The sequence below is a fragment of the Helianthus annuus genome, chromosome 16, assembly GCF_002127325.2.
Source record: "Helianthus annuus cultivar XRQ/B chromosome 16, HanXRQr2.0-SUNRISE, whole genome shotgun sequence".
Taxonomy (NCBI): Eukaryota; Viridiplantae; Streptophyta; class Magnoliopsida; order Asterales; family Asteraceae; genus Helianthus; species Helianthus annuus.
The window spans coordinates 16,905,735-16,977,420 of record NC_035448.2 but is presented as its reverse complement, the minus strand read 5'-3'; the positions used below and the strand labels follow the sequence as shown (position 1 = coordinate 16,977,420).

At 35.7% G+C, this 71,686-nt stretch overlaps 5 protein-coding genes, 1 long non-coding RNA gene and 1 other non-coding gene across 13 annotated transcripts; 4 read left to right on the top strand and 3 right to left on the bottom strand.

Annotated features, from left to right (window-relative positions):
• Positions 1-7,173: 7,173 nt before the first annotated feature.
• Positions 7,174-7,279, top strand: LOC118488773. The gene has a single exon (XR_004885308.1). It is a non-coding gene; the product is annotated as a small nucleolar RNA R71 (small nucleolar RNA).
• Positions 7,280-15,099: 7,820 nt separating this feature from the next.
• LOC110916433 lies at positions 15,100-22,146 on the bottom strand. Its single transcript, XM_022161174.2, has 4 exons — positions 21,933-22,146; positions 21,664-21,840; positions 19,392-20,285; positions 15,100-15,402 (listed from the first exon to the last, which is right to left on the bottom strand). The coding sequence occupies exons 1-4, from the start codon at positions 21,945-21,947 to the stop codon at positions 15,370-15,372; spliced, it is 1,119 nt and encodes a 372-aa protein (XP_022016866.1). The 5' UTR covers positions 21,948-22,146; the 3' UTR covers positions 15,100-15,369.
• An 8,130-nt stretch (positions 22,147-30,276) lies between these two features.
• LOC110916493 lies at positions 30,277-32,054 on the top strand. 2 transcript variants are annotated; one of them, XR_004884927.1, is made up of 2 exons: positions 30,277-30,312; positions 31,828-32,054. It is a non-coding gene; the product is annotated as an uncharacterized LOC110916493 (long non-coding RNA). The 2 variants fall into 2 exon arrangements; XR_002579803.2 differs by lacking the exon at positions 30,277-30,312 and adding an exon at positions 31,023-31,704.
• A 3,462-nt stretch (positions 32,055-35,516) lies between these two features.
• Positions 35,517-39,268, top strand: LOC110917489 (pentatricopeptide repeat-containing protein At1g74850, chloroplastic). Of its 2 annotated transcripts, none has more exons than XM_022162033.2 (4): positions 35,517-37,524; positions 38,038-38,352; positions 38,438-38,545; positions 38,650-39,205. In XM_022162033.2, the coding sequence occupies exons 1-4, from the start codon at positions 35,681-35,683 to the stop codon at positions 38,993-38,995; spliced, it is 2,613 nt and encodes an 870-aa protein (XP_022017725.1). In that variant the 5' UTR covers positions 35,517-35,680; the 3' UTR covers positions 38,996-39,205. The 2 variants fall into 2 exon arrangements, with proteins under 2 accessions (XP_022017725.1, XP_022017726.1); XM_022162034.2 differs by having other exon boundaries at positions 35,523-37,524; positions 38,653-39,268.
• A 5,455-nt stretch (positions 39,269-44,723) lies between these two features.
• LOC110916279 (transcription factor MYB1R1) lies at positions 44,724-47,754 on the top strand. Its single transcript, XM_022161012.2, has 3 exons — positions 44,724-44,974; positions 46,535-46,743; positions 47,242-47,754. The coding sequence occupies exons 1-3, from the start codon at positions 44,758-44,760 to the stop codon at positions 47,647-47,649; spliced, it is 834 nt and encodes a 277-aa protein (XP_022016704.1). The 5' UTR covers positions 44,724-44,757; the 3' UTR covers positions 47,650-47,754.
• A 247-nt stretch (positions 47,755-48,001) lies between these two features.
• Positions 48,002-51,831, bottom strand: LOC110915025 (serine/threonine-protein kinase AtPK2/AtPK19). Its single transcript, XM_022159644.2, has 6 exons — positions 50,765-51,831; positions 49,773-49,855; positions 49,562-49,682; positions 49,295-49,468; positions 48,616-48,723; positions 48,002-48,530 (listed from the first exon to the last, which is right to left on the bottom strand). Exons 1-6 carry the CDS (start codon positions 51,326-51,328, stop codon positions 48,246-48,248), a joined length of 1,335 nt encoding a protein of 444 aa, XP_022015336.1. The 5' UTR covers positions 51,329-51,831; the 3' UTR covers positions 48,002-48,245.
• Positions 51,832-56,339: 4,508 nt separating this feature from the next.
• Positions 56,340-66,391, bottom strand: LOC110917373 (eukaryotic translation initiation factor 5B). 5 transcript variants are annotated; one of them, XR_004884926.1, is made up of 14 exons: positions 66,180-66,391; positions 65,765-65,853; positions 60,635-63,141; positions 60,437-60,544; positions 60,257-60,357; positions 60,078-60,168; positions 59,868-59,978; positions 59,718-59,783; positions 58,857-58,916; positions 58,190-58,747; positions 57,705-57,824; positions 56,817-56,936; positions 56,524-56,727; positions 56,340-56,479 (listed from the first exon to the last, which is right to left on the bottom strand). XR_004884926.1 is itself a non-coding variant. In XM_022161942.2 (13 exons), the coding sequence occupies exons 3-13, from the start codon at positions 63,074-63,076 to the stop codon at positions 56,662-56,664; spliced, it is 3,843 nt and encodes a 1,280-aa protein (XP_022017634.1). In that variant the 5' UTR covers positions 63,077-63,141; positions 65,765-65,853; positions 66,180-66,391; the 3' UTR covers positions 56,390-56,661. The 5 variants fall into 5 exon arrangements, 4 of the variants coding, with proteins under 4 accessions (XP_022017634.1, XP_035841973.1, XP_022017636.1 ...); XM_022161942.2 differs by having other exon boundaries at positions 56,390-56,727; XM_035986080.1 differs by having other exon boundaries at positions 56,390-56,727; positions 65,765-65,928; positions 66,180-66,375.
• Positions 66,392-71,686: the final 5,295 nt, after the last annotated feature.

Below are 71,686 nucleotides of genomic sequence, written 5' to 3'. Positions count from 1 at the left end.
AAAAGTATTCATTGGTTAAGCATAACGTACTTTGTAATGAATGAAATGCTACTTTTGTTTTAAAAAGAGTTTACGTATGTGAAGATTGTCGGTCCCCATGAAGTCTTCTAGCCCACGTGTTTTGAAATTTGAATGACGAATTATACGGTGTAGAAAAAGGTTTTCGTAAATGACGGGTTTGCTTTATTTGCATCAAAACAAGGAATTTTGAATTTTGAAGGTTCTTGTGAAAACGTCGATCCTTAGAAAAGAAAGTTAGCAAAAGGGCTTAGTGATTGTTTAGGAAAGGAAAAAAAAATCTTAACAAATGATTTGTTGATGTTGAAAAGCGTCTTTGGTAAACGTTCGTATAATATCTATAAGACCTTATAAGTATATGAGGAAAGTTTAGTATGGTGATATAACTTGAGTGTGTTTTAGTGATTAAGTCGAATTTGAAGTTCATGGGCCAGAGACTCATTGGACCGATTAAATTGATAGGTAGCATTCCGTAAGGTTTTGAAATTCGGGAAATAAAACGTTTTAAGACATGATTAAGATTCTCGCGTATATGAGTTGAGTGAAAATAGATTGTGGAATAAGAAGTACATTCGGGAAAACAATGTATTTTGAAATCGGTATAAGTATGTATTTTGAATAATGATAAACGGTTTAGGTACAAACATGATCGGGTTTGCATAATAAAATATTGTGAAGGGAAGTTTTGGTAACGATAACCTAGGTAAGGGAATCACCCCTAACTCGTTGGTGAGGTCTTTTTTTTTTGAAAAAAGGAGTGGAGTTAATCGTCAAGGTAAGGAAATCACTCCTATCTAGATGGTATGTCTCCATTTGTTGTTACAAGGAATATGAATAGAATTACATGAAAACATGCATATGTAAAAAAAAAATCAATATGTTGCGTGTGTGAGAAGAAAATATCGAAAGTTAATTTGAATTTGAAAGATTGTATCGTATAAGATAAATAATAGAAACACACATTTGATTAAAATTTGGATGGTTCCAAAAACGGAACTTTGACTAACCAAAGTGGTCGAAAAGTCTTTCGAATTCGAGGAGCATGCTTTGGCCTAATAGGTGAAATACTCTCGCCAACAAGTCGATTAACGGTATCTGCCCTTCCGGTTACTACATGTCCTAAATCAATCGAAATTTCGAGACTTGGCGGGATTATGAAAAATCAACGAATGGAACTAGTCGACAAGGTGCGGGTTTCACCCCTAACTTGGCGATTTCGTATCCTAAGTGTGGTTGGTACTCGTCGGGTCAAAATTTAATTTCAACACTATGACGAGGGTCCACTAGAGTTTGAATTGGAAATTTACCATTTAGATGTGGATTTCACTCCTAGCTAAATGGCGAAATTTCGTGCAAAAAAAAAAAGAAAAATAATAATAATAATAATAAGCGGGATGAGAGTCATTCACCAAATTGTGGGTTTCACGCCTATTTTGGTAAACTTGTCTCTTTTGTATAATACGAGTGTTTGTGGATTTAGAGTAGTCGAGTAAAATGTATCAGGAAAAGCGTACGTTGTGGATTAAACAAACAAGTATAATCATGTCAGGAATGGCACATAAAGAACGAAATATTAAAACAAATATTAACACATAATGAAACATGTATTAACACATAACAATAGCATGTCAAGTATGATACATAAGTATAAAACGACATATTTGTTTAAAAGGCTCAAAAAGAATAAATAAGAAACATATAAAGTGACATGCATGTAGCAAAACATAAAAATAAGGCTCTAAAACTATAGACTAGGTAAAAGCATTCCTACTTTTCCTAATTCCCTATAGTTATGGCTCTAATACCAATCTGTCACACCCCAACCAATGGCGGAATCATCGGAGTGGGACTTGTTCAAGATTGTAAGAGACTTCATAACACTATTTGTGACAATATTTAATTCAACCGATTTCATTTCATAAATAAATTGTCAAACATTACAAAAAAATCCAAATACAACATTGTTCAACATAACATAACCAAAATTGATACAATACTTTAAACCTAACGTCTAAGTGAGTATCTAGGCATCTTTTGCTAATCCATTTCTTAGCATCATCAATCATCAACCTGTAACATGTTTAAAATACAATTCAATGCAAAAGCAAAGGCGAGTATACAAGTTTAAGAATAAGTATAAGTATAAAGTTTAAAACGAATCCACATGGCAACTTAGTTTATACAAGATCAACCTAACATGGCATGCAATATTTCTAGCCAATCCTCTGTTTACGCAAGAAAGTTTAGTTAATTTGACATGACCACAAGTTTAAGGGGGGCGGTGCGTTACTCCTATAGCGCTATACATGTCAAATGGAGGCTCGTGAAAGCTAATGACTAAAACATATCACATAATTATGGTCCACGTAAGCATCAAGTATCACAACATAGTATTCATGTAGAAGGATTGTTTTCGTGCATTGCATAAAGAATAAGTTTAAGTGTAGTTTAATAGTTAAACATGTTACACCCCAAAAAGTGGTAAACATAAAAGGGGGTTGCGAGTATACTCACAAAATTTGCGTATGCTTTCCGATTATCCAATGAGACGAAGTTGATGAGGTTAGAAGGTTGAATATGTTCGTGTAGGGATTTAGGAAGTTAAAACACAAGAATATAGGTATTCGAAAGTAATAATTCTTTAACACCAAGTACTTGTTCTTGACACTATGAAACCTCAAGGGTTAATGTTTTCATGAGTAATATACTCATTAGAATCGTAACAAGTCTTATGTCTTAGATGATGTTATTCTAATATCTTGACGAATGAACACAAGTCCATCATCAAGGGTTCGAATAGTATATATATATGTATAAGTATTATATGTATTATTTAGTCCATTAGTCAAGCATGAGGTAGAAGATAAATCTTCATTTAGGTACCTCTATTGTGTCATAGAATTCATGTAGGAGGTAGGAAGAACAAGCTTCCATTTAGGTACCTCTTATGGTTGGGGGGGATATCCCACGGTCCTCCCAACCGCTGGAATGTGACACTCCGCAGGTTAGGTTAGCTTAGTCCCATAGCCACCTGGGGGTTAATACCCTATACCGAGTCGATTCGTTTCCCCATGGAAGAGGTGGGAGGCTGGTGACCTTCCCTGGAGTCGAACCCGGGTCTCTGGGGAGAGAAAGGGTTGGACTGGCCAACTGGGACACCCCAGTTGGTTTACCTCTTATGGTTCACCACTACACTTGATGTAAAAACATACAAGGAGGGTAATGAACTAATATCAATACAAGAATAAGAAACAACTATACTAAGAGAAATCATTAAGTAATGTGGGGATTCTATGTTGGACAACCCAAGTTGGTCCATAATCACACCTTCATCAAACTTGAAGCTTAAACATGACTTGTGGGTTAAAAACCCTAAATAAAATAGAAAGTATTTGAGGATTAACCTCTGATTTTGTATGTCTCAGCCCCGTTTTTAAGCTTAACTAACCATGGAAGAGGTTATAAGCATAAAGATGTGGGTTTGAGTGAGTTAAACTTAAGTTTGCACAAGTATAAACAATGTTTAGTAAAGATAAATGAAAACAGTGAACTTTGGAGCCTATTTTCCAGAGTTCCAGGGACTTATTCTCTGCGAAATACCCATGGAATCGAAGCTAAGGTCAAGCCAACCGTTCTGGAAAAAGAATGAGCTAAAACGGATGAGAAATGAAGAAGTTATGCTCACTTTAGTGGAGCTTGATGTTTCTGCTCGAACCTGCACTTTCAGCTACGAACTCGGGTGTTTTAGAGAGTGTTGAGAGTGTTTCTAAAGTGTAAAAGACTTGGGAGGCCTTAGGTATTTATAAGGAAGGATTAGGGTTGTGTTAGTTGAGTAATTAATAAAAGTAGGTGGTAGTTTAAAATAAATAAATAAAATAAAACTTGTTCTTTTTGCCTTGTGACTTGCGACCGAACTGGCTGTTAACAGCCATGTGATTTCCTTTTTTTTTTTTTTTTTGTGTTTAGCTAACTAAGTTAGATAAAGTATTTTAATATGTTATGTTAATTAAATAAATCATATAACTACCCATTTTAATCAAGGGTAACATTAAGTGATGGCTTTTAACATTCAAAAGAACAATTTAAAACACCTCCCCATGATCTGCGATCAGGAGGCTGTTACCATTTTATCAATTTGGTTCCTTTATGTTGATTATTTTGGCATATTGCATATTATAATATAATATGTACTACTAATGAGAACATATAATTAAAAGTGATCATATATGAATTCAGCCATAATCTTTATGTTGCTGTTGGTATCGCTTGGCCATAAGGCCTTTTAGAATATTTTATGTTTCCTATTTTTTTGTTTAAAATAAGTATATTATATATTGCTAATATTAATTAATTTCTTAATATATATATATATATATTAATGTTTAATTTATACAAAAATATAAAATTAAATAAGTTTGTATAAAATAAAGTATAGGTTCCGTATTGTGAACGTATAATCAAGTGTTTGCACATATAGGATATCTAGAATCATTCATTGATTGTAAGTTACGTATGTGTTTACAAGGGTACGAGTATGAATTAAATGTATGTATGATTTGAATGAAAAACAAGAACAACTAATAAAAAAAATAAAATGACCAAGTTTTGTTATAATTAAAGCATCGGATGCTAATGATTAGTGTCGGAATAAGATTTTGAAAGAATACGAGTTTTCTAAAAATAGAAATACGGAAAGAGCGGGGCGTTACATTCCGGCCCAAGGCCCATCAGCCCAACTCCTCTTACACCTCTCCGGCTATAAATAGGAACCTCCATACACAGGTTGATTCATTCTGTTCTCTTCACTCTCACTCTTAACACACACTTATTTCCTCAAAACAGATACTTATTCTCACGCCGGAGTCTGGTTAAGAGGGAAACCCCCATATTCCCCTCTTAACGAGCTAACGGTGTTCTGTTTTGCAGGATAATCGGATCATTAAGGAGCTCAGGAAAGTTTAAGAAGATTAACCACTATGAAAGGAACATAATAGTTCCGTGTTTCTTCACTAGCTTTTATACTTCTAGTTCATGTATTTCATATTTTATACATTCATTTCATGTATATATTATTCCGCTTTATGTATTTATATATCCATTTCATTTATTTAAACCTCAATTTCATGTATTTATAAGCAAAAGTTTTAGCCCAAGTGTTGTTTCGGCTATTTACCGAAATTAAAAATACCAAACAAAAAACCATCAATCTAACCGAACAAACCGAACCAATTAAACAAAAATCGATTGGTTAATAAATAGACTAACCGATGACTTCGGTTTCAACTTCGGTAGAGGATGATAGCCGGACCACCGAACCATTCACACCACAATGAAATGGATTAATCGATGACTTCGCTTATGACGTATATTCACAGCAAGGATACTAAAACAATATTATACGAACAAAAATACTACTAGAAACGAGTACCACAATGCGAATTGTCACCTCCGTCGCATCACGCGGACACCTTACTAGTATTATTAATGTATATTCTTTTTTGTAATTTTAGTTTTCAATATTTCCTTGATAGCTATTTTGTTTAGCAAAATTAATTCTTTGAATTTGTCTACCCATATATTCACCGTTTCCTTAGGCTGTCAGTGGTGCATGCCTAAAGAAATTAGGCAAACTTTCTCCCCACCCAATCATCATATTGTGCCATGTAATTTGCCTCGCATTCTTGCCTATTGCCCAAAAAAAACATAAGGGGTACATGCCTAAAATGAGATTAGGCAAACTAATTTACAAAAAAAACAAAACATCATTGGTTGAATACTAGTGGGCCCCACCCAACATTCATCACCTTTTCCCTTCCCCCATCGGCAAACCCAACCTTGGCGGCGGTGTTGCCTATCGGCAAAAGGCTGCCGAATGCCTTTGCCGAGACCAGCCCGTACACCTTTATGAATATTTATCACGTTGTTCATTCTTATTATCATTGACCTTCACCTTTCACAACCCTCCATGATAGTGGCCACCGCACACACATACAAACTCACATAGTCAACTAAACACACCACACTTATTCACTCACATCAATCTAAAAACCAAATCCAGACATAGACACAAGCATGTCCTAGAACCACACACAAACCTAGATTCAAACACACAAGCATGTGCGATTACACACATTTATACAATCAAACACACGCGCACACACCAAAGAGATTCAACTAATATTATATAGAACCAAAAATTAAAGCCGAACACACACAAGTACGAACCCATATACAAACTCTGACGTTATTAATGTAGGAATCCGTTTGTGGATAAATAAATTACAACGCTTTTACAATTGAAAAGAAACAGAAAAACAAGAATAGAAAACTAAACAGTACAAGTTCTTGGCTGAGGATCGTGTTAGACACAGGCCCTTTAAAAAAATTCGAGTCTCCCAAGAGAACCTGTTTGTTTTTAGGATACAACAGCCTAAACAGTTGCACTGCTAGAGAAGACAAAAAACCCGAATGTGTACCTTGAAATAGAAGATTAGAAAAGATGCAAGAGAGTTAGGTGGTGTTTGTTTTTCTAAAAAAGATCTGTGCAAGCTCTTTTGTCTGCGCCACGCAGAAATTGCCATCTGCGGATTGTTTGTTTTTCCGAAGACATTTCATTAAAAAAACGTTTGCGCGAGCTCTCCTTGGTGAAGATTTGGTGCAACTACTTTTAAGATCTTCTAAGGTCTGCAAATGATTAAACACCACCATCCACCACCACCCACTGTCCACGTCCACCACCCACCAAAACCGTCTACCACCACTGTCCACCACCACCACCCATCACCATCGTCCGTACACCACCATTAGTTAATTTTAGAAGTCTACATACGTTAAAAAATAAACAGCCTTCTTCTTGCAGACTGCAGAGGTTTGGTCCACCTCTTCTTCTACAGAAGTCTGTAGATGTGGTCCGCAAACTGCAGAGATTTTACCTCTTATAAAACAAACTGCACATTAGAGAAATAGGTGTATAGTTATGTCTGTCAATGTGTCTTCAAACCAAGGCCTCTCCTTAGTTTTATAGTTGACTGAGATAAAACAGTTTTGACCAAATTAAAGCCGAAAAGTAAAGTGCATTAAACGTCTTCAATGCCTTTTATTCTGTCTTTGAATTCGATTTTGTAACCATTCGATTCATGACCATCCACGGCTCCATACCATGATAAGGGCAATTCTTTTGAAGCTCCTTGAATCTATCCCAGACATCTGAGAAACTTTCATCTTCTTCTTGCTTAAAACCCTATATCTTGCTATGTAGGCGATTTGTTTTAGAGGGAGAAAAGAACTTATATAGAATTTTTTTCGTCATATATGTCTAAGTAGTGACAGAACCACGTGCCAAAGAGTCAAGCCATGAGTCTCACCGCATCATCTGAAACATCTTCAAGTTTTCACAGAATTCAAGAAATTTTTCAATGTGATCGTTCAGATCTCCATCTGTAATCTCCATCTGTAAGTCCGTGATACTGACACGAGCGTTGAATCATCGTGATGATTTGAGTAGGAATCGTGAAGTTGTTCGCTCCAACTCTTGGTCTAGTGATGTTCCCAATAGCATCTGCAGAGGGACGTACATGATATGAAATGGTTCGTTCTGGCACTATTCCTAAGTGAAGTCTAGTGCACTAACAAATAATAAGGCACATGGAAGAAAGTAGAAAACAAACAAAGAAAGAAAAATTATAACTAACTAAAACTTAACTAATGGTTAAACTACTATTAATAAGATAGATATAAAATAGTGATGTGTCCTCGAAAATTGCACCAAAAACTTGACGTGCTTAGATAGTAAAAAATAAAATTGGCACAAAACACAACCAAGTTTTAAGGATAAAAACACTAATACTAACTATACACGTTATAGACAAACGTACCTATCATTATATAGTATAGCCTAGATTAGTACCCAAGTACCAATCTGTGGACGACACTAAGATCTATTAACATATCTCTTTCGTAATATCTAACCTAAGTAACTTTTAATGATCAGAAAACACTAAACAACCTATTTGATTAAGTTTAGAAAACAGTGATGAGAAAATAACCCATTAGGTTCAGAATCATCTTATTACCTTTGCAAACAGTTGATTATGGTTCTTATAAAAAGCTCGTCATAGTTGACACTAGTGACGAGGGTGTAGTGTTAAAAGCTAGAGCCTTCTCAGGTTAGCCCCATGTCTCCAAATAACCAGGCTATAGACACACCCAACTATTCGGTAATATGCCGTCACGTATCACCAAGGTGAAAATAATTACACTTTGAAGGAGACTGATGTTTAACGGCTCAAAAGACACTTATTGTAACGAGATAATTCTTATGGATGATCATATAATAATTGCTTATTATTTTTTTTATTATACATGTTTATAGTATTTTGCGATTATCTAATTGATTTCTTTTACATGTAGAGCACAAAAGTGTAAGCTAATTATTTAAATATATTTGTTTCAAGGCTTGAAAATATTTAAATGAAATGAATGTAGACTGATGTCAGTGAAGATGAGAAGTGGATTAAATTAGAATGTTTGAAAGATATTTCGGAACAGGAGTTAAAGCTTACGAAAGATCTTCATCAAAAGTCAAGAATCAAATGAGATGGCAATGAAAATGCCAACTACTTCTATTGGGTTATTAAGAATAAGGAGTTATCCAACATGGTGCACGGCTTGAATATTAATGGTAGTTGGGTCACGAAGCCTAGCATGATGAAAAAAGGAAGCTTTTCTTATTTTAGAGATCGCTCTAGGTCATTAGATATGGGGACGTCCCAGGCACGGCGAGGCCTGGCACCGTCGCCCCCTCCTGGTCTGTCCCGTCGCCTCCATCACCCCATTGTAACTTGTGACGATCCTCCTTTTTCCTTATCCAACACACACACATATACATACATACATCTTGTATATATAAAGGGGCTCATCACCCACACCATATGCCCATCCCTTGGGGTCATCCCCCACACCCGATGACATGGCCGCCTACGTGGCAGATCATCTCCAAGTGACTACCCTCCTCCACACCCAATAGCCTTATTGACCTGTTGGAGTCTCGGCCAACTTTGGTGAACGTTGATTTTAAATGATTGTCCAGTATTGATGTCGAGCACTTAATTGAGCCTTTCTCTGTTTCCGAAATCAAGGCGGCGGTTTGAGATTGTGGTGGCAATAAAGCGCCCGGTCCCGATGGTTTAAATTTCCACTTTTTTGGCAACTTGCTGAACCAATTTTTTATCTATGGGACCTTACATCAGAAATGTTGCTCATCCTATACATCCATTGTCCCTAAATCTCGAGGCCCTTCCAGCCTTAATGACTATAGAACTATATGTTTTGGTAAAAAAAAAAAAAGAGTTAACTGCCATTTTCGTCCCTGTGGTTTGGTCACTTTGGCCATTTCAGTCCATTTTTCAAAAATGCGCCATTTTCCTCCCCGACGTTCTGGAAAGGTGCCATTTCAGTCCAAAAATCATAACCCAGTTAAGTCCGTTTGTAAATAAGGACTGATTGTGTAAATTTGTAACATAAAGGACCATTTAAGTAAAATGTATAAATATAATTATAAAATACATAATATAAAAACACCACCACCACTAGCCCTGCCACCACCACCACTCCGCTGCCACCACCACCACCACCACAGCCGCTGCCACCACCACCACCTGCCACCACCACCACTCCGCTGCCACCACCACCACCACCGCCACCACCGCCACCACAGCCGCTGCCACCACCACCACCGCCACCACCACCACAGCCACCACCGCCACCACAGCCACTGCCACCACCACCACCACCGCCACCACAGCCACCACCGCCACCACAACCACTGCCACCACCGCCACCACAGCCACTGCCACCACCATCAACGTCATCATCGTCATCATCTGTTATCATCACCATCGATCATCATCGACCTTCATCATCATCATCGCGATCTTCATCATCATCATCATCAGACCTTCATCACCACTGCCGCCGCCTGCAACTCACCGGAAAAACGGCACCCCCACTGTCGCCAGTTCTCTCTCCCGCCTCCTCCTCTCTCTCTCTCTCTCTCTTGCCGTTATCTCTCTCTCTCCGACTTTCTCCCTCTCTCGTTTGATCTGTGAGATGTGGAGGGTTGTGTGGTTAGTTTGGTTCGTGGGGGTGTGGGGTGTCGGAAAGATGGCCGGATTTACTCCGGTCACCGGAGTAGAGAGGTAAAGGTGATGGTGGTGGTGATTGTAGAGCATAGAGAGAGAGAGAGTAGAGAGAGAGTGGTGGCAGTGGCTGTGGTGGCGGTGGTGGTGGTGGTGGCAGTGGCTGTGGTGGCGGTGGTGGTGGTGGTGGTGGCAGCGGCTGTGGTGGCGGTGGTGGCGGTGGCGGCGGTGGTGGTGGTGGCAGCGGAGTGGTGGTGGTGGCAGGGCTAGTGGTGGTGGTGTTTTTATATTATATATTTTATAATTATATTTATACATTTTACTTAAATGGTCCTTTATGTTACAAATTTACACAATCAGTCCTTATTTACAAACGGACTTAACTGGGTTATGATTTTTGGACTGAAATGGCACCTTTCCAGAATGTCGGGGAGGAAAATGGCGCATTTTTGAAAAATGGACTGAAATGGCCAAAGTGACCAAACCACAGGGACGAAAATGTCAGTTAACAAAAAATTAACAACTAATTTAGTGATTAAATTTAGTTGTGAGGTAGTGTGCTTTTCGGGATATAGCAATGTGTGTGTGAAAAAGCAGTAAATGACTTGGGATATTACGGGAAAGCCCTTGTCCCTGGGGATCTTCGACATATAATCTCGGGAAGCGACAATCGTCAAGCTTATGTGTTTTACCAGACATATGCTAAGTTATCAGGGTTTTCTGTCCGCAAAGGTGGTGAAAACATTAGTGGTGGTATTATAAAGGCTAAATATTTCGTATGTTTGAAAGCAGGGCATAAGCCACTGATTATAGACGATGCTTATTCGAAGTCAAGGAAGTCGTATAAAAGAAGGAAAAGACCAACCATTCAAACCGGATGTTGTAACGCCTCGCTTTTTGAAACTTACCTTAATTAGAAAGATCGTTTACGTTCCTATTTTTGGGAACTTATATCCATATCGTATTTCACTTCCAACTTCGTAATTCGTAACTTGGATCGTAATAAAACATGATCAATTTATTTAAATTATACTTCGATTAACCATACTTGTTTACATTCAAAACATATGCATACTTGATACAAATTCATTATTCTCGGATACACATACATAATTCTTATGCAAACTGTCGAAAGTACGGGATCTTGATATTTATTATATGTTTAAACACCTGATTTTAAATCCACAATATGTAATCTATACTTTTATATCTATTTACCACTTAATATTATGTTTAAAACATAAGTTACACTTTAAATTATGGATAAACAAACTACAAGGACCATTTTTGTCGAAAACTTAAAGTTATTCAGCTGATCAAGGCCGCGACAGGCGGACCACCACCCTCCCTGCTTCCGCGACCCGCGAGAGCAGTCGATCGGTGACAACCTTGGTTCCAACTCGTTTATTGGCCAATTTTGCACCTCTAACCCCCAACTACTTATCTTAAAACACCCAACTAACCCACTTAAATGCCTAAACCCTAATACCCTTCTATAAATTCAAGTTTTCCACACACTCACAACCCTTTACACTCTCCCAATTCACTCTCAAACTCCCACAATTCATCCAATTTCTCAAGTTCTTGGCAGATTCATACTTTGCTTAAAACAGTGAACTTTGAGCACTTTTACTCTACTTTTTTTCATGTTTCTTGTACCAATCTACTTGGATGACCTTCAAGGATGTTATCCAAGATTCACCAAAGTGTAATCACGAGATACATCACTTATATAAGGCTCCAAAGTCAGATTTATTTTCTAATTTATATAAACTTATTGTAACTTCATTTTCTTCAACTTTTCTTCATCATTTCTTCTTCCACAAGGCTTGGAACACCTCTAGGAATGTTTCCACAGGTTTACCATGGTAAACCAAGGTGGAACAACACCATTTTGAGGTCCAAACTTTCTGTTTTGGAAGAATACTTGTTATGCTTTCATAAAACTATATTTTCTGGATGTTATCTTGTGCCTACTTGTTCTTTAACCTATCTAAGGTTATAAGACTTGTTAGGAATAGATTCTTATGAGTTTAAGAGGTGCAAACACCTCTAAACTTTCTTTTTTGTTCAATGTTCATGTGCTTTTTGTTTATTTGCAAAAACTTGGTGGAATCTTGTACCCACCAAGCTCACAACTTAGTCTATAGTTGTGGGTTTGGGTTGAGGTGATTTCCATCAAGTTATGAGTTCAAAAACTCTTTATTTCAATTTATACATATCATAATCCAAGTGTTGAAAGCAAGCATGATTCATCATCTTTCATATGATGAACTTGTGACTTTTGAAGTGTGAACCATGGGAGCTTGGGCTTTCCAATCTAGTTCCACTCCTTCGCTTGTGAACTTGTGTATAAACACTCAAGTGACTTCCTAGTATCAAAGTAACATAGCCCCGCCTAGCCTCCAACACTTAGGATTACTTTTCCATGTCGTGTTGGTTCACCCGGGTTAGGATTTACTTAGTCACTTAAGCATGCATTAGTTACTTTTTAGTTCTTGTTATTCATGACCCTCCGAATCATCCTTGTGATGATTTGTGTGGTGGTGAATCATACAATGAGGTTAAACCTCCATGCTTGACTTACATGATAATCTATGATATCTATGATGGACTTAGTTTTAGGTTAATATTATAACTATACTATAAAACATATAAATATAAACATAACTGAATTCTTGATGTTAATCGGATTATGATTATACGTCATGAATATAAGTTATATTATATTTGTTCTTTATTCCTCGTTTGTGATTCTAATGGGCACGTTAGGACCCATGAAAACACTTTAAAAACTTAGTGTCCAAACGAGTGTCTAGACAAGATATACTTTTGCATACATATACTTTCATACTTAATTCCGAATCCAAACATTCCATAAACACCAAACACCGAACACATTCATTCTCTTATTCTCATTAACTCGTTAATACACGGATAATTGGAAGGCCTTGCAATATTGTGAGTATACTTGACCCTTTTTACGCTTTAATGCACTTTTGGGTATAACATGTTTCAACTATCAAAATTCACAATACACATAATCAAACTTATTCAATCACTCAATCCGCCAAACATGCTATTTGTTATGCTTAGATTGTTTATGCTAGAATACTTTCATGCACTCTATTTGTCATTAACTTAGCTAGCCCACCTTAACAATTATAGCGCTATAGGAGTAGCACACCACTCGACGGGGTATTGTTAAGTCAACATACTTTACGGTCTCGATTACTTCGGTGTCGAGTGATGCACATTATACTTTACGGTCTCGTTCACTTCGGTGACGAGGGATGCACATTATTCTTGCGGACACTCGGGTTTGGCCTATAGTTATGCATGCTAGCTGCAACTTTGTATATGAATTGCCATGTTGGATTTGAGACAGCCTTTTTATACTTATACGCTAGTACTCTAAAACTTGTATACTCGCCAATACTTTTGTATTGAACTATACTTTAAAACATGTTGCAGGATTATATGATGATGATGCACGGAACTTAGTAGGATGCCCAGAAACGCATGTTATACTTTGAATACTTGTCGTATTATACTTCAAACAATGTAATTGATTCTTTTAGCATTGAAATGAAATTTATTATTAAATACTTGTCACAACTTAGCGTTATGTGTAATGAGCAATCTATTTCGTCTCACTTCGATGTTTCCGCCATCGGTTGGGGTGTGACAGATGTAAAGCACAAATTATGCTTGGTTCGCTGGATGGGATAGAATATACATTTAAGAAGTTTAAGAAGTTTGTTGAAGGTCACAATCATAAATTTGTATGTCCTGAAGATCTTCATTTGTTACCGTCATACAGGAATATGTCTGAAGTGCAAGAAGAAATGATATGGGAGCTAGGTACTTTGAACCTTGGGCTGTGAAAGCATTTCATATAATGAGAAAAAGATACGGTGGATTCGAGAAAGTTGGTGCTACTATGGATGATTGCAAAAATTTCAGAGCCGGAATAAATAGCTATATCGAAGAATACGATGCTGACATGGTGATTAACAGGCTGACTAATAAAAAGAAATATATCTAGTTGATTACTCTTTTGAATACCGGCATCGATAATCAGTGTCGGAATGTAACACTTGGAGTTGGGTTGTTAGCATCCGAAAGCATTGAATCTTATAAATGGCTTCTCCAATCGTTCGTGAACTCATTTGGATGTCAGCCGAAGGTTGTGGTTACAGACTAGGACCCAGCCATGAAACGAGCTATTGAGTGTATGTGTAGTAAAAGCAGACACAGATTGTACATGTGGCACATTATGAAAAAGGTGGCTGACAAGTTTAGATCATTAGTGTGTAGATTACATGTTTTATTTAGTATGTATATGCCTTATGTAATGATGTTTAAAGGCATAATTTTTGTACGCAGGTTGTGCATGAATTGTGTAACGACGACAAATTTAAAAGAAGAATGTGTGATATTGTTTGGACAAATTCGATCGAGCCAGAAGTTTTCGAGAGTGAGTGGAAGTTGATAATGATTGAGTATGGCCTTACTGAAAATAAATGGATTGACGCGGATGACAACCATAGCCCAATCTTTCAATCAAGGTATGTTTTTTTATTGTTCCACTTTCTTGATTCACACAATTTTGCCTTAATTTATAATTATTAATTTAACTCTAAATTGAGTGTTCTATTGAATGTTGAGTCTTAAATTGGGTGTGTTGTTGGATGTAGAGCTCTAAATTGGGTGTTTTGTTGATTGTTAGACTAAGAAATTAGAATCCAGTAATTGCTAATTGTTAGACTGAAAATCAAATAATTGTTAATTGTCAGATAAATTACAAAACGATTAAACTTATTGTTAACGACATGGCAATCTATATGCAATTATATATGCATGAAAGAATCGCAATGTCGCTTTACAACAATTTTAATCAGTTCGTCATCTCACTATGAACAAGATAACCACAATCACGCGATAAGCTCAACTAGAAAGGAATGCGATACCTTTACGTTCCATTTTGAACAAGAGAATATGATACAATGATTGCATTTAACATCCTGCAACAACACTCATGGTTTAAAAAACCAACTAAAAGTTCAAAGTCAAAAATTCTGAGCAGTAAAGAACACTACATAAACGACGGTTTGTACACGCGCCGCCAGTAAAGTTATAAGTTTTTCATAAATCTAACTCCATCTGTGATGTCAAACTTGAAAGCCACCATCCACTTCTTCCTCGCGGTTCATCACCAGCATTTGTTATCTAATAAAGATATAAGCTGCATAAAAAAGGGTCAAAAGATGTCATTATCATTTAAACAAGTTCCAACATCTAGAAATGCTAAGGTGGCAAAATGAGTGGGTTGGGTAACAGGTCAAAAATGATCTGGTCGAGTGGTCGGGCCAATCAACAAACACTTCTTTTGTTGTATTTTCTTGTCTTGAGTTTTATATAAGAACTAAAGTTAAAAATACGATTAAGAAACGGTATCATTACGATGATAATATAACTATCTGAAATAAAAGGATTACGTAGGAGATATGAATTGTTAATATAATTATCACATCAAGGATTTGAAAGTTGAAACTACATTCGAAGGAACTACTTGCTATAGCTCTAAATGATGGTGGAGATCAAAAGGAAAAGAACGAAAGGGTAGAATTGATTGATGTTAACGAACTAGAAGAAACTGAACTTTTGTGGGAGGCAAGTCAACGAAAGAAACTCTTGGAAAATGATTGCACGTAATATGGGGTATGATTCGGATATGTGTGAAATCTTAAAGATCACTTACCTTCGCTATTTGAGCGGTACCATCTGAAGTATAAGGGAAGGGAGATAGTCATCGAAGAGGGAGAATGCAACGCCTCTAACCAAATTTAAAAGAAGAAAGCAGTCGACAAAGATACGCCGATCAAGAAAGGAAGACACGAGCTGTTTGGCCACCATTTCATGAAGACAAAATGAATTGTGTAAACATTTGAAGTTAAGACATTATGTACTTATAAGCGGCAGCATCAAACAGTTTTCTTAGTAATGACTAAGAATGGAGAAAGTCTCCAAAGAAAGCTAAAAGTCCGATAACTAATCATCATCAAGACCTTACAGTTACAGCACGAACGCATTGGGGGGTTAATTGCCTTGGTATTTTCAACCACATTTGACTCACTATCATTAACTTTTTTCTGTCCCTTCGAATCCCGTAAACTTCTAAATCTTCATGAAATGTGTCATTTCTATACTATGGTAGCATTTGATATTACTCATCATCTCATCCTCTAGCAAAGTCATTGTTACTAAAAATTTATCCCACTTGACAAAGTGACAAACTATCACTCGTCATTTGTTATCACACAAAGCTTTGACACCTCCAAGGGTCAAAATGGTCCATTTTGCCAACCTAGTTTGCGCAAATGGTTAGTAGGATTTGGGTAACAATGACAAAATCAGCTAGGTTTGTTCATGTCTCATCATCTCGTTTGCATTAGATAACCGACAAATTATTAACCGCTAAAAGAGTACATAAAATTGTGCACATTACCGCTTTCAAGTTACAACGAGTACTAATCCTTTTCAAGAAAGAGTCGATGTGCCAACTACTTTGAAAAAAAAGCTCCCTAGATTACAAGATATAGACTCTCAGCACTCTTGAATACCAAAGTATTTCTTCTTTCTCAAGCTTTCTCACCTCATGAATCAAAAAACACTAGCTAATAATTCCTATTTAGTTATTTATATAGACAAATACACAAATAATACTTCCTTTTCATGTGAGATCAATCACTTAAATAGATAAAAGAATTTGGGTCAATAAATAAAACATGGATCTACCCCGCTTGCGATGTGCACATATAATGTATATATGTGTGGGCTCTCGGGGGGGGGGGGGGGGGGGGGGGGGGGGCAAAAGTGAAATTGCACTAATTTTAACATTATTTTACTAATTTCGTGAAAACAACGTTAAAAGCGGGGGACGGTTAATCATGCATCATGTAGTGGCGTTGATAGACAAAAGACAAGGGGGTACATGCACTAATCGGCCTTTTTGCCGAGAGTTATGTGCCTTATGTCCAAGGCTTGATGCAAAACTACTATGGAGCCGGGGTCTCACTGGAAGCAGCCTCTCTATTCCTACGGGGTAGAGGTAAGGCTGTCTACATCTTACCCTTCTTAGACCCTACCTTAGCTTTGCTATTGGTGGGATTTACTGAGTATGATTATGAGGAAATAAAACATGGATCATTAACCTTCTAACTGAATAGCGTAATCCTATCCTATGTGTTCTTTCTTTTAATATATCTTACTTTAGTGTTGCCTTGTTTGTGCATTTGTGTGATCATGCTCATGCATCCAAAAGCGACTACTATTTGGGTAACGATTTCTTAACATAGCCTATACACAAAAACTCCACTCTCGCGCCTATCTTCTTCCTCAATAGCAATCGTTAGGTCTACTTCAATAACTGTAAGATCTAAATACACGTTCCATATGCATAAGTGGTTGGATGTTCATAAATCATCTGCCAACTATTCCAACTACAAAGTCGACATTTATTCTTGTTAGCTATAGATGTATTAACTATTAAGTTGCCTACTAGTTTATATTATCCTCCTTTGTTAGCAAATTTCTCATCCATTCTGACTTTGCTTGGTTTGAATATCTTAGGAGTAACACCCCAAATCGTCTTTATTATGACATTTCAAACTTTGCAGGTTTCATCCTATTTAAATTAAGTATGCTTTAGTTGTTTATAAAAATAGTAACAAATAGAAGTTGTCCAAATTAAGGAATGTCAGGAGTGTAATAATAATAACTTAATAATATCAAGGGTTAAAAGGGTAAGTAATTGTATTTTAAATTAAACCTAAATATGTTCTCTATATAAGTGAAGCAAAAAATGAAATTTGTAAAAAAAAAAAACAAAAAATTGAGGGTGTGCGTGAAAGTGCACTAATTTTAACGCTGTTTTACTAATTTCGTGAAAATCACGTTAAAAGAGGGGGATGGTTAATCATGCATCATGTGGTGGCGTTGATAGCCGAAAGACCAGGGTACATGCACTAATCGGCGTTTGTCTCAATTGTTGAGTGTTATGTGCCTTATGACCAAGGCTTGATGCAAACTACAATCGAGCCGGGGGTCTCATTGGAAGCAGCCTCTCTATTCCTACGGGGTAGAGGTAAGGCTGTCTACATCTCACCCTCCTCAGACCCTACCTTAGCTTTGCTATTGGTGGGATATACTGAGTATGATGATGATGATGATGATGTTTTTTTACCTATGTATATTTGTTACTAAGGTTGACACTTAGTTATGATGTATGTCCCTTAGCGAGTGATAGAGAAAAGGACATGCATAGAGACGAGGCCAGACACTATAGCTTAGAGGTATTTCCACAACTTAGATTTTGAAATAGGCTTACTATTATTTATGTTATGTTGAGGTAGTTATAAGTTATAACAGAGCAAAGTAGCCCACGAAGTCAATCATCGTGATTATGCACGAACAATTTAACCTTTAGCCACCAATCTGGCTTGACATACACTTCTACAACATCATACATGACTAGATAACCCATCAGCAACCCACCGTTGCTTTCCTTTTGCAACATTTCCTGGAACTCATATTTTTTTATAATGAAGCAACGAATGATTCATACCAAGAAGGCAGTTTGTTATATGATACAAAATTCCTTATCATAGTACAATCCGTTTTTCCAAGTCTATAGAGTATCTAGAGTTGAGGGGGCACATTACGTATATAGACAGACCTCTCTAGTCAAAACTCAAAAGCCCTTCGGGCGTGCACCTAGGCACTCATGCGAGGCGAAGTGCAGAGAAAACACTTTGCTGCCATCCAGGCGTTCGACGCCCTTCGCGCAAGATCCCAGCCATTTTTCGGAGATTGCAGGGAATAGTAAAAATTTCGGCAAAATTCTGGGCAAACTGGTCCGAAAGGACCGAAACCAGCCTAAACTAGCACTAAACAAGCCTAAAACCCCAAAAGATGGCACATTTATGCTATGCGCTTTGCTTATCACTGGCCTTCGCTTTTTAGGCGCCTTGCACCTTTGACAACTATGATATAGATAACTACATTGGTCTACATGTACCTATTTATGATTTGAGTAGGGCCCACTACCGCTCCTAACCAAACTCTTAACAGACAATCTGTTTTGATTATGCTTTTTAGGAAACAAAATACTTGACATATGACAAGTTTGGATAAATAAATTAAACGATACGTTTGTTAACATAAATGACCAACCTGGTGAGCAACTTGTTCGAGGCGTATCTTTTCCGGAGTTGATTCTCCAATCAAGCCCCCCTTCACGGACCCCACATGAGCCATTTGGTTCTCATGGCTCCTTTCACTAGAGCCGCTTCCATCAATCAAAGTACCTCGTTTCCTTTTTCTCTGGAACGTGTACTTGATCACTCTATTACGCAAAGGTTGACTTGGAACCTCGTCAGTCGCACAAACCTTTGACTCTGTACTCATTAACGGTGGGTCAACTTCGTCTTTTTCTTGTCTCACGGGCATAACTTCCTCTCCACTTGTACTTTGACGATTGCACGTTCTTACCATGTTTTCATCAACAGGTATATCATTCGTATTTTTGACCGAATCCGGAGAAGTCAAATATGAATTATCAGCTGATAAATCTATCTCCTTTACTTCCTCCAACACTAGTTCTTTCTCCGGTACTTCATCTTCTGCCGACATCAACTTAGCGTTAATGTTTTTGTTTATGTCAGGTGTGGTACGTTCACATGCACGGATTCTTTGAGTACACCCGTTCCTGAACAGCTCGGTTTCTTTGCTTCTCGATATTATAGAAGGTAAATCCCCATTGTCGATTAAAGATTTCTTTAAGGGGAACAACGAACTAAAAAATCTCTGGTTTTTGTTTGTCTGATCTATATATGAATTGGGTTGTACTTCTAAGGAACGGTATGTAACGGGTTCACGAGCTGGTGCATTGGCTACTTGTACCGTATGCTTTACGTCTTTGATTTTTGAAAACCTCTCGACTTCTGATTCAACTGTTCTCAATTCCTCCCTGAGGTCTTTCACTATGTCTTCGGCTTCTTGAAGTTGCGCTTCGAGTTCTTCGATTTTCTTTTCTCGAGTACAGGATGCCACTGCTGCTTCACTAATCTGCAAATTTTCAAATGGGTAGGTGTCATTTTTAACTGTAAAATCAGTGAATGTGAGACACAAAAGTGGCACAATTTACACGTCCTCACGCCCCTAATTGGGATAAATTCAGATGTGAGAATCTAACATGTAATGCTTAAAAGGAAGCACCGATATCACAAATAAACACCGAAATCAGAGATTACAATCATTAAAATATCAACTAATAGAAGCAGTATGGTCCATGATCTACGACATAATTGTCTTAAGGTCGTTGCTCATGCTGCTTTCGGTGGCTGCTACATTTCCATTATTTAACTAGTTTCTTATAGAATCTAGGGGCACGGTATGCAAATGCACACCCTTTGGAGAGTCTTGATAGCGTTAACGATGTATAATACACACTAACACACACATACACGAATTTATAATGATTTGTTTGTTTTGATTTAGTAAATTACGTCTTACTTTTAAGCCGATTAATGAGAAATACGTATATGGAAAATGTGATTTCCAAGGTAAGTATTCACTCCCATTTCTATTTTAATATCCCTCGACTAACTAGAGTTCTCCGGTGTATCCGTAATTAAGCCTCAACAATCAATGATATCTATGATGATTTCTCCACCAACTAACTAGGGTTCGCACGTGTATCCAAGCCTCTACAATCATAATATCCATAATGATTTTGCGTAATTTTGGAATCCTAATCTATAGCTTGGATCAAAAAGTGGATATCCAAATACCATAACCACTATCGGCCATCTTAAATGAAATCGAAACTAATATCAAATTACAAATTTACAATTCTAGACATTTCAAACTTATCAACAACCATACCTTAGTTCTAGAAAACAATGCATATAAAATTCGTCAAAAAAAATCATCCCACATTCCCACATGGTCTCGCATTTAAACAGGCTAGATCCCCTCTTCAAGTCATCGTATCCCTACCGATAGGGTCAGACATGCTAAACGATATATTTAAATATATATGGATCTCACAACATTGAGCATAGACCTAAAAAAAATAAATAATTCTTGGTCCCTAACCTAGATTGCAGACCAAAACCATTAAAACCACATCTTTATAAGCTACATAACAACAATGTCAAACACCACATCACCGCATAACCGTTTACTCGGTCTCCAAAATAACCCCCCCCCCCCCCTTTAATCAACCAATCAAGAAAATCCCCAAATCACAACCAAAACCTAAACCTAAACCTAAACCACACCCCCCAAACAACACAAACCCAAACCTTTCTCGAATCTTAAACCAAAACAAACCTAAAAAACACACAAACTAACAAACCGATATTCTCAACATCAAAACAAACTCATCCAACTCAACCCCACTTATCAAAATCCAAAATTTCAAAACCCCTTTTACCCATACCTTACAATCCATCATCTGTTTAACCCTCATAAGCATCTGAACCGCATCTTCTTTAGCAACTTTAAGCTCGTACTCCAACCGAACAGCTTTCCGTTCAGACACCATAATCCTCTTCGCTGCTTCTTTCTCCGTGTTCAGAATAATATCCGCATACGCCTTCTTCAAAGCCATTAATCTCTGCAGCAATCAAACACCAACAATCTTTAACAAAAAAGATCAAACCCCATTAACATTTTTTGACAAAAAACGGTTAAAGTTTGTGACTTTACCTCATCGGCGTCCATTGTTGTTGAAGAATGGGTGGAATTGATTTGATTTGGGTTATTTAAATGGGGAAGAAAAGGGTTGGTTGTTGAGGCAATTGTTGTAGTTCTGTCTGTTACGAACTGAAACTTCCGTTGCCCTTGTTACGGTTTTGCCCCTGGTTTTTTAACGAATTTACTATTTGGTTAAACCTACGAGCCGTCACATCCTTGGACCGGTTTTCTTTCGAATTTCAAGATTTTGGTGTTTTTCCAATGGGCGCGCGCCACAAAGTGGTTCCTTGATGACGTGGCATAAAGATGAAGGTCCACAATACACATGGTAAAGAGGTTTTTTATATGTTTTACACTAGGTTAGAATCTCCTCTGATACACGTTTTAAATAAATATAATTTTAAATATTAAATGCTAAAATAATATATTTTTAAAAATCTTGTTTATTACATTGCTTGAATAAATATAATTTTATATATTAAATAATAAAAAAGTTACATCTTTAAGAATTATTTATATTGTACGGGTTGAGTAACTTTAATTTTATATATTTAATAATGAAAAAAGTTACATTTTTGAAAAGTTATATCTTGTTGTATTTTTATATACCATGTGTATTATACGGATTGAATAAATCTAATTTTATATACCACATAATAAAAAAAGTTATATTCCTAAAAACCCGGTGTATTACACGAGTTGCATAAATATAATTTTGTATAGTAAATAATAAAAATATTATATCTTTAAAAAGCCTCGTTTATTACACGGGTTGAATGAATCTAATAAAAAATTATATCTTTATAAAAACTAACGGATATACTCGATATATGATGGATGGGGTGATTGCAGTGATGGTTCTTATAAATGTCACGTAAACATAGTGAATACCATATTTGAGTTGAAAGTTAAACACGAAAATAAAAGTATAGAACCAATAAACATTGATTAATGTTACCCCTTATAAACATTTTTTAAATATGTTCTACCCTTAACTAATTTAGTTTAATAAAATAAATAAATCATTTACATTATATTAATTTATATTTAGTGTACGTCTTTTGTTAATTTTAGAATAAATAATTTTGAAATCTAATAAACATTTCAAAATATTATATTATCTCCTATACGAATTGTTTAAATTTATATTAAATTTATTTTTATAATGATCTTTTAATTAATATTAATTATTTATAATTCAATAGGATAGAGAAGAAAAAATTAAAAAATAGATGGCTCCAATGAATGAAATGTGTTCCCTTATTAGTTTCTTTTATCATATAGTATAGATTATTATTACTAAACTTAAAAGTAAATAAGCTAAACCCATGTATAGCTCTATAGTCTATTCTATGGAGTTAGATGATAGTAATTTGATCTCTTTAGATGTTTCGTCTAGCTTGTTTTTTATTGGCATCTTCCAATTACCCATTATCCAATACTATAATTTTCAATATGTTTAGACATAAACATGTTGTAATTTATGATTTGGAGCTTTTCAAAAAAAAAATGAATTTTTACTTTTAATTCAAAATTATTTGATTCTTTACTTTTAACTCAAACTATTTGATTTTTTTACTTTTGACCCAAAACTTTTCATCTTTACTTTTAACCCAAAACTATTTGATTTTTCTTTGACTTTTAACCCTAAAACTTTTCTTCTTTTGCAGTTTAACCTCACAGTTTTTTACTTTCAATTTTTGTTCTCTATACTTTTCATTTTTCGCAAAATTTTTGTTTTACGTTCCGTTCTAAATTTTGCAAGTTAACACGACGCAACGTGTGTGTGGTTAAATGTTTTTACGTCATCTATTTTTTCCCGTTTGACAAGTTCATCATAACGTGCGGTTCCTAGATCGACTTAGTTATTCTTTTATATGTTTTACATTTCGGTGTAGTTTCTTCGCATTAACACGCCGCAACTTCAGCGTTGGTGGTCGTTGACAATAGTGTTGCATTGGTGTTCGCCCCCACCGCAACGTGTGGGTGCTTAATACTAGTTTTAATGTAAACTCACAAAACTAACATAAGCTAACACTCTGATTGACAATCCAGTCTTCCCAGCTGCACCCCACGGGCTTTTGTGTTTGACTCGGTTGAAAAGAGTCGAAACTATCTATTTCTGATGTGATCTGCCATTCGATTCAAACCTTTGAAAATTTTGTCGTTTCTAGCTTTCCAAAGACACCACATGCCTATATAGACAATCGCCAAAAGTAAACTTTGCATCATAATAGTCTTTGCGTCCTCAACTTGTAACCGAAGTTGTTACACATCTACCAACCCTGTAGAATCCTAACTCATCCAAAGTGAGACCTTCCAAACTTGTTTCGCTATGTTACATTCAATAAAAATGTGCTCAACTGTCTCTGGCACCAAAGGGTAGTGAACACAATCTTCCGAAACAAGAGACACACCCCTCACCATAAGGTTATCTGCAATAGGAATATGGTTTTGAAAAGCTCTCCATGCAAAGCCGATTACTCTAATTGACACCCAATTTACCCAATTGAAAACCTTATCATTTGACCTGAACAACTTCTCTTCCATAACCTTTCTCACAGCTTTAACCGAAAAGGAATTTTCTCTCCCACATGTCTATATAGTTGGGGTGGTATGGCCATTATTGGTATGTACCAATCATATAAGTTGCTAAAATACAACAACTCAATTTCATAAGTAGGTTTGGGTGTTAGGGATTGGTTATTGTACAAGAGAGTAATTACCTACGAAGTGTAGGAGAGAAGGGTATTTTTTAGAAAGATCCAATATTTTTGACCCAAAAACCAACTTCCTCCACGATTTTCAAACGGCTATAACTTTTTCATACAATAATATTTTTTTATTCAATTATATCGAATGAACGAGCATTTCCTTCTCCATAATTTGAGTAGGCTACTACTATAATTTTCTTATTTTTTTATAGAATACGTGATTACACATTTAACTCAAAACATTACGTGATTATACATTCAATATGATTTGTTATACTTGATGTTATTACACTTATGCTTATTACGTGATTACACATCTATCCTACCTAATAAAAGCCATAATTAGGGGACACATGTCCTCCATCTAGGGCCTCGAATCATTGTTTTCCCGCCAAAACTCTTCACATTCCGTCATTCCCTATGGTGCATCGCTATGGACTATCCATATTCATAAAACGGGTCACAAATTCGTATCATATATAATGACATAACCCGGCTTTTCCTCTCATATTCCTCACACAATCACAGAAACAAACGGCGATTATGGTTTTCTCCCTACTTTTCCAATCAAACAATACAAGATCCAAGGTATATGTTCATCGAATAAAATTGTTTGTTTATTGTTGAATCTTGATCTTGATTTATTTGTTTCTGTTTGGTTTTCATCGTTCCTTCGATTTCTAATTCGTATCACTCGAAATCTTCAATAACAAGGTACGATCCGGATTTGTTACTATTAACATGTAGATGTTCTTTTTCTTAAACATTATGTTGATTTTGTGATGTATATTGTCTAATTTATATCCTTTCGTATCTAGGGTTTCATCATCTTTGATTGATGTTTGACTATTGAATTTCGGATCATGATAACGGTTCGGTGCTATCCATCCGTTTGTTACAAAATTACTATTGTTATTTATTATTTCCTTATTTAGAGGAAAGATAGTAACTTGATTTTAAATTCAAAAATTTTATTTGGAGGATAATATGGAAGTAAACAATTTGGAGTTAACAACATTAATTGGATTTCCTTTTTAGGTTGGTTCAATGTACATAGACATGTTAGTAGTTTAAAATTTAAAATTTTATATATAATTTTGATTAAATTCTTCCAATATATTATAGTAATTTTAAATTTAAATTATATTTGAGTTATTTTTAAATAAAGTTACTTAAAATAGAAGTTGACTACACTCATTTTTTTATAATTGCTAATTATCCTAATTGTTAATAACCTGTAATCAACAATTATTGGTTTTTATATAACTAATTAGATTCAAATTAATCAACAATCATATTAAAAACATTTATCGGTTGTTACCATATATGCTTTAAATCATTAAAATAATAGATACGAAATTGACTTTTGAACTTTCAGTGTATTTTAGATGATTATGTCCCTCAAGATGCTAGCGTTTGTATGTTTTCTAATATCGTTTTAATTATTAGAAGTCTGTTTTAACAATATATTATTATTCTTAAAAAACGACAAAAAATGTGTTTTTAATATTTTTGGCCGATAATTTCCTTATTTAGAGGATAGATAATAACTTGATTTTAAATTCAAAAATTTGATTTAAAGGATAATATGGAAGTAAACAATTGGAGTTAATAAGAGTAACTGGATTTCCTTTTTAGGTTGGTTCATTGTACCTAAACATGTTAGTGGTTTAAAATTTAAAATTTTATATATAATTTTGATTAAATTCTTCCAAAATATTATAGTAATTTTAAATTTAAATTATATTTGACTTATTTTTAAATAAAGTTACCTAAAATAGAAGTTGACTACATTTTTTTTTTTATAATTGTTAATTATCCTAATTTTTAATAACTTCTAATCAACAATTATTGGTTTCTATATATAACTAATTAGATTTAATTATTCAACAATCATATTAAAAATATTTATTGGTTGTTACCATATATGCTTTAAATCATTAAAATAATAGATACGAAATAGACTTTTGAACTTTCAGTGTATTTTAGATGATTATGTCCCTCTCAACCTGAGCGGTATTGTGGCTTCTGGTTTATATCATGTTGACCAGGTAACTTGATCGATTTTTTTTGTATTCATGAATGTATAATGGTCTATTAACTCCAAAACATATACATTAAAGTTTGTCATAATCAGGGGACAACAATAGAGAAGAGCATAGGATCTACTCCATATTGGGCATGGCAGGTTTTCGTTCACATGCAACTTCTAACTTCTCGGTTGCTGCAGAATCATCAGCATTGGTGGAACTCACTCATTAGTTAAAAATATTAGTTTTAGATTTACTCCAAATAGATAAACACAACTTGAAGTATTTAAATTCATATTTTAGCTCCTTTATACTTTATTTCTTTTCTAAATATTTACTACTTGAGCAGTCCATGAAAGTAGTAAATTTTGTAAAAATGAAAGAAGAACTTGATTCCGAGTTTGGATACTTTTTATGTATAAAAAATGTAGAATTATCTCCAGCTACAAATCTATGCTTTTCTAATTTGGTTTATTTGAAATTAATTTGGTTTGTTTATTGTAAAATGCTTTATAGTGGCAAAGTGTAACGAACAAAGGCAATGATGTGGAGCAGTGCATGTCACAGGTGAGCTTCAAATCAACTTACCTAATATATAATTAGTGATTAGAAGTAATGCAATGATTAATTAGCAAGGATTGATTAGCAACCTCATTATACGTTTAAAAAAGGTAATTTATAATTCTTTTGTGTTTTGTATCTTCTCTCAATTTGAAATTCAACCTTATTATCTAGGTATCTATGTGTGGTTTAAGATGTTTCAACCTCATTATACTTGGTGTTAGTTTTGAGAAAGATGTGGACAAGGCAGCGTCAATGTGGGAGATACAACATCGACATGTTGCAGATAATATTTAAGCCATATACAATGACATGGGTGGATTATTTTTAAAGTTTAGCACTACAAATTTTTTATTGCACGTATACATCATCACAAGCACTTTTGCTTGCTTAGAGCAAATATTACATGGATTTTGTTATCATAGAATTTGTCGGTGCATCAAAATTCTTTTTTGTTTGTAGAAGGAGAAGCAACATCCCGAGTGTATCTAAGTCTCTTAGTCTATCCATGTGAGTTCACGTTACATATTGTCTCTTTCATTAGATTTAAGAATTAAAGCCTATTAATGTGAAAATTTGGGATTTCATCTTTTGTATCAGGGTGAATCACTTCAAGTCATGTATCCCGAGTTGTTTTAGGTGCACCCTCCCTCCCCCATGTCTCTGATTTTGTGATATATATTATTTTAATATTTTTACGTCATTGTTCCAACCTAAATTGATGGTTCTTTGTTTAAAGTTGAATTGAAGATAACCTCTTTCTTTTTTCATTTGATAAGCAGAACCACTTTATTTTCAAATCTTCAAGTTGAATATCATTAGCCCACTATAAATGCATAGAGGTGGAAGTCTTGAACCAAGTGGTTAATTTAAGTTTTCTATTTCTCACCAATGGGTTGAACGGGGAATCTCATAAAAAACAGTTAAAAACTGGGCTGTGTTACTTTGTTCTCTGATGCCTAACTCATGAAAATGTTATTTTATAGGAATTCTGACCACAAATTGGGATGGCAAGAGTTGTATAACTAACATTACAATTCGGCTTACGAATATCACTGTCCATAATAGCTTTCTTATTTTCTCCGGGCCCAAAACTAAAAATAATCAATGGCCATCTTCTTCGAATCTGATTATCATCTTCGTCTCCAAGGTATAAATTTGTCTATTAATCCATTTTTTTCTTTATTTTGTTAAGTTTTATCGGTAATCGTTTGTTTGTTGTATCTCACAACCGTTCATCTAGCTGTCGCTAGATTCTACGTATTTTTGTGGATTTCTACCAAGAAACTTGAATCTGATGTTGTTACAGCCTCTTTATTCTTGCTAAAATGTCACATTTTGAGCGATGTGTCTCATTATCAAGTTATATAAGGACATATATATGCTTAAATATGACACCTGAAGTGTCATGTAACGCCCCAAAACTCGAGTCTAAATATTTTATTTTGACATTTTATTAGGTTGGCATGAGTAAGTAGGATTTATTGTTCAAGTGGGTTATTTCACTAACAACCAAGTTATCTAACTTGGTTTGATAGTGTTGGCTATAGATTGAGAGTGGAAAAAACAATGGGGCCAACTATGTTTAATTTACAATCATAAGGGACTAATGTGGGTTAAAAGGGAAGTTGGGATATTATAAGAAAATATCAACACCCACAAACACACATTCGTGTGTGTTCTACGTCGATCAGAAGCTCCCAAAGGAGCCAAACCCTAGCTCAAGCTTATTTGCTCAAATTGAAAGGGGAATTCAACCCAAATCTAATGCATGTACCCGAATTCTTAGTCATCTAGCCCTAAAGATCACTTGGTAAGTTGTAATTTTTGATTTGGTGATTTTGATATGAAGTGGGTTTTGATCAACCCGCGAATTTGTATGAAATTGAGCATGAGAATGTATTAATATCATGATATAAAGCATAGATTACACGTGGTTTAGGTTAATTATATGATTAGAGATGAAAACCCACTTGTGGTAGTGAAGATGATGTTATGGATAATCATGTATGCTTAATTGTTGTGTAAAGTTTATGTATGATATTGTATGTAATGAGTAATTGTTAGTTAATTTGGGTATATTATGAGAATTATATGATTCAAGTGGAATTCGATGATGTTGATATGAACTAGTAAGAATATGCAATGAATGCTTGTACATAATGTTTTGTTAGTAGTACACCCGCCAAGTGTTCGATGAAATGCCTAAGAGAGCAAAATTGTGAAATTATATGAAAGTTGTGGGTAAGTATGTATAGAAGGTGCTTATGGTGTAGCCGTTAGTAAAATAATAAGTTAAGTGTGCTTAAGGTGGAGTCCATATGAGAATTCGGATTTGAATGTATGGTTTGGTAAAATTATGCATTAAGAACTTGTACCTTATGCTTCAATGGTGTGATGCTCGCCATGTAATTGATGCGCTTGATTTATGGTGATTAAGAGTGAATGTGTACGAATGTGAAATGAATAGTTTATTGATAAGTGATAATGTTGGAGTTATGTCGTGTACGTATGTAAGATGATAATTTTGATTAAGTGAATGTTGAACAATGCGGTTGTCGAATGTAGAGTTATGAAAACATAAGTATGTGTATATTGTGTATGTGACTAGGTGATCATGTAGTTGTATGTGTTATACAACATTATGTATGAAATTAATATGATGTCATTGATATGGTCTATTATATCAACATAAATGCGTGTTCGAAATTGGAAGTTATATGCTAGAAGGTTGACTTTCTGAAAGTCAACAGAGAATCCTTAGCATGGTTAGGCATTTTGACACAAATATAAGAATCGAGAGATCATGGAATATGTGTTAGATCAATTATGTGTTATGTGTGATAACGAATTTAGATTTCAAGGATATTGAAACTATGTGGTTGACCAATCATGTCGTATGCGTGTTAGTGAAAGTCAATGTAGATAAGAGTTGGAAAATGTGTGTAAATATGAATGAGCATGAATACTAACATTATTATGGCATGACGGCATGAAAGAATAAGAACCACACTAGCATGGACCAAGCATGGAAGGCTAACGGGTCAAGATGAGGCAAGCAAGCGGGTATGAACACGGATGCACAAGGTAAGTGATTTCCGTAATCACTTTTTAGTTTGTTTAAGTAATATAATGTTTTAATTAATTAAACATGATGTTGAGATCAAATATGTGATGAAGTCCTTCGTCGTAAATGATGGGAATAAAGTTGACCAAAACACCCTTGATGGGTATATTGGGCAAACGATCTTAAAAGTAGTTTAGAAACAAGCTAATCGATTGGTGTAATGTTTTGGTCAAGTATGAAAGTGAGGAGTATAGGGTTTTGTATGTCGTAGACCTTTTTATGCACGAATACCCATAACGTGTAACACCCCAAAGATAAAAGACACAATAAATAATAATAAACTAAATGTGGGATCCTAAAGAATATGTAGTAATATGGTACCTAAATGTGGGATCCTAAAGAATATGTAGTAATATGGTACCTAAATGTGGGATCCTAAAGAATATGTAGTAATATGGTACCTAAATGTGGGATCCTAAAGAATATGTAGTAATATGGTACCTAAATGTGGGATCCTAAAGAATATGTAGTAATATGGTACCTAAATGTGGGATCCTAAAGAATATGTAGTAATATGGTACCTAAATGTGGGATCCTAAAGAATATGTAGTAATATGGTACCTAAATGTGGGATCCTAAAGAATATGTAGTAATATGGTACCTAAATGTGGGATCCTAAAGAATATGTAGTAATATGGTACCTAAATGTGGGATTCTAAGTTAAGAATTTCCTTAATCCGGAGGTAGGATTTTAAGTTAATATGATAGAATGTGAATTTACAAGCATGTAGGAAGAAACGAGAGGTTAAACGGATAAACGGTTCAAAAGTTATGCGCGTTTTAGCGCGTACGAACGACAAAACAACATCAGTTTTGCCAGACGCCTTATTTAGCTGTTTACGGGTGTTTCTGGCTACGGGTAAAGGCAAGGCCCGTCGCCGACGCCTCTAGGGCCGTCGCCGACGGCCTCCCCAAGTCTCAAAAGCTGAAATCTTGTTATTTAAGTTGATTTATGTATCGTAGGCTTCGGTTTGTTACCCGTGGACTACGGCAGGTTTTCTAAACATGATTTGATCGATCCTTAGATGTTTATGAGCTATAAATCAAAGTCTAAGTCCCATGTAAATATTGTATGATTATGTAAAGATGTAGGAAAGGTATGTACGTATGTAGTTGTGTATGTATGTATGTGTAAAGACATATATGAGGGTATGCACGTAAGTAAAGTTGTAGGAAAGGCATGTGTGTATGTAGATGTGTATGTATGTTTGTATGTAAGTACGTATGCATGCATGAATTGATATGTTCGAATTTTAACGTTACTAATTATGCGTTTGAGGTCGGTATGTAATGCAGGAATGAGTACATCGGATTCTTATGAAATTTAAGCCCAACCCGGAATAAGAGGATGAGTAAGGATAGTTGGATGAACTAAAGTTAAATTGTCAAACGTTATTCAATCCTTAATTATATGAGTTTTAATGTTATATGATGTTTTCGTTGACTAATGGCTAAGTTGTATGTGACGCCCACAGGTGATACACGGACTTCTTCTGCTACTTAGGAGGTGAAGCGGACGTAAATCGAGTCAAGAGCAAGGATTGCACGGATAGATCGACCATATAGTTGAAATATGTAACGTCTAGAAATGTGAAATTTTAGTATGAATGTTGTGAATTCTTTTATAGAACGTTTAACATTTTAGCTTTTGGAACCTTCTCGAAAGTAATGTCGTTAATAAGGAAGGAAATTTTTAAAGCTCTTTTCCGCTGCGTCATTTTTAAGGTAAAACGTGTTAGGGCGTAACATGTCATACTCCCTGAATCTCATTATCAAGTTATAAAAGGTCTCATTGAGTATCATAAAGTTTAATATTATACACACCGCTTTCAGATCTCATAAGGTACGTGCTCTTAAATTAGTGTACATTTATAGTATATTAGTTACTATGAAACGCGTGCTTAATATAGTTGTTATTTGTATGTCTTACTTTTAAATGTTGTCATTTTTTAGCGTTTTTTAAACGATAATACCATTTTGTTGTTTATTACTTGGTGAACTAATAACGACTGTCGAATAAACAAAGCTATGCTTGTCAAATCCGAATACAATGTATGGCAACGTAGAATGGGGCACATGCTATCTCAATAAAATACAGGGTGTTGGAGATCTGTGGTTTTCGGACCACATGTCCCAATGGTTCCAAATGTCGAAAACCCAAATGTATATGAGCCAAAGAAGCCTGAGAGTTACTCCGAGCAAGTCTATAAAAAAATTGAACTAGATGTGAAAGCTTTTAGTATCGTGGCTATGGCACTACCAAATGATATTTATGTTTGCCTATTGCACTATAATAGCGCCAAGGAGTTGTGGGATGCACTGAAGGAACAATTCGGTGGGACTGAGGATGTAATCGAGAATACTCGAGAAATCCTTAACCAACAGTATGAAACCTTCACCCATGTCAAATGGGAGACTCTGACACAACAGTTTGAACGTTTTTCGTGTCTAGTTAGTGAATTAAAGTTGGTTAACAAAGAATTTTCAAAAGCCACTTCAAGTCACCGATTTCTGGGATCTCTGCTTGAAAATGGGACACTATTGCTATGGTGATGAGGACATCCTCGGATTTCAAGGATTTGAGCCTGACTCAGCTCCATGGAAAGCTCCTGACATTTGAGAGGGAGCTTGTCAAAAAGAAGAAGCTCCAGGAAACTGGAAAGGTGTCTGGTAGTTATGTTTTTGGTAACACAACACTTTTGAGTCAGGAAGGACCATCGTCTGGGAAGGGAAATGATCTGAGTTTTGATCATTTTATTGATATTTCTACTGGTAGCAACTCTGATCAACATTCCACCAGTTATACTTTTGCAGCAAACGATGATAATCATGTCCTTGACAATCTGTCGTTCGTACTTGATTATCTTAAGCACATAGACCCAAATGATCTTGAGAAGACGACCATACTGCACCAGGTAGCCCTACTCAGCATAAGAGCTAACAACTTTTACAAAAGGACTGGCACGACTTACCCAGGGTTAAGTGGGAGGTCTAAATTGGGGTTGGATGAATCAAAGATCAAATACCTTAAGTGTAATAAATTGGGACACTTTGCTAGAGAATGTAAGGTCAAACAAGTAACTCTGCACCAATGATAACATATCGTAGTCAAGGACCTAATTCTAACACACCACAACAGTTTTATCCCCAAAATACCCCTAGACCAAATGTGCAAAATATTGCTCACTTTGCGCAACACATGACCCCAGTACCAATGTAATATGTTCAACTACAACCAATCCCTTAAGTCCTGTATGTTCAGATGCCAAGTGGTCATGTTCAAGCATCACAAACTACTCCTGCTCCAGCAGAGCCTAGTCAACCAAGCTCCTTTACACAGGGATATGTTGACTAGAGCAATTTGCCTGAAAATTTATCCAATCAAAACTTTGCTTTAATAGCAAATGACCATGATGAACATGAAAACTTTTGTTTTATGCCTATTGAGCATGTTTCAGGTGATGTAGATCTAGTTCAAACTGTGAAGAGGCTGTTGGTGAACCTGCTGAAAGCTCAGGTCAAACATCTGTTGATGACCCAGAGTGTGCAGGAAGGATGGATGAAAGCAATCCCAAGAATTCCGCTGATTGCTTCAGTACTGATAGAGTAGAAATGGTTGCCTTAAATGTATCACCTCAGACTCTTAAAGAGTTATGTTTAGAAAATTGCATCATAGTTTTTGCTAACATAAAAGAGGTGAATGAAAACCTGAGAGAAAATGTACAAATCAGTGAAATTATTCTTGAAAATAAAGAAAAAGTATATTAAAACAAGAATAGCTGAAAAAGACCTTGAGATAAGTAGTTTGAAACATGAAGCATCTATAACCAAAGATCAACTCCAATCAATGGTAGAAAAATATCAGACTTGTAAAAAGGAGTTAGAATCAACACAGATCACCTGTGAAAAAATGAGTTGAATATTGTCAAGGTTATGAGATGCTTCTGGATAAGCAAATCAAGAGTAATGTGAAGTTTGGGGTTGGCTTTAGAAAATATGACAAGAACAAGAAACCCAAGCTTCCATTGATTTTGAAATGGTTGAGGTGATTCCAACAACATCAACTGGGGAAGAAATAAAAATCACAAAACCTAGTGGCAAGAAAATCACTGTTGAAAAGCCACTAAGTTCCATTCAAGCTGAAAAACTAAAGTATGAATTCAAACCTACTTGGTCGGATGAATGTGATGTGTTAGAAAATTTCAAACCCATTGATTTCACTAACCCAAATGGCCTTGACCCACCCAAGATAAAAATCATTCCTTTTGAACATATGATATCCAAAAGCCAAAGCATGATCCACTGATCAAGAAATAAACAAAAGATTGAACCAGTCTCTCCCTAAATATAGTGAATCTTGAACACCTAATCAGAACATCTGTTCAAGAGCATGGGAAACATATGATCAAGACTTGGAACCACTTTTCAAGAGGATACAACATCTGTTGAATCTAAAGTCTGTTGAAGACCAAAGCCCTGATCACCCCAAAGGTCTGATGATGAAGACCAAACATCTGTATGGCCAAACAAATGTTTGGACAACTACAACACAAGACAACTTAGACAATGGTTTCTCAATGTTACAATACTTATCTTATCAATGTTTAGAAATAGCCTAGATCAGATGTTAGGATTTGCACAGATGTTTGTAACATCTATGAAATATTTTCTGTTAGGAATATTAGATGTCACTATCAGGGTGATGTCAGTCAATCACTAAACAGAGCTTTCGTACTTAGTATAAATATAACACAGCTGTTAGTGATCTATTTATCACAGACTTCACCTTTTCTCATGTATGAACTGATTTGTTTACGTGATCAGCTGAGGGGGAGTATGTAGAGTCAATCGAATTGTAAAACAGTTGAATCTTTTGAGATTAATGAAAAACAATAATTAATGATGACTTCCAGTTTATGAATTTTATTGTGTTTGATCAATATTTGTTTACAAACAAGAAACTCAATTTTTAACACATAGTTTTACAATCAAATACATATTACCATCCATAGGCTCAACCTTAACATGCTTGGTTGTCTAAACCTAAGACTATGTAGAAAACAAAGGGGGCTTAAGTTGAAATCTTCAAACTATAAGGTCCATTAGCACACTCCACCCAGTTCTTTTAAGCGGCAAATAAAACCTGTTATCCACAACAAAAGTCACTCTTCCTTCATCTTCTTCTTCATCTTCTTCTTCCTCAACCTCCCTGCAACTCAAACTCCATTTTTCACCTCAGAAAACAGTCAATTTCAATTCCAATTTCAACTTCAACTTCAATTTCACTTTCAATTTCAGACACATGCAATCCAAAACCCTAACACCACAATGACAATTATACACCACTCAATCTCCCCCCTTCTCATCCGTACCGACCACAATTTCCCCAAATTCACCACCACAAACCTCCAATTTCACAACCGCCGGTCCATAATAATCTGCGAAAACTCCACAACAAAACCACCAGTCTCCAGATCCAGAACCAGATCCAAACCCAAACCCAAAGAACTCGTCTTCGGTTACCCTACAAACACCGTCGAAAAAGGCAAATACAGCTACGAAGTCGAAAGCTTACTCAACAAACTCTCCGGCTTACCGCCACGTGGCAGCATCGCCCGTTGTCTCGAACCCTTCAAGAACAAACTCAGCCTCAATGATTTCGCATTAGTCTTCAAAGAACTCGCTCAACGTGGAGACTGGCAACGATCTTTACGCTTGTTTAAACAGATGCAAAGACAGGTTTGGTCTAAACCCAATGATCATATATACACAATAGTTATAGGTATATTAGGCCGTGAGGGGTTACTAGATAAGTGCTATGAGGTGTTTGATGAAATGCCTAAGGAAGGTGTTGCCAGGACTGTGTTTAGTTACACTTCGATTATTAACGCGTATGGGCGCAACGGGCAGTATGAGATGTCGTTAGAGCTGCTAGATAGAATGAAGAAGGAGCGGATTCCGCCTAACATTTTGACGTATAATACGGTTATTAATTCGTGTGCGAGAGGCGGGTATGATTGGGAAGGGTTGTTGGGGTTGTTTGCGGAGATGCGGCATGAAGGGTTGCAGCCGGATTTGGTTACTTACAACACTTTGCTTGCGGCCTGTGCGAATAGAGGGTTGGGTGATGAGGCGGTGATGGTGTTTAGAACGATGAATGAAGGTGGGACGATTCCGGATACTACTAGTTATGATTATTTGGTTCAGACGTTTGGGAAGTTGGGTGATCTCGGTAAGGTTTCGGAGCTGCTTAGGGAGATGGAGTCTCGAGGGAATTTACCGGAAGCGTCGTGTTATAATGTTTTGTTGGAAGCGTATTCGGATTTGGAGAAAACTAAGGAGGCGATGGATGTGTTTAGGCAGATGCAAACGGCGGGTTGCGTACCGAATCAGATGACGTATACGGTTTTGTTGAATCTGTTCGGAAAGCAAGGGAGGTACGATGAGGTTCGGGAGCTTTTTCTTGAGATGAAAGTTAGTAGTATGGGGATAGATGCTAGTACGTATAATATACTTATCGATGTTTTCGGGGAAGGTGGATATTATAATGAAGTGATAACTTTGTTTAACGATATGGTAGATGAAAACATTGAACCAAATATGGAAACGTACGAGGGTTTGATAGTTTCATGTGGGAAAGGCGGACTTCATGAGGATGCTAAACGGATTCTACTACACATGAGAAAGAGTGGATTGGTTCCAAGTTCTAAGGCGTATACGGGGATTATCGAAGCTTATGGTCAAGCTGCATTATATGAAGAAGCGCTTGTTACTTTTAATACGATGAATGAACTAGGAAGCAAGCCAACTGTTGAAACGTTTAATTCCTTAATCGATGTTTATGCTAGAGGGGGTTTGTATAAGGAATCTGAATCGATAGTTTCGAGGATGAGTGAGTGTGGTGTTTCGGGGAATAATGATACTTATAATGGTGTGATTGAAGCGTATAGACAAGCGGGACAGTTTGAAGATGCGATTAAAGCTTATGTCGATATGGAAAAAGTGAAATGCCACCCAGATGAAAGGACACTGGAAGCGGTTTTGAGTGTTTACTGCTTCGCGGGTCTTGTGGATGAAAGTGAAGAACAGTTTCAAGAGATTGAGAAAATGGTTGAGTTGCCTAGTGTCATGAGTTACTGCATGATGCTTGCAATTTATGCAAAAAGTGAAAGGTTAGCTATTTATTTGCTTTAGAACATTTCATCACCTTTATTCGTATTTCTTTTTACGAGTAAAATGCCATTTTCGTCCCTGAAGTTTGGCCAGTTTTGCGACTTTCGTCCAAAGGTTTGTTTTTCTGCATCTAGATCAAAAAGATTTGAAATCTTGCCATTTTCAGTCTGCTCGGTAAGTCCATCCATTTTTCTCCAAGTCAAGGGTATTTACGTCTTTTTTGTTAACTTAAAAGGGCAATTTGGTCCTTTTCACTTTATGTAAAAAGACCAAATACCCTTGAAAAAGTCCGAATTGCCCTTTAAGTTAACAAAAAGGACGGAAATACCCCTGAATTAACGGAGAAAAATGAATAGAGTTAACGAGCCGGATGAAAATGGCAAGATTTTTAAACTTTTTGGATCCAGATGCGGAAACCTTTGGACGAAAGTCGCAAATTGGCCAAACCTCAGGGACGAAAATGACATTTTACTCTTTCTTTTTACAGTTTGGTAAAATTATTGATTTTTCAGGTGGGATGATGCTCATAAGTTGCTGGATGAGATGATACGATGCGATTCATCAAATATTCATCAGGTAATCGGACAAATGATTAGAGGAGACTACGACGACACTTCTAATTGGCAAATGGTGGAGTATGTTTTCGATAAACTCAACAACGAAGGCCGTGGTTTAGGGTTGAGATTCTACAACACGCTTCTAGAAGCTCTTTGGTGGTTAGGGCAAAAGGAAAGAGCTGCAAGAGTGCTTAAAGAAGCAACAAAAAGAGGACTTTTTCCTGAAATGTTCCGCAACAGCACACGCGTGTGGTCTGTTGATGTACACAGGTATAATAGTAGTATACATTTGGTATATGTTATATAAAAAAAATGTATATAATCATTCTTGTATATGTTATTTGGTGGTCTGCAGGTTGTGGTCTGGGGGTGCGTGCACAGCTATCTCAGTTTGGTTTAAGAACATGCATCAGATGTTAGCGGATGGCGAAGATCTTCCTCATCTAGCTTCTGTTGTTGTAGTGTAAGTTTCTTTCTTCTTAACTTTCTGGTTGTACTCTTAATTTTATTGTTGATAAAACATAGATATCGTTAAAATGTTACTAAAACAAATACGTTTTTATAAAGCAGAAGAGGCGAGATGGAAAAGAGCTCCATAACACGCGATTTTCCTGTTGCAAAAACCGTGTATTCGCTTTTAAAAGATAATGTTTCATCGTCATTCTGTTTGCCCGGATGGAACAAGGGTAGAATTGTGTGTCAACGAGCTCAGCTCAAGAAGATTCTAGCAGATATGGGTTCTGAAAAAGGCGGGATTATCGATTTGAGTAATGTCCCGATTCCTGTTCAGGATTCCAAAAGCTACAAGCCTCGGGTGAAAAAGGGTGGTGTGAGTAATAGTGAATCAAGGATAGGTGTAAATGGCGGGACCAGTATCGATACAAGAACGGAGCTCGTTACGGGGCCCGTTTAAAAGACAGAACATGAGCGGTGGACTTCAGTCTAGATGCATCCCGAATGGCTCTGGTTGCTACAGGATCAAGTGATTAGAATCATATACAGTAATAGTAAAAAGTGATGTTGTGATAGTAGTTTTAAAATGGTAGAATTCGAACCCAAATTTTGCTCTGTTGACTAGACTAGACTAGCCATTATATAATGAGGTCTGCATACATCGTCTGTATCCCCTAATGTGTTCTTTTGGTATGAGGTTACATTATATGGGAATTATAAGGTATTAAGGCTATTTTCTTTGACTCGTTTTGTTTAGGGTTGTGCTAAAATTAAGGCATTTGCAACTGTATGGGTGGCTTATGTATATGTCGTTAGTAAACTGCTGATATGAACTTGAAATCTGAAATAGAAAATAGGAAAGCAAAAAGAATCTGCAAGCATTAAAATTTTGGATTAATGCTTGCAGATTCTCTTGGTTTTGTGCGTCTTCTCAAACTCCAATGTTTTTGTTACATGTATTACACGAACCTCAGTGATGTTGGAATCTTGATAGACTTGCCACTAGAGTGAATTTGAGGAGAAGAAATGTCAATATCTCGTCGGTTATCTGCTTATGTTGTGAAGAACATGAGGAAACAACGGAACATTTTGGATGGGTTTGAGCACGTGGTGTTATATACCCCTCTTTATGTTTTTCCGACCTTATGGAAGCTCATCGATACTTATAGTTGGGAAAGAAAGAGAAGAAGTCATACATCATACATGGCTTTATTATAATCATGGTTTGGTGTATTTGGAAAGGAAGGAATGAGCTCATCTTTCATAACAAAAAAAAGTAGTCCGTAAGATTTTTTGGGGGAAGTCAAGTCTAGAGGTTTTGTTTGGTTAAAAATAGGTCTTCCTTTAAAGCCACCCGTTGAGAGGATTGATGTAAATTTCCATTGTATATGGTGTAATTTGGCCTTTTGCCCGTTTGGATCAAGGGCATGTATTTGTTTTGCCTTTTGCCCGATTGGGTCGGGGGCGTGTTTTGATGAAGTTTAATTTAAAATATATATAGGGAGAAGATCATGCGAGAACCACCTCTTATTGCGAGAACCACGAGAACCAATGTGAACACACCAAAAATGCCTAAAAATAGCTAAAAATCACACAATTTTTTTTAATATTTTTTATATAAAAATCGCTACTTTTCGAAGCCAAAAAATATATATATATATATATATTAAAAAAAATCAGATTTTTTGGGGGTTTAGTTTTTAGCATTTTAGCTTGGGGGGGGGGGGGTTAGGTTTTTGGGGTGGGGGAGGGGGGGTTTAGGTTTTTTTTTTTTTTTTTTTTTTTTTTGGGGGGGGGGGGGGGTTAGGTTTTTTTTAGGTTTTAGTTTTTAGCATTTAGCTTGGAGGAGGGGTAGGTTTTTTTTTTTTTTGTTGGGGAGGGGGGTGGGGGTTAGGTTTTTTTAGCTATTTTAGGTTGTGTTCACATTGGTTCTCGCGGTTCTCACAATAATGGTGGTTCTCGCATGAGCTCCTCCCTATATATATATATATATAGGGTGGGAATTGGCTACAAAGTCCATTTTTCCTACAAAGTGTAAAAAATCATAAAACACCATAATGCCAACCATAAAACACAGTCAAAACCCACAAATAACATAGTGGAGATTACTAAAACACCATATTTGTGGATTTTGTGTTGTGTTTTGGATGATAAGGCTATGATTATCGAATGACTGATATTAGTGTGTTTTATGTTGATTATCATGTTGTGTTTTATATTCATAGTTGTATGATGGTGTGTTTAAAGTTTTTAAGGACTGTTAGAGTTTGGATATTGTGCTTTAATGATCTTCATCATGTTATTTGTGGGTTTTGAGTGTGTTTTATGGTTGAAATTGTAGTGTTTTATGACTTTGTACACTTTGTAGGAAAAATAGACTTTGTAGCCGAACCCCACCCTATATATATATATATATATATATATATATATATATATAGGTAAAGGATCCTGTAAAAAGTGCCCAAAGTGTGAGAAGTGTAAGAAATAATCTGGTGTTGACATGTGTCCATCAATTATATTAATGAATAAGGGTAATAATGTAATTTACTCCTAATGGTAGTTAAAGTCAATTAAAGGAAATGAGATCATGTGTTAACTATTTTAGGAGAAATTTTAGGAAACATATTTGTTTTTATGATTTTATACATCTGATTGTTTTATCTTCTTCATCATCTTTTAATCGCAACATCTTTTAATCATATATTGTTCGTATCTTCTTTTCATTATCTTTAAATTGCAATACAATGTTTTTTGGATTCCAGATAAAACACCATGACTTGAATCATAGTCAATGTCTCCAGATGTTTAAAACACCACGCCATGAACAATGTCTCCAGATGTAGATGTTTAAAACACCACGCCATGAACAATGTCTCCAGATAAAACACCATGACTTGAATCATAGTCATGGTGTTTTAAAATCTGGGAATGTTTTGTATTGATTGTCCAGATGTTAATACACCATGGATGTAATCACAATACAATGTTTTTTGGATTCCAGATAAAACACCATGACTTGAATCATAGTCAATGTCTCCAGATGTTTAAAACACCACGCCATGAACAATGTCTCCAGATGTTTAAAACACCATGCCATGAACAATGTCTCCAGATAAAACACTATGACTTGAATCATAGTCATGGTGTTTTAAAATCTGGGAATATTTTGTATTGATTGTCCAGATGTTAAAACACCATGGATGTAATCACAATACAATGTTTTCTGGATTCCAGATAAAACACCATGACTTGAATCATAGTCAATTTATCCGAATGTTTTAAAACACCACACCATGAATCTGATTACAGTTCTTCTAAACGTAAAACACCACGCCTTGAATCTTATATAAAACAAAGAGGCTTCCGATTTAGATCTTGGTCATTAATTCCGATATTTAAGGAAAAAGGAGTGAATGTAGGTGTTTTTGGTTGTGTAGGATACGGTTACCATATTTGAAACATTGAAAAAGACACTATTGCCCTTTAATTTACATAAGGTCCCTCTAATTAAAACACAATTTACATTTTTATACCCTATTGATCTCAACCATTAGATCAAATATCCAATGGTTTAAAACACTTCTTACCCTTCTCACATTTTAAACACTTTTTACCATATCCCTACCCTATATATATATATATTTACGCGGATGACGTAATGTTCGTGGGTGAAAGCATGCCGGATAACTTCAGAAATCTCAAGAGAATCTTTAGATGCTTTTTCATGGCTTTAGGTTTAAAGGTTAGCTCGTCTAAAAGCAAAGTGTAATGCTTGGATGAACAAAGTTCAAATCAGATTACCTCAGTTTTAAAATGTAATAAGAACGATGATGGGCTCAAATATGAATAGATTGACGAGCTGGAAGCCGGTGGTGGACCGATTTAACAACAAGTCGTCTAGATGGAGAGCAAAGTATTTATCCTTTGCAGGTCGAGTTACTTTGGCCAAAGCAGTGCTTGGTAACTTACCCACGTGCTATCTGCCTTTGTATAAGGCGCCAACTAAAGTAATAAGCACATTAGAGGGAATTAGGAGAATGTTTTTATGGGGTGGGGGAGGCAATGTTAAGAAGACTAGATGGGAGGCAAAAAAAATTGGAGGCTTAGGTATGGGTAGTGTTAAATAAGTTGATTTTGGCACTACTAGTAAAATGGTGGTGGCGTATAAGGGGTGTCAGGAACTAACTTTAGGCACAAGTTTATCCATGGAAAGAATTCGATAATCCTTAATTCTTGTAAATAGACAAGTTATGGAACTTTGGAAAAACATTAGTTGCATTGATAGAGAGTTCCAAAAACTAAACATCTCCTTAAGTCAAAAACTGAAGTGTAAGCTGGGGGACCACTTAATCTCAACCATTGATCTTGCAAATCAAGGGTCAAACTTTTCCCACACACTTCGTACACTTCATACTTCTTGTACAATAACCTTTCTCGTTAAATGTTATGTGATACGAATTTGAGTTTGAGATTTTATTCACCAGGCGAGTTTAAAGTTTAGATATAAAGTTTGAAAGGATTTGAGTTCTAAATTTGAAAATTATTCACAAGATGAACTTGAGCTATGTTAAATTAACCCAACTGGTTTACACTACCTATAGTCATGGTTGTAAAACAAGGTTTCCAAGGCCGAGTACTCCCTGAGTAGTCGCTACAAGGTAGGCTGCCGATGCAACTTTCTTTGACTCCGCCTAATTACTCGGAATTGGTCAAACGCGGTCAACCGAGGCCAAAATCGTATCTAGTAGGTCAACTTGGGCCGAGTTTGACTTTAAAATAATAAAACATAATTTCTATGCCTATCATATTAAAGAATGAATATTATTTTCACGTATTTTATTATAGATATTAGTAAATTTATGTTATTTGACATGTATTTAATTTCCAAAAACTAATTTCTTTATAATTTAACATGTCCGAGTACTCCCCGAGTACTCTCCGCCTAGGCCAAGTACTCTCAACTCCCCGATCAACCGACTAGGGAGTGCTTAGCAACTTTTGCAACCATGCCTATAGTAAAAAAAAAAATAAAATTGTAGGATTGATCTTCATCCCATTTAAACCTTTGAATGTCACACCTGTCAATAAGATAAGACATATTAGACATGTAATAACCAATGATTGCATCATAAAATATACATGAAATACAAATACCTACAACATCTCTATCTATGATGTGATTTGCAACATCAATATATATAAATTTCGCATTATTCAAGTTACAGATACATAATGTTTATTCAAATATAGCAAAAAGGGACAACTCATGGGAACAAATTATGAAAATAAACTACTACGTGTAAAGTTTTGAATGTTTTCAATTGGATGTTTTAAATGACAAATTTAATCTAGTGTTCCAATACTATTTTTGTTTACTAAATCAAATCAGATTTTGTTGGTGATTTTGAATAATAATCGCTTTGCCATTCATAAAAAAAAAGTCAAATCAAAATTAAAACGTGCATGAAATCTCAATAAATGCTAAAAGTAGTAAAATGAACCACGCCATAAATAAACATTAATAAGATAGATAAAATAAAACTCTTTTTAAACTATTTAATTAATGTGGCATGATGATAAGATGATTTATAGTTGACCAAGAGACAAACTATTTGTGATAATAAAGATAAAATGATTTTTATGACTTTTAAGAGCCAAAAATCATTAAACTACTTATTAAATTTAAAAATAATTATCTAATGTTACATTATCCCACTGCCACTAATCATTTTTGTTAAAATTCCTTACAATTTTTAAATAAAATCTCATCATCCATAAAACAACCAAAACGCAAATCCGTACAAGTTGTTATACTTTCAAGCGATAATAATCACATTTGAATTAAATTGAACTAATGAGCTGTCCCTTTGACCTTTTCTTATCCAAAAATTCTAATTAAAGGGTAATTAATAAAAATAATTACGCTTAAGAAACGCTTGTTTGACTTTGACTTTTACTCGTGAAACCCACTGTCATTCGCCAATATGTAAGCATCCTACCAGAAACCGCCACGTGTATGAACCTCAAACTCCACATGGAACCCACCCACCCGTCATTTTAGCATAATAATAATATTATAAACATGTGTGATATTATTATATATATACCACCTAATTACGTATCAACTTTTTATTGATTTTGTTTATAATCATAATAATCAACTTTTCATATTATTTTTTTTATATATATCCGGTTTGAGATTTGTTATTGTTGATTGAAAAGATGATGTCATCAGGTGAGATCATGTTGTTTGGAGTTAGAGTGAAGGTTGATCCATTGAGGAAAAGTGTGAGTATGAATGATCTGTCACATTACGTACAGGCGTGTGATTCGTCTAGTAATCATGTTCCTGATGCGGTTGCTCTGGATTCTGGTTATGCATCCGCTGACCATGCTGCTCGAAATAACCAGTCGAATGGCGGTAGAGAGCGTAAACGAGGTTAGATCTGGTTTTTTTTTATGAACGTATTTGTTTTTTCTGTTGTTTATCGGTGTTTTCGATATGGTTTTGATTTACAGATTTCTTGTCGTATGACTCGATATGGTTTTGTGTTTGACGAGGTTGTTGTATGTTTTCCGATGCATATGAATGGAACATTTTCAGTTTAACAACTATTTGCTAAAATCCAACAGATCAAGCCCCCGGGTTTGGCGTGTTTCCAGTTGCTTAATCTTATTAAGTTTAAGAACCCAATGAGGCCCCCGGGTTTAGGGTGTTTCGAGTAAGGGTGCAAACGAGCTGAACTTGTTTAATTTATGAAAGCTCGGGCTCAAGCTATGATGCTCGGCTCGTAGGTAATATTTCATGCTTGAGCTCGGCTCGTAGGTAATTTTTCAAGCTCGAGCTCGGCTCATTTGTTATTTTCTAATTAATTTATATTAATTATAACTATTATTTTATATATCATTTTGTATTTTCTTTATAAATTTTTAATATTAATTATTAGCATTTAAATATATATTCAATATATTAATAAAAATATATATAAACAGTAGGGCTCGTTTAGGCCCGCGAGTCGGCTCGAGCTTGATAAGTGAAGATCGGTCTCGTTTATTAAATGCACTTGTTTTTTAGGCTCGAGCTCGTTTAAGCTCGGCTCGTTCGAGCTTTTTGTCGAGCCTATCTCAAGTAGCTCGGCTCGTTTGCACCCCTAGTTTCTAGTTGCTTAATCGTATTACCTACATATACAAAAATGGTGGAAAAGGGCAGCTACCCCCCCCCCCCCCCTCCCATTCTCAAATTTAGTATAACTGTAACTGTAACTGAGCGCGGATTTCATTTCATTATCAAAAGTAGATGTGGTGTAGTGGTTTTGATGTTTGATATATTTTATAAACATACAAAAGACATGGAGGGAAATAGGACATGGAGGGAAATAGTGTTAGGTAGCTGTCTAACGCTTCCCCATTGGTCCAGCTAAATTACGATTTTACCCCGTTTAAATTTACAATTTTACCATTGCTTTTGTTTTCTTCTCGTGACTAAATTATGATTTTGCCCCCCGGTTCAAATTTACGGTTTTGCCTTTGTTTTTGTTTTTTTATGTCAAATTACAAATTTGCCCCAGTGAAAAATTACAGTCATGCGATCGTTTTTTTTAATAAAGCTGGTAGTGTTTTGTTTTAAATGTTGACTCGGTGTAATTTTTATTCGTGTGCCTGACACACACTCATTTGTCTTGGAAAATTACAATTTTGCCCCCAGTTTAAAATTATAGTTTTTTCATCGTTTTAGTTTTTTTTAGAAAAGTATAGTAGTGTTTTGTTTTAATTGGTTGACTCGGTGCAATTTTTTTAGATCGTGTTATAAGTAATATGTACAAGTAATCGAAACATAGACGTATATGAGAGAGTCGGCTTAGTGTCCCGCAATGCGGCCGGGGTAAAAACTAGTTAAGTTTAAGAAGTATTTGCTAAAATCCAACAGACGAGGCTCCTGTGTTTAGAGTGTTTCAAGTTGCCATAATCTTATGATATTTTTATAATTTTATATCAACAGGGGTACCATGGACAGAGGATGAACACAAGCTATTTCTGTTAGGGCTGCAGCAGGTAGGAAAAGGGGACTGGAGGGGGATCTCAAGGAAATTCGTGAAGACGCGTACGCCTACTCAAGTAGCAAGCCATGCTCAGAAATATTTCCTACGTCGGAGCAACCTTAATCGTCGTCGTAGGAGATCCAGCCTCTTTGATATCACTACTGATTCAGTAAGTGTCATCACATAACATATTTAACGAAGAATATTGGATTTTAATAATCCTAATTATTCGCCGTTGGCCGCCAACAATCCCAGCTTCAAAAATAACCACGGGCGGTCCCAATTATTAACATATTGTCATGATGTCATCTAGACCTTGACTAACAAAACCCTAACACCGTTAGTCGTCGATTGCCGGAAACACGTTTTTGGCCGGAAAACTCAACATGTTCGTCCCAAACCTCTTCGTAACCTTATTATGAATCTTTAGGAACCTTTTTCTAGCCAAAACGTTTTTCCGGCGACCGGAGACTAACGGCGTTAGGGTTCTGTTAGTCAGAGTCCAATTGGAGGACAATATGTTAATAGTTGGGCCAGTGGTTATTTTTGAAGTTGAGACTGTTGGCGGCCAACGGCGATTAATTAGGATTATTAAAATCCAATATTCCGTTTAACAATCATCAATAGGCATATCTGGATGAATTAACAGCTTTATGCATGATGACAGGTTGCTGACACCCCAATGGAAGAACAACAAGTCCATGAAGTTAATAACAGTCAGCCTATGCAACCACCTATGCAGTCTTCACACCAGATATCACCTTTATCAATGGCTGTCTTCCCAGCTGCTGTTGGTCCGGTTTCATCGTCGCTGTCGATCAAGAATCAAATGGAAACTGTAGCTTTCAGTAAACATGATCGATTCAACGTTGGACCAACGCCACCCGTTCGCCCAATCCCCGTTCTTCCAACCCTCAACTTATCAACAAGAGCAGATAAGTATTTGGATCAGAAACGCGAAAGGGATATGTTGTCGTTATCTCTCTCTCTCAACCTGTCGCTGTCTTGTGATCACAACAGTGGGGCGGGTTCTTCAGGGTTCAACAATAAAGATGGTCTAATTAGTGTTGGTTAAACATCACTCCAATCTAATCCTTGTGAAGACCAAGGTTTCTTTAACCTATCATTATGCTTCATGTTCTTTATATTTATTTGTATTGCTATTAGAAAAGAGGAACATATATGGGATTGTTTTTTTTTAGTTTTTATACAACAATATTCTGCTTTACCAAGGGATTTTGCTTATTTGAGTTATTAGTCTCAATTCACCAGTCCAAAATTACCCCTTAATACATGTAGTTTTCTACAAAATAACCTTTTCATTGGATTATTCTCTGTTCACTTTAAGGAAAAGGTTAAAGATAAAGAGACACTCTTTTCTTAACCCTTATGTACTCCAAATAATGTCCACTTATGTGTATTCAATATGAATAAAATGGTTCCTATATTATTAATACAAGATTACAAGAACCCAGACAAACCGATGTTTAAATAACCAAAATAAAAGTAAACTGAAACATAAAAATTGAATGATTCTAGAAACACTCTTTGGGTATAAGAAAACCAGTAGAAAAATCAAACAATTTTAAGTCAAAACAGCATGTTGAATCTAAGTCAAAAGGAGGGCAAAATCGACAAATTATGAGCAGAATCACATCTTCAACCGAGCTATTAAGGAGACGTAAGCCAATGGTTAGGTGCCACATAAGTATAACCATGAAAATGCTCACCGGATGTCGGTGTAGGAGCTGGCGAGTCATCTAAAGGCATCGCAGTCCAACATTTGTCAAAATTTTCAGTGCAGTCTTCACCACTAACATCTGGCTTGAACTTCGGCTGCAATTCTCTAGACTCTAATTTCTTCCAGTTTATTGTTCGAAACCATTTATGATTTTTGATATCATCACCACCCTGAGGCCCGCTTCCAAGCCTTATCGACGGATCCTTTTGCAACAACTGTCGTACGTAATCACGCGAAGTTGAATTAGTTCTAGCGATTAATGTGTACAGTAAAAGCTTAATCATGATTACGTGAACTTACCCCTTTTAGCAAAGAGTGAGCTTCACCACTTAACCGCGGTAGCAGCTTCACTTTTTCATTGATTATCTTTTCTTGAAGTTTCTTTCTGTTGGAATGTGTGTATGGTGGCTGAAGAAAAGATGGCAAAAGTACATTCAATTATGAGTGAATTTCAAGGATTGTCCTTTATCTTTATACCCATTTTCAGGCGCTGTCCTTTATGTTTAAAATTGACAAGTTTTGTCCTTTATATTTTCATATCATACACGTTTTGTCCTTTAGGCCTAACCCAGTTAGTTTTTTCAGTTAAATTTGATCATATGCTTTGCACATGAGGGCATTTTGGTCAATTAAAGGTAAGTTCAACAACAGATTTATAGCTCAAAGCTTCTGCAACCTTTGAATTGACAAAAATGCCCTCATGTGTAAAGCACATGACCAAATTTAACTGAAAAAACTAACTGGGTTAGGCCTAAAGGACAAAACATGTATGATATGAAAGCATAAAGGACAAAACTCGTCAATTTTGAACAGAAAGGACAGTGCCTGAAAATGGGTATAAAGATAAAGGACAATCCTTGATATTCACTCTTCAATTATAGAATTCGGTTGGTAAAACGGGTTGGGTTGACCCAAAATACTTAAATAGCCGCCTCAAGATATAGCCATATAAAAAATAAAAATGAGCGTATATGTATACCTTCCCAGTTAGCATTTCATACAAGAGTATTCCAACACTCCACCAGTCTGCATTTTTATTATGGCCTTTCGCTAGTAAAATTTCGGGAGCCATGTATTCAGTGGTCCCACACATTGAATTTGATCGGCTTGATTCATCGATCTCCTTTGCTAGACCAAAATCGGTTAGCATAACCTGACAATCAAGTAGTTAAATACCGACTTTAATGAACGTAAATGATAGAACGGTTACTTTCAACAGATATGAATGTATAGGTGTGGTGATTACATGCCCATCGGCATCCATGAGTATGTTTTCAGGTTTAAGATCTCGATGCACGATTCCTCTCTCGTGAAGATGTGAAACCGCAGATACAATCTCAGCCGTATAAACCCTTGCTTGATCCTCACTATCCAAGACATACCCAAAAAAGAGAATTTTAAAGAAAAAGCAAACATACATACATCATATACATGTTAATGAACATGTATGTATGTACCTGAAGATCCCTTGTCTGTATAGGTGAAAGAAAAGATGGCCTCCATTAATGAAATCCAGGATCAAATACAACTTAGTTTTTGTCTGTAATCAAATCCAGGATCAACAACAACAAAAAAAAAAAAAAAAAAAAAAAACACACACAAACAAATGTAAGTACTAGGGGTGCAAACGAGCCCGAGCTCGAGCTCGGCTCGATTCGAGCTTTATTTCTAAAGCTCGAGCTCGACTCGAATGTAATTTTTCAAGCTCGAGCTCGGCTCGGGCTTGACTCGTTTAGTATTAATTAATTGTTTTATATTAATTATAATTATTATTATACATATAATTTAGTTATTTTTTATATTTATATAAATGGTAATTAACTAATTATTATTACATACATATATGTTTAATATATTAATAAAAAAATATATAAACAAAAAGCTTGATTAGGCTCGCGAGCCGGCTCGAGCTCGATAAGCGAAGCTCGGCTCGTTTGCACCCCTGAATGTAACCAATATAATTTCACTCATAGCAAAGCTATTAATAGGGTCAGGGGAGGGTTTGAAGGGGGCAATCCTTACCACTATCCTCGAAGATAGAGAGGTTGCTCCCACTGACACCCTCGACTCCAAAATCCCTTTTTTGGCAGTACAGAGTACAGTAATCCAGATAACATAAAATGTAACTAAGATCGACAAACCATACAAAAGTACCAAGAGAAAATTACTTTTTAAGTCCCAGTGTTTTAGGAGTGTACTTGAGTCCAAAATCAAAATGTTTAGGGTTACAAAAAGAGCTTTTAGGGACTCAGGGCGTTAAACACAATGACTCAAAAGTAATTTTCTCAATGGAAGTTGTAAAGTATGGCAGTCCACTAACATACATTGATAAGTAAACTACAGATTTACCTAAAACAACCACAAAATCTAAATGTACTATAATCACCATACATTCAAAGGCACTCAACATATAACAAGAGTAATCAAAGCCCGAGCTGGCCGGTTATACCTGAAACGAATAACGAAGCTGCACGATAAACGGATGAACAACTTTAGTAAGTATATCCCTTTCAGCCTTCATATAATCCACATGATTATTCTTTATAATAGTATCCTTTCTCATCACTTTCATAGCAAATATCCCATCCCCAATTACACTTTCACCCTTCCTTCTAACCTGAAACACCTTCCCAAAAGACCCTTTTCCAATCACCCTCATAATCTCAAAATCCCCAGGCCCAATCTTACAACCCACTAATCCCCCCTTCTCTTCAACCTTTTCGACTCCAATCGATTCGATTAACTCTTCGTCGTCTTCTTCCGAGCTTTCGGGGCCGAATTCTTGGTGAAATGGGAGGGATGTAGATAGAGTGTAACGAGGAGAAGGGCCTATGAAGGAGTGGGAACGGTTGTGGATGATTTGTGGGTCGCCAATGAACAAATTGGGATTAGGGTTTGTTGAAGAGGATGAGGTGTGGCCGAATACATCGGCAAAGTCGAAATCTTGATCGGTTGTTGATGTGGAGATAGTGAGGTTGTTGAGCTGAGTTGATAATAGTGAGTGTGTCGTCATGTTTGAGTTCAAATTGAGTGTTTCGCCGAGAAATGAATCAAGGCGGGGTGGGAGATTTAGGGTTACATTTTATGAAGGCGGATGAATGTAGGGATTCGTTGGACACAATCAGCAAGAAATTACGGAGAAGATGAATAGAACAGAGGTAGTAGTGCACTGTAGATATATATGTAGGGATTTGGTGATAAAAATCAGCAAGAAACTGTTGCAAGCTGTGAGAGGTGAACTTTACTTTTTAAATCGAAGAGCTTCTTATTGCCTACTCTGGTCAAGCACATGTTCGCTTCGAAGTTTGGCTTTTTTTGGGCGTTTTTTTGGGAAATCATATCGTCGGCTGCCACTTGACAATCGTTATGCCACCATACGAGCAGAACTCTTTGGCAAAACACACGGTGGGACAAAACCCGGTTGAGCTCGGGAATCGAATTGATAACATCACACAAGGCCTAGTCCAAATCTTTCATTGCCTATAACCACCCCAATATAACACTAAGAACCTGAGTGTACGTTCTTCTTCACATCCCTGTTTTTATTAAATGAGAATAAAGTATAGATGATAAAACTTAAAACACAAGGGGAGAAAGAAACATAACTATTAACTATCTATTATTATTGGTAAGTTTGTTTATTTTCCAAATTGGCCACTCAGGTTTTGTTTTGAGTAAAATTCTCTTTTGCTCCATGTGGTTTTGTCACCTTAACGACTTTGCTTCAAACCTTTAAAAATAGTCATTTTCCTCATATAGTTTGCTATGGTTTTTCCATTTTGCTCACCGCCTCTTAACTCAGTTAAATAATTCAATTAACGGTAGGGGTATTTCAGTAATTTTATGTATAAGTAATTAATTATTCATATATAACTAGAATTGCGACCCGCCGCAATGCGGCGGGGATTCTTTAGTTATAACCTACGCTTACTTAATTGAATACAGTTGAGTTGTTATAATTCTTGCATTTTAAGACGAGAGCTAGCTCAGGTAAATACTCTTAACCTATTTCCCTTATACAGGCTTCGGATACAGTAAAATATTTACCGCATGGTCGGGTATGAGATTTGAAGACCAATGTGTCAGGAAATTGAAATAACCCGTTTTAAATCGTATTGCTTGTCTTAAACATTGGGGGTTAACGTGACCGTGTCCTGGATATCCTCGGCTCATTTTGTTTAGGGTAAATTACTTTTTGAGTCCCTGTGTTTTATGGGTTTTAACTAGTTGAGTCCAAAAACAAAAAGTTTAACGACCTGAGTCTACATAAGCATTTTCTTTAACCATTTGAGTCCGAATTTCTAACACAGTTAGAATTTTGTTGTCAAGTTTTGTTAAATGACCAAATTAACCCTATAATTAAAAAATAAAAATAAAAAAACCACATGTTCTTCACAAGGTCATGCACACCCAGTTCATTTCTTCAAACACCCATCAACAACAAACACAAAAAGATCATAAATTTAGATCCACATCTAACCTTCTTGAACAAAATCAAACAAAATCTGCAAAATGGTTCAAACTTTACCACCAAGGTACAACCTCCGAACCAGGTATTTTATTATACGAAAGATCAACACTCTATAACGAAAGCCCTAACGACTTTAAACCGCCATTAAACTCCAACAAATTCCTCGAATAGTTCACCGAACTCACACTTGAACAAGCAGCTAACACAGAAACATCCGCAACCGAACCGGAGATTCGGTTACCGGCCAGATCTAGAACGTCAGCACTTTACTGCACTGAGATCGAACCGTCAGCACTTTACTGCACTGAGATCTAACGCAAACCGTTCAGGTAACATTGCAGTTTTCGCAACGAACGACTCGACAGTCGGAATTGTCAACAAACTCGACGAAATCGAACTGAACTCAACGCTCAAGTCAATACCGGTCAGATCTATTGCGGAAACCCTAGAGTTTCTGCAAGAGATGCCTGTGTAGTTGCAAAAACTGTTACCGGAAACCCGGTTTGACAATTTAGGGATCAGATAAAAAACCCACCTCACTAAAACTTCATCTCCCCATTTCACTACCCCTCTTGAGCCACCATTGCCGGAACCACTATTTTTTGTTAAAGAATTAAACCGGTTATTCATGATATAATGTGTGAAACTAAACTTAGGTGGATGTCTCACCAAGCAATTGTAGTCCTTCCGGGTGACCATAGAAAAACTGATTAATTCGAAACAAACATCGTTCTTTAATTTCGTTTGGTGGTGGACGACCATTTTGAAAGTAGAACTGCAACCAGTGCATTTACTTCAGTCAAAACTAGAGCATTGAAAAGAGCACTCCACAAGATATATGCAATGGCTGATTGGGATGAGAGAGAGGGGTTTTAGAGAGAGAGTGGGGGGGTTTTAAAGAGAGAAGGAGTTGGGGATGGGATGAGTTTAAAGGTATGAAGAGTTTGTATCATGATGATACAGTATCAAATAAATTAGTTTTTTTATTTTTTAATTGTAGGGTTAATTTGGTCATTTAACAAAACTTAACAACAAAATTCTAACTGTGTTAGAAATTTGGACTCAAATGGTTAAAGAAAATGCTTATGGGGACTCAGGTCGTTAAACTTTTTTGTTTTTGGACTCAACTAGTTAAAACCCATAAAACACAGAGACTAAAAAAGTAATTTACCCTTTTGTTTATAAATGGCCACGACCTAAATGTGGGGTGTAGGCATACACCTGACAGATGCTAATGGTTATTAAAATATTTTTATATAACCCGATAAGGGTTTTCCCAATATGGGTATTCCCGATAAGGGAATAATTGATGTGTCGGTTAATCATGAACTGGCATAGTTTCCGGGCCCTATATGTATTGTCAAGTTATGTAAAACTGATAACATGAAATATAGTTTATCCCAAGTTACAAAAGATTTTCCGTGCCTTGTGCACCTAAATCAATTGTTGAAAATGCTTTCCAAATGTGTCGATTGATTGTATTTACCAGTGAAAACAGACGTATTTTCAAAAGACTGAGTTACAGGTGCAAATACGTAAATAGGCTGGAAGCTGCTCGGTATTGCTAGAAGAGGAATTTGCAACTCCTTTGCATAAGCCTGTTAAACTTCTTTTGTATATAATGATCCGCCTGTGGATTCTTATTACAAGTTCATCTGTATTTATTACTTTGGTATTTTCGAACAATTGAGTTTTTAATAATATTTTATATTCCAAGACTTCCGTTGTGCTATTCTGTGTATGTTTGACTATGACGATACCAGTCTTACGTCACGATACTCCACACCGGGCCCACCGGGCTGTGTGCTGTAAATATCGGGATGTGACATGATACGGCACCGAAAGGCTTAAACAAGTGGCTTATTTTATCAATTAAATTAAATTAAGAAAAATTGTTTTATATAATCAGGTTTATCCCATATTAAAGCTACCTTTGTAAAACATGAGTTTTATTCCCATCTGTTTAATAAATAAAATCCGATGTTTCTAAACTCTGAAATTTTTCCTAACTCACGGTCCTGATGAAATTTTCCACTGCAATATTTTCAAAATAACCACCAGTACCACTTGACTGTTCACGGCCCCCATCCAGGGTGTGGTTGGGGGTCGTGACAGAAAGAAAATAAAACTTTTAACGACTTTTTACACCCAAACTCAAGGTGCCTAATCATCCAAGTAACAGCATTTGCCACATCTCAATATCCAAGTATGCATGATTTTAGTGGCTGTAACGGTATTATCCTACATATACAAACAGGAATTGAGGGAATAGTGTCAGGCAGCTTGCCTGACACTCCCCTATTGGACCAACCAAATTACTATTTTATATCCTCTTTAAAATTATTATTTCACCCTCAGTTTAACGTTTTTGTCCCAAATTCAAAATAAAATTACGATTTTGCCTTCAGCTAGAAAATACGCTTTTACCCTCGGTTCCAAATTACGATTTTATCCCCAGTTTAAATTTACAATTTTTCCCGAAGCTCGGAATTACGTCTTTGCCCACAGTTTAAAATAAATTATACTTTTGCCCCTAGCTAAAAACAAAGATTTTGCCTTCGGTTTACCATTATGATCTTGCCCCCAGGTCAACATAAGATTATGGTTTTGCACCAGCTTAAAATTACGATTTTGCCCTCAGTTCATTTTCAACATATACAAATCCAATTGGCGGCAATAGTTGTTTTCACCTATTGGGTGAAATGGGCGGTGGAGGTAATAGTGCCAGGCAGCTGACTGGCACTCCCCTATTGGCCCAATAGAATTACGATTTTATCCTGCTTTAAAATTACGATTTTACTATTACTGTAAAATTATTTTTTTCCCCCACTTAAAAATAAAATTACGCTTTTGCTCCCATCTAAAAATTTCAATTTTGCCTTGGGTTCAAAATTACGACTTCGCCCCGTTTAAATTTACAGCTTTGCCACTAGTTTTTTCCCCTTATAATTACGATTTTGCCATCAGTTCAAAGTTATGTTTCTACCCCGACTTAAAAATAAATTTACGCTTTTGCTCCCAGCAAAAAAAATTCAATTTTACCCTCGGTTCAAAATTACGATTTTGCCTCGTTTAAATTTACAGTTTTCCCATTAGTTTTTTTCTCTCATAGCCACGTTACAATTTTGCCCTCAAATTAAATTTACATTTTCTCCATCTTTTTTGTTTGTTTTCCAGGTTAAATTACATTCTTCCCCCGGTGTAAAATTACAATCATACCGGCAGCTGCCTGACACTCCCCCACTGGTCCATTTAATTTACGATTTTATCCCTGAATAAAAATTATGATTTCGCCCTCAGTTCAAAATTACGTTTTCCCATCGTTTTAGTTTTTTCCGCAAAAGTAGAAAACTTTTTTTTAATTGGTTGACTTGATTTAATTTTTTTTTCGTGTCAAGCAGCTGCCTAACACTCCCTCATTAGTCTTGAAAAATTGCAATTTTGCCCTGAGCCGAAAAAACGGTTATAGTAGTGTTTTTTTAATTGATTGAGAATTGTTCGGCCATCGCCCCGCAACGCAGGCGGGGCATCACCTAGTTTCTTACAATGCCAATAAACTGACTTTCTTTTGATAGTATGGAACAAAAATGTGATACACCAAACTTACGCAAAGATGAAAAATTGCACAAACATTCAAAGAATCCAAAAATGGTTTCCATAGCAAAAACAAGATTCATTCAGATCGAGTCAGATGTTACTTATGGATCAAATCAAGACAGACAATCGAGAGACCAGATCTTGCAAACCTGTTTCTGAAATTTTTGATGATATTGATGTGTACGTCACTTTTTGGTGTTTTTAATTGAACCTCTCTGTATACGTTAAGCCGTTGTTGCCACCGCCGCCACGACTTACTTTAAAAGGGAAAGCATGACTCATTGAATCTTGAAAAGATGTTTCAGTTTGACCACCAACTTCCATTCTTCGTTGCTCAACTCATCCTATATACATGCAGAATTATGAACTATATAAGTTAACCATACAAACATATATGAACTAATAATCATTATAAATCGCAATTTTAGGTTACCCGATAATTGGCCTTTAAGACATCGATGGAGTTTCTTGTGATGTGGCTGACAAGTTCGTCCTCCATCTCAAAATGTCTCCCGAACATTTTTTGCTGCTCCTCAGCATTGCTTCCCGTTATCTTCACATGTAAACAGTTAAGCATGTAAGATAAGACTAAGAACGGTCTCTTTTCAAGATATTAATTTTATTTTTAAAGTAGAGTGATTTAAGAGGCGTATCGATTTTAAACAGACAAACTTTAGACCTATTTAACCCACCCTCTTACTTTTAAACTAAATTTATTGACTTTACCCATTTGACTAGTTAAATAAAACCTAACTCTCGATCGAAACAGACAAACTTTAGACCTAATCTTGTTAAGAGACAAAATACAAAAATAAAGAAAAAACACATTTTGAAGGGTGATTTCAGTACTCTGCCTTGCTCTTACCCTAGGTTGTCTAAGTCGTGATCGCCTGTGTGCAAATAAAAGCACACACCAGAACAAAAAAACGCAATAATTAATATTATAATAAATACAAGGATAGAAAATTAATGCTGCTACCCAAATATAATTAAAAAAAAAAAACTTAATACATTTAGCAACTTTTAAAAATATATATCTTTGGGGAAGGTAATATAGATGTAAAATATTATTTAGTTGACATTGCTTATAGATGAATAAAACCATACTAGAATATTGATCTCTAATGTGTTAACCTAAAGGATTGTTTGAGTGCCGTCCAAATCATTACCAAGTTACTTAATAGCATATTGAAAAGGTCATATTATGTTGGTAAAAAAAAAATAGTTTTTTTAATCTCTAATGTGTTAAACAAATGTTTGTGTGCTAGCTCATTTTGCCACCTCCACACATATAAAACAATAATCAAGTAAAGCTGCATACCTTGATAGCCACCTTCTGTCCTTTCTTGGCATAGTCGACAGGCTTGTGGTTATTCTCGATGGACGAGATCCGCCCAATATCAATAAAATCCCTCTGAGGAATGCAAATTGGAGTTCCAATCTGCAAAATATAAAAACTTGGTACTGAAAAAAGGTATCTATTGAGAAAAAAGATTATATTAAATAAAGCAGCAGAAATAATAATCAGAGTGTGTACTTAGGAGCATACGGTACAACTACGAAAAGAACTCCTTAGGCAGCTAATACAATTGAGTACAAAACCGCTTAAATATAAAGTAAATTTGGCAAAGATAATTCATGCATTCAAGTTACTCGTTAATAGATAAGAACGATTCAGGGCACAAAATTATGTTAACAGAAATATTAACTATCAAAAGATGTTAACAGGTTGGTAGATACGTAAATGATTAAGAATGTGCAATTCCGAAAAATATACTATATACGAGATGGAACAAAAATAAATACCTTAAGGATGCCCTCAATAACATCGACACCCAGAATAATTGGATCCTTCTTGTTGAACACACAGTTCGGCATAATCTGGAGAACACATGGAAACACGGCATCTTCAGCAGCTTCTCTTTTCTTTTCTTCTTTAAGATTATCGATATACGCCTTAAATTGATCAAACAGGTGGTAAATAATATCAGCTATAAAAATCTTGACACCGATATCATCAGCAAGCTCCCGGGCCTCTGGGGTCACTTTAACATCAAAAGCCAAAATTGTCGCATACTCTTTCTTCTTTTCTAGCATCACACTAGCCTTCATAACATCTTTTTTATGTACGGGACCTATACCTATACCACTAACGGGTATGCTGACAACCGGTGTTTTTAGAAACTCGAGTAATGCTTCTAGTGATCCGAGAGTAGATGCTTGCACGTAAACTCCTTCGCCGCTTTTATCGATTCTACTCATTACATTCCTCATATCGTCCATCACTGATTCTTTGATCTCATCCACGTCATCATCTGGCCCCACCACATATAGAGCGGTTCCCGCCACTGCGTGCTCAAGATTCTGGTCGAGGGTAATTAGATGTTACGGGTCAATAACAATAAAATGATAAACCTGTGGTGAACCAAAGAAAAGCAAACCGTTATTTTCATATTTTGAAAATTAACGTCACCTGTCCAGTAATTTTGATCCCTTGTGCAGCTTTGATTTCCTTGTGATGAATGTAGGCTCCCTGAATCAAAGAACAAGCAAGTTCGTCAAAACTTAAGAAAACTACAAAATGTTGATACTAATTACAAATTATATATTTCTGTTGTTAAAAGCGATCGCCCAGTGCGCCTAGGCGACCTGGGCGAGCAAGGCGGCCTGGGACCGCTTTTGTCTCCTAGATAAAAAAAGCAACGTTCTTTTTTTTTTAAAAAAAAAACCCTATCTTTAAAAACAAACTAGATTTTATTTACAGCTAATTTTAAATATTTTAGAATCATATCTCATCAAATCTGTATATATTTTTAAAGATATTTTGAATTTCAAAAACTTAAGAGATATATTATCTTTATATAATAGATAACTCGTATACACAGCCACAGCATTCACAGTTCTGTTTTTTTCTGCCGGTAAAAAAATACTACAGGTATGTGATTCTGTTAAAGAATTATTTATTCTTTCATCATTCAGTTACATATTGATCCATGAGAACTATGCTACAGGATATGGTCTTGAATTTTGTCTACTTTTGGAAGTCTGAACTTTATTGTTTTCAAGTCTTAACAGTTTGGGTTTTGGGATATTTTGGTGATTCATAATAATGTTGGTTTTATTTTAAGGTTTATGATATTTGAAAACTTTTGGAATTTGAGGATTTGGCTTTTTTCGGTTCATAACTTTGTTTTTTAATGTTTTTATTTGATTGCGCTTTTTTTTTCTCAGGCGCTCGCTTTTTTTGCGCTTCTCGCCTAGGCGAGAAGCGACCCCTATGCGCCTAGAGTGCGCCTAACGCATTTGATAACTATGTTATATATGATATCCGTACCTTTACTCGAAGTTCTTTCATGGGATGGGGAGTCAATAAGGAACGAATTGTGGTATGAATCGGTCCCTGCAATAGACATCGTTTGTTAAACGAGCTATCATAATAATAACTTAAATGCACATAGTAATATATTATAGTATTGAGATTTACCTGAAAGCCACAAACAACAATCTCGTCTCCTTCACGAAGCACACCGTTAACCAATACCACATCAATGGTAGTTCCAAGACCTTCTATGACTTTAACCTCCAATACCGTACACTAAAAAAAATCCGATTCCAGAAGATAAAAAATTCAGAAACTGGTAACATGTAAAACGAAAAAACAAGATGCGGAAAAAAAGATGGTAATAGGTGATACCTGAATTTCATTGCTGTATGTTAGTTTTTCAACCATTGTCTTCTGAGCCCACTGGACGAGTAGTAATAACATTTCTGGTATGCCTTCACCACTGATGACCCAAAAAAAAAACAAGTTCGGTTCAATGATTCATTATTCAAATGGCGTATTGGATTTTAGATTGTCGGAAAGAAAAATACCTGATAGCACTAGTGGGTACGATACTATAAGTTTCCCCCCGTTCTTTGTTCTTGCTGTACAATTCAGTATTAATTCCTTGCTCCTTAAATTGTGTAATTATCTGGAGGTTATAAAGCTCGAGTCATGACAAATCCCGTAAGGAAAAGAAAACTAAAATGTTTGCTACAAAAAATGTTGACCTGAGTGAGCCTATGTTCGAATTCGAGTTGAACATCCCTAGATTGCAGTTTCATTGCCTTCCCAATTGGTGCGTTTCGGCATACTTTCCACCCGTATAATCTGTCAACCTACGCCTCCCACAATACAATGTACCAAAATCAGAAAAGAGGAATAGCATGTGAGTGATGTTTAAAATTGAGTACTAACTACTAACGTACCTTATTCAGGGCGACGATAAATTCAGTATTCCTCATTCTTAAAAGGTTTAGCGACTCAATGGTTTGCGGTTCCAAGCCATGCATAATGTCAACAACCAAAATGGCAATATCACATAAACCAGAACCCCGAGACCTTAAGTTCTTGAAAGACTCATGCCCAGGTGTATCAATAACCAATAAACCAGGGACGTTAAGTTTTGCATCTGCTTTTAACTCTTTTGTTCTCTCACGAATGTTATCAGCAGGAATATAGGTGGCACCAATTTGTTGAGTGATTCCACCAGCCTCACCTTCTTGAACGTTAGTCCTTCTAATACAATCAAGCAACTTGGTTTTTCCAGTATCGACATGACCCATAATGCAGCAAATTGGAGACCGAAGCGTCTTTTCACCTTCTTCTTCTTCCTTATCTTCCTTTTTACCATTAACAGCTTTTTGTTTACCTTTGTTTGCGACAACTGGTGCGGGCTGGTTTTGAGGCACTTCCTTGGTCTTAACATCTTTTTTAACTACAGGTGCGGGTTCCGGTTCGGGTTCGGGTTCTGCAGCTTCCTCCTCGTCACCAAACGCACTGACACCTGGCAGTTTGAGATCAGCACCGTCCCAACTCTTTGCATCCCATTCCTCATCTGACTCATCGTCTTCTTTGTTCCCGCTCTCTTGTTCAACAGCAGGAGCCTCGGTTTTCTCCTCCACGTTCTCCGTGTCCACGTCATCAGCCTTGTCAGCATCTACAGAACCGAGTTCAGAGACATTGTCGTCCTGGATGGAAGTAAAGGATTTCCCGTTCGCATGCTGTTGTGGCTTTGATTTCTTCGTTACATACTTGGGTCGTTTTGTGGGTGCATGAGTAGTAGTTTCTCCGGTCGGTTGCGGCAGACCACCCGTTTTAGCGAGAAATTGATTCCGCATTAACTCCAACCGCTGAGCTTCTGCCTTCTGTTTTGCGGTCAAAAGTTTCCCTTCTTGTTTCTTTTTCAACATTTTTTCTTTTTCTCGTTCTTTTTTCAAGCGCTTTCTTTCTTCTGCTTGGCGTTCCTCTTCTTCTTTACGTAAGCGTTCCTCTTCTTCCTTTCTTAACTTCTCTTCTTCTTCCCTTTTCTTTTTCTCTTCTGCTTCTTTAAGTCTTGCAAGTCTTTCTTGCATCTCTCTAACATGCTTTGGAACCTTCTTATCGGGTACTTTACCCTTTGATTCTACTGGCTTTTCCTCTACAACAGGGGTTGCAGTAGTCTTTCCTGCAGCAGCAGCCTTCTTTTCTTTTTCTTTTTCCTTCTTCTTTTTCTTCTTTTTAGCCGCTGCAGACTCAACAGCCTCTTCATTTCCATCCTTTTCACCATCTTCATCAACCACTGGTTCAGCCTGAGGTTGAACCTTCTCCTCTTGTGGCGGTTCTACAGCGGAAAATGGGGGAACTGCGGCGGGAGCGGGAGCTTCACCGAGTTCTGCAAGAATTTTGTCAAGGTCGTCCTCTTCTTGAGCCGTTCTTCCACCTTTCTTTTTCTTCTTTTTATTCTTGGAAGTTTCCGGAGCAACTGACTCTTTGCTAGCTTGTTCTGGTACTTGTTCACGTTCGTCAACGGTGTTAGTGTTTTTCTTCTTGGATGGCTTTTTTTTACCAGAAAACTTGATCGTAGAAGAATCTTCTTCATCATGATCAGCAGCATCTTCAACACTCAATCCCGAGACCGAAACATCCTCATTATCAGATGGAATGTTTTTCTTCTTTGATGACTTGCTAGACTTTTTCTTTCCCGTGAAGGTAATGGGCGCATCTTCTTCACTTTCGTTATCATTCTCTCCATCATCAAGCATTGAAAAGACGCTACCACTCGGTTTCTTATTTGCTTTAGACGATTTCTTCTTCCCGGTAAAGGAAATAACTGGCTCCTCATCTTCATCATCTTCTTGATCCGATTGTTGTTTTAATTCTAAATCATCATCATCATCATCATCCCCAATTGCATCAAATGCTGAACCCGTAAACAAACTACCACCCTTTTTCGCCTTCGACGACTTCTTTTTTCCACCAAACACGACACTAACATCTTCCTCGCTAACATCATCATCTTCTTCATCCTTAGTCACATTCTCATCCGCATCTTCGTCACCAAGCAATGCAAAACCCGAAGCAGCAAACGAATTCCCACCCTTTTTCCCCTTCGGCTTCGATTTCTTCTTACCAGCAAACTGAATCTCCAAACCGTCATCCCCATCATCAACATCTTCAGCATCCTCATTCAGTCGCGTATTCTTACCCTTCTTCCCCTTTTTCTTACCAGCGACCGGCGCCACGTTCTCCTCTCCCTGAACCGACTTCTCCTCTGACATTTCCGTTCCGATCGAATACTCATCATCATCAATTACCACAGCTTTCTTTCTCGACTTACCCGCACCCCCAACGTTCTCCTCGTCACGAGCTACCGTCTTCTTTTTCCCCATCTACGCAGTGCTAATTCGACGAATAGATTACTCTAATCTAATACCACCACAAACTTCCCAGAACCCTAGAAACACAACAAAAACCAACAAAAGTACACTATAATCAGTCTAATATAATAAACATATATGCTATCATTTCAATCAACAAATAAATTACTCCAACCTAACTTTAATACAAACCTTGCAAAACCTAAAAATCACAACAAACAAAGCAACAAAAAACCCTAAAATTAGTCTAACATAATAAACAAACAATAAGCTACAATACCTACAGACCTTCTAGAACCCTAAAAACTCAACCAAAAAACTCTATAATCAACTTAATATAATACGCATATGTAATAAACATATATGCTAACATCTCAATCAACAAATAGATTACTCCAATCTAACCTCACTACAAACCTTGCAAATCTTAAACAAACACAACGAAAAGCAACAAAAACCCTAAAATCAAACTAACATAATAATAAACATATACGCTAGCATAGGCCTGTCAATGGATGGATATGGATCGGATCAAAATTAAATGGATCATGATCCGATCCATGATCCAGCATAATGGATCGTGATCCGATCCATATCCAAATAATTTTAAATGGATGGATCACTATCTGGATCGATCCATTATTAAAAAAAACTCAAAAAATCAAAACAGACCATAAAAATTCAAAAAAAATCTAAAAAATTAAAAAAAAAAATCTAAAATTTTGAAAAAATCTAAAAAAATAAAAAACTACATCATTATAAGATCACAATGGTAAGCGACCAAAAAAAATCAAGTATACGGTTCAAACCTAAACAAAAATTAATTAAGATCACAAAGGTTTGTTATAGAAAAAAAAAGACAAGTATGACGATTTGACAAACAGTAACTCATGTAATCACACATCATTAAATAGTTAAACAAATATTATAGCGACAAAAAGTTTAAATTTCCGTTGCGAAGTCTATATCTATATCAATCACACAAAAAGTTTCAGATATTATAATCTTCATGTCGTTCTCCTAAATATCTTATCATTTCTTCAGCTTTATATACTTTTTTTGTAACACAAGTAATATTATAAAAATAGTTTCTCCAGGTTACCAAACCAATTTACTACTTAAAATAGTTCAATTTAGGCACTCAATAATAATACTGAGTCTAGTCGAGTTCGCTCGTCACATAATCCCAAGGTTTAAAAAGGCGGAAACGGGCATTGAGGCGTTTTCCATTAGCCTCACGAGGCGTAAGCCTCGAGGCAGGTTGAGGCTTAAGCCTGAAACATTATTAAAAAAATAAAATATAAATATATATTTCATAAAAATCACAAATTAACATAAAACAAACATCATGAATATTTTATAACCCTCTTTAGTAATAACACAAACATCATAAATAGTTCAAACAAGATTTAACATAAAACAAGCATCATAAAATAGTTCGAACAACTTAAATTAGTAATGTTATGACATCTAAATATCATAAAATACTTCGAACAACTTAATCAGAAGTATCAGAAGTGATTAGGACGGAAATTGGTCGGAAATTGCTGAGGTGATTCTGGGTGAGTAGAGAAGCGGGTGACTGCGTGAAGAATCAGACGTGATTCTGGTCTATGTAATATGTTAGGCTGTTAGCGATTAGGTTTTTTTAACCTAATAGATGTTTTTTTAAGTTAACTATTGGGTTGGGCCACCAATAAAGCCCAATAAACACTAAATGGGTCTAAAATAAAGTCCAGAAAACCTAAAATTTTTCAATTTTCACAAGGTCTAGCCTCACCGCCTCGGACAACCTCAGAAAGCCTCGGATGACTGAGGCCTAGGTTTCAGTTGACCTCTATGAGGCTAGCCTTTTAGGCGGTTTTTCATAGCCTCATCCGAGGCGTAAGCCTCGAGACGGGCCTCAGAAAGCCTTTTTAAACCATGCATAATCCACAATCTTAAACTCTTATTCGACTAAGCCGACAAGCAAGCTAACTAGTACCTACAGCTTGTACTCTTCTTAGGTATTTATACAAATCAAATAGCTCGAACTGGATTTAATAAAGTTTTTAATGAGCTACTATGAGCAATTTACGAGTCACGAATTAGTTTTTACTCCTGATAACGCTTTGAACTTGAAAGTATTCTTAATAAAGTGACTTTTTTTAAAAATTGGGGAACAGTTTAAGTGGTTCAAAAATGAGAAACATAATCAGTGTTTTTGCAGATCGATTTCAAAATCAAATGCAGAGGTTTTCACATACAGCTTTACAAAGCGTAGAGGATTTCATAAACTATTGAAGCCGATCAAGCCGTCGACCATTTTAAGATCCAAAACGGTTTGGTTCATGGTTCAGTTTTGGCGAATTTATTGGTTCGGTAAAGAACTTAGAACCATCTGCATGAACTTAGAATCATTCCAAAGCAGATGCATATCCATTGACTAACTAATATTAGCAACAGAGTAGCCTTGTTTTTACATCATTCCAATTCAATTAATTTCTTCAAACAAAACATTGAATGTGTATCAGTTTTAAAGTTATGGGCCGAAAACAATTACACAACTAAATCAATAATCAATTAAACGGAGGTAATACATTCAGCAAAACCTAAACACAATTTACATCGAATCAACAATTTTAAACCTAACAAATCATGAAAAAACGAAACATAAGTGAGTATTTTGTTGAATCAGTGTGAGAAATTGAGAGGACTTACGACGGTGGTTGTTGCGAGCTGTCGTGGTAGTTGCGAGCGGTCGTGGTGGCTGCGAACGGTGGTGATGGCTACAATTGGAGTCGTGGTGGCTGCGAACATATATGCTAACATCTCAATCAACAAATAGATTACTCCAATCTAACCTCACTACAAACCTTGCGAAACTTAAACAAACACAACGAAAAGAAACAAAAACCCTAAAATCAAACTAACATGATAATAAACATATATGTTAGCATCTCAATAATCTAAATCAATATCCGTATCCGAATCGAAATCTAGAAACACTAACTAAACATACAATAAGCAACAAAAACTACTGATCAATCCGTTCAAAATCGAATCAAATATGCATAACAAAATCATAAATTTGGACTGGAAAAAAACAAGCGGTTGCAGATTGAAGATAGCTTACTTTCCGATGCGAGTTCGTGATTATCGGAGTATGATGATGATGAATAACGATTGCAAAAAAGTGTGAATTGAGGGAGATCGGTTGGAAATAGTGGAAGCAAAACTGAATAATATGAATATAAGATAGAAGAAAGTAGAGGGTGCCTTGGATGCAAGGGGTATGGGTGTATTAGGGTTACGAGACTGATTGGTGCGGCTTATAAAATCCTTTACAATCTTTATATCTTTCACAATATGTTTTATATTTTTTATACCCGTGCATTACAAGTTACAACCCCATAAATTATATGAGTTTAACAAATATAATTTTATATACTAAATAATAGAATAATATATCTTTAAAATTTTCGTTTATATTACACGTATTATATAAATGCAATTATATATATTAAACTAGGTTATAACCCCGTGTATTACACGGGTTGAATAAATGTAATTTTATATACTAAATTAAAAAATTATTCTTTAAAAATTTCGTTCATTACACGGGTTGAACAAATGTAATTTTAAATATTAAAATTATATCTCTAAGAATCCCATGTATTGTACTGAATAAATGTAATTTTATATACCAAATAATAAAAACTCGTGATTTGTACAGGTTGAATAAATCTAATTATATATACTAAATAATAAAAAAATTATATCTTTAAAAACACTGTGTATTACACAGATTAAATAAATATAATTTTATAACCTTGTATATTACTCGGGTTGGATAAATATAATTTAATAAACTAAATAATAAAAAATTATATCCTTATAAACCTCGTGTATTATACGGGTTGAATAAATCTAATTATATGTACTAAATCATCATCATCATCAGACTCAGTAAATCCCACCAATAGCAAAGCTAAGGTAGGGTCTGGGGAGGGTAAGATGTAGAGGCTGCTTTCAGTGAGACCCCGACTCGATAGTAGTTTTGCATCAAGCCTTGGACATAAAGCACATAACACTTAGCAATCGGGACAAAGACCGATTAGTACATGTTCCCTTTTGTCTTTCTGTTATCAACGCCACCACATGATGATGATGCATTATTAACCGCCCGCCGCTTTTAACGTTATTTTCACGAACTTAGTAAAATAACATTTAAATTAGTGCAATTTCACTTTTGCCCTCCGAGCGTCCACACATATATATTATATGCGCATACCGCAAGCGGGGCGAATATATGATGTTCAATGTTTATAAAAAAATATATAATATGTGCAACATCTTAAATGTTTGTTGTTAGAATCAATTCAATATTATGAATAAATAAGAAAGATAAAATACGAAGGGAAAGAAAGCATTATTTAAAAAATATCTTTAATTTATAACTTAATTTTGAAGATAATATATTATTAGAAAAAATAGAATATTTATAGCTTAAATTTGAAGATAAAATATTATTAGAAAAAATAGAATGATTCTATCCGAAATTCAAAGTAAGATAAGATTTAATATTAATTGAATATTTATTATTTAATTAATTAATATAAGATAAGTATGAAAATACATGAAATTACAAATGTAGACGCCTTAAATGAATGACACGTGTCACTTATTGGTTTCTTTTATTATATAGTATAGATAATAAAAAAGATATATTAATTTGACTTATTTCAAAAAAAAAATTACACATTAATTACTTTTATTATATAATATAGATATAAATAATAATCTACATACAGATATAGATATGTATATAATAAAAAACTCCATTTTAATATAATTAAAACCTTTTTACGGTCTTGTAGTTACAAGATTAATTATCTTGTTTAATATTATATTAACAAGATTAAATGAGTTTTAATTATATGTTGAATACATTGTGATAGATTGAATGGAAATATTATACACACATGAAGGTTATCTTTGTTGGGTGAAAATTTAGAGAAATGTATTCTCTAAATTATATTTTTACACTTCTAAATATTTTCTATTTTCTAAACACCATAATAACTGGTGTTATCTCGGGTATGAAGGTCATCTCCGGCAGTACACATACAGTTTCGGTTGTTGTACTCTGGGAGACACAACCGTCTGAGATGATGCGCGGAATCTGTTTTAAAGGAAGCGTGTTGAACATGTGTCTCAACCAAAACCGTCAACAATTTTGCTTGTCATGCAGCGGAGTTTCGTTCTGGTAGGTGCGGTTGAAGTTTTCAAAGACATTGGCTTTGAATCAAGATTAGTACAATTTAGTTGTATTTTATATTCGTTTATGTAGTTTTTGTACCCGGTGTTGTACTACTCGATTTTCCCACAAACAACGAGAGTCTCGTTGTTATGTATGATTTATTTTGTAATATATCTTAATAAAAAGTGAACTTAGTTCCTACAAGAATTATCCGAATTCGATAACATTAACTAATTCGGTTTTTAGAGAAAAAGGAAGCATCATTGTGCTTCCTTGTGTTATATTCAACTCAATTATAGTATTATTTAACTTATATATTTGTTACTCATTTTAATCACCAGCAATTATGTTACTCATTTTAATCACTAGTCCAATTGGTAATTTGGTTGTGCAATTGGCTTATTTAACTTTCTTACATAGTTAGTTTTACATCTGGGTAAAAGAAGATAATAAACTTGGGTGAAACTGATAAATCATAATAAATTACTATCAATTTGAGTGATATAGAATTTATTGTGACGTAAACCTTGTTGGATAGCCGATTGATTGAGTGATTGATGGATTTGAGCACAATCGACATATTTATTCGTGAAAAAAATCAACCTTAACTAGAACATATTTAAATGTTAGCTACATTTCTAGGCATATTGATACCAATTTCAACATCTGATTTTTACTCATATCATGCTTATTATCATATACGAGGCTACTTTGAATTGTTTATTTATTTCCATAGGTGCAAAACAGTAACAGGGGTAAGAATAAGATTGGAAATGCGCATATTATATGTACGTTAATACAAGTTTAAGAAATGGACTTGATTATTATTATTACTAGGGAGAAAGCCCGTGCGACGCACGGCATGCATAATAGCTATTGTTTGTTCGTGGTAAGACGTTTGACACGGCCGGTGCATAACATGTAAGACGATATGCCTACAAAGGGGCGTGCTTAAACTTTATTAAACTATGGACCATAAGGTGTTTCCTTGGCAAAACTTGCCGGCCAAAAAGAAGTGAAAAAAGATGTCTTCCAAGGAAAAAAATACATGAAACAGAAAAAGGAAAAACGCATAAACTCTCACACGCCTTCTTATCTTATTGGATAACAGATAGACCAAACTTTAGCTAACGCATGCCACCGTCATCCCCAATCCCATCACCAGCCAACTGACTGCAGTGAAATAACGAAAAGAAAACTATTAAAAATGGTATACTATGTTGACGTATATATGCATCGAAAGTAGTACGGGTTTTCATTACTAACACTAAGTGCAGACGGTATACCTTTCATGTGGGTCACTGTCAACTGTTTCTTCTGAATCCGAATCTGCATAAGCAGGCCTGGGAAGGAAAAGCACGAAACATTTATGTAGACGGTTATCCAAAAATAAATATGCACAATTACATTGTTTATGGAAATCAATTAATTATAGTTGAAAGTTTTTTTGTTGCCTTTCCATTTATAATGACACCAAGTTTTTTTTTTCAAAAGCCAACTTCTCCCCTTATATGTCTTTACACATTCGAAATGATGCGTTACCAAGTTTTTTTATTCCTATTTTTTTAATGTAGAACAATGCACTTTTATATTTACGAACTCAAGTTTTCGACTGTTGTAGCCTCCTAATTTTAAAATAGAGTAAACATATACCATGTATGTAAATAACATTTCAGATCGAGTAGAAAGGTAAATAGCACATCTTTAAATAAAATGGTTTATTAAACAGGGCACGAATAAAGTGTAAGCCGATATATACCTTACGGTCGCTTCAACGCGCTTAACTGGTGTCGGTATGGGTAGCACCCCTTGTCTTTAGCGGGGATCGATGGAGGTGTGGAAGAACCAAAGGGCTTACAACCATCCCCATCTAGCAGGACATTCTTGCAGTTGAAGGATTCAAAATGGCCATGATCATAATACGTACACAAATCAAGCTGGAGGATAAAGAACTACCTTTATGTCAGTGACAATATAGTCGGTGCTCATGTACCTGTCGTTAACACTTGTCACGTCCCATTTTCTACAAACCATTATCGTGATAGGTCTGGTGCTCCCTTCACGGAGCTCACTAAGGAACATATGACTGCTTGTACCACCGTCGGACGTTTGCAAACTAAGGGGGCTGGCCATGGCAATAGAGGAGGAAAGGAAACTATGAACCTACAAACATAACAAAGCCGGCAATCTTAGAGCATAACCAAAGACCGCTCAACTGTCTATAAATTAATCATATCCTAATGAATAATATTAAATGACAAGGATATTCAAAGAGGCACAATAAAACAATGCAATTTAATTAATTTTAAAGCGACTTTTGGAATCCTAGCTTGTAGTTAGAGTTTCTTGAATTGGTTTTTATATAATGTTAGACTTTATATTAGAGAACAATTTATTAAGAAATACCTACCACTTGTACACTATTAATTATAGTGGGAATACCCGCGCGTTGCGGCAGGGACTTATGTTTTCTAACGAACGTGGCGTGGTGGATTTCACATTATTTATTTGCAATACCAATTTGCTAAAACAACCAATATATCAATAGGTCTAGACAAACTTACTCCATATATAGTTCATCTTTAGTCAAAATCTTATTTTCATCACCTCTAACAGAATGGTAAAACAAAAATCCAAATATAATGCAAAAAGAAAAGTTTAATAATAACAATACATACGAATGAATGATAAGCCCATAAAAGGGGGAGGTGATAAAGCCCTTATCTCATGGGTTTTTATATAACATTAAAACTCGTCTCCTTAATACCACCAGCAACTGTCACTTTTATCCCATTCCTAGCCATTTGAACCAAACACATCCTATGATCAAACATTTGTTTATAATTGTTTCCATCAGAACTTGTATATTTCAAATCCAAGCATGCACTCATCTAGACAATAAACCATGAACAATTTAAAGATAAACTTACAGTACAAATTGATAACACGTATCCTAAATTAGATATCAGTTCATCAAATTCATGAATACAAGCATCATAAGGCTCATATACTCCACTTCCATGAACAATGATACCAAATCAGATGATCTTATTTACAAATTAATCACAGTTTTCCTAATTTAGGTATAATTACATTGAAATTGTAACCAATAACCAGTTGTCTCATGTAAATTGTATGTCAAATTCAAAAATATACAAATATAAACTCATACAAACCTGAATCATATATTTATTTGCAAATTAACCAAAAGTAAACAAACAAAAAACATGTGAATCATAAAATAAGAAGTCAAGTGAATAAACAATTACGTAGAGAGCGTTCGAGCAACGGATCGGGCTTTTGGTGCAGATGATTAAGAATAATAATAAGAAGAAAACACGAGTGAATTAAGGACCTCAACATGATCGGTTCCAGTACCC

Bases quoted from the DNA above. Each gene is read 5' to 3' on its own strand.
- LOC110917373 (XM_022161942.2), bottom strand. From the start codon at position 63,076: ATGGGGAAAAAGAAGACGGTAGCTCGTGACGAGGAGAACGTTGGGGGT. The intron at 57,825-58,189 runs GTATTTATTTTT...TATATTTTGCAG, and splicing joins TTATTGAGGGCATCCTTAAG to ATTGGAACTCCAATTTGCAT. The intron at 56,937-57,704 runs GTATGCAGCTTT...TTACATGTGAAG, and splicing joins GACAGAAGGTGGCTATCAAG to ATAACGGGAAGCAATGCTGA.
- LOC110915025 (XM_022159644.2), bottom strand. From the start codon at position 51,328: ATGACGACACACTCACTATTATCAACTCAGCTCAACAACCTCACTATC. The intron at 49,683-49,772 runs GTACATACATAC...TGTCTTGGATAG, and splicing joins TACAGACAAGGGATCTTCAG to TGAGGATCAAGCAAGGGTTT. The intron at 48,724-49,294 runs GTATACATATAC...TCTTTTCTTCAG, and splicing joins ATGAAATGCTAACTGGGAAG to CCACCATACACACATTCCAA.
- LOC110916279 (XM_022161012.2), top strand. From the start codon at position 44,758: ATGATGTCATCAGGTGAGATCATGTTGTTTGGAGTTAGAGTGAAGGTT. The intron at 44,975-46,534 runs GTTAGATCTGGT...TTATATCAACAG, and splicing joins CGGTAGAGAGCGTAAACGAG to GGGTACCATGGACAGAGGAT. The intron at 46,744-47,241 runs GTAAGTGTCATC...GCATGATGACAG, and splicing joins TTGATATCACTACTGATTCA to GTTGCTGACACCCCAATGGA.
- LOC110916433 (XM_022161174.2), bottom strand. The intron at 20,286-21,663 runs GTATGGGTAAAA...GAAAATTTGCAG, and splicing joins AACAGATGATGGATTGTAAG to ATTAGTGAAGCAGCAGTGGC. The intron at 15,403-19,391 runs GTTGGTCATTTA...TTTTTTATGCAG, and splicing joins TCGAACAAGTTGCTCACCAG to CTTATATCTTTATTAGATAA.
- LOC110917489 (XM_022162033.2), top strand. From the start codon at position 35,681: ATGACAATTATACACCACTCAATCTCCCCCCTTCTCATCCGTACCGAC. The intron at 37,525-38,037 runs GTTAGCTATTTA...TTGATTTTTCAG, and splicing joins ATTTATGCAAAAAGTGAAAG to GTGGGATGATGCTCATAAGT. The intron at 38,546-38,649 runs GTAAGTTTCTTT...GTTTTTATAAAG, and splicing joins CTAGCTTCTGTTGTTGTAGT to CAGAAGAGGCGAGATGGAAA.